This window comes from Phaseolus vulgaris, chromosome 7 (assembly GCF_051622355.1).
Source record: "Phaseolus vulgaris cultivar YP4 chromosome 7, ASM5162235v1, whole genome shotgun sequence".
NCBI classification, from domain to species: Eukaryota; Viridiplantae; Streptophyta; class Magnoliopsida; order Fabales; family Fabaceae; genus Phaseolus; species Phaseolus vulgaris.
The window spans coordinates 15,531,961-15,604,049 of NC_143504.1; the positions used below are offsets into that span (position 1 = coordinate 15,531,961).

Genomic DNA, 72,089 nt, shown 5'->3' on the forward strand with positions numbered 1-72,089 from the left:
AGGAAAGATAACACCTGAAAAGAAGATGCAAGAACTCAAAACCAGTAGTTCAATTTGTTGCAGAACTGCACCAGCACCTTCACCAAGATCAAAGTTTTCCTAGAACAAGCACACTTGAAAATCTCTTTGGAAAACCTTTCAAAAATCTTTTCAATCCTTCTTCTCACATGGAAAGTGTTTAATCTCTGTCAAAAACGTAATTTCTCAGCATCCTTTCATGTGAGAGAGGTTTTTCTTTATATAGAAAACAGTTTCTAACTTCTTTTCAAAAAACAGTTTGAAAAGCTGTTATGAAAACAACAGATTCAGTTTTAAACTGAACAGATTTATTTTATGAAAACTGCCAACTCAGCTAACTGAAATAACTGTCTGAGTCGTACCTTTGGTGTCCTAACTAACTTTCGAAAATCCTTTCAGCAAACCAAAGAATAAACCTGTTCTTTTACAGAGAAACGGATTTATTTTTGTGCAGAGTCCTGATTTTTGAAGAAACCTCTAGAAAGCTTTTGGAAAAACTTTTAACCACTTTATGTGCTTATTCTAGGCTTGGTTAGGCATCTAGGATAGATCATGTAGCAAAAGGCAACCTTACACATACACAAGCCTAAATACAAGATCATCTAAGCCTATTACAAACTTCAAAGCAAACTAGTTATTTTATACATCAAACACACACTAAAACTAGGTAGAGAAGAAGCTTCATCCATCTTCAACATCTTGTAGGTTGGCCCCTCAGCAGAATCCTCGTCTGACTAAATCACCACGGCTTTACCCCGACAAGAGAGGGAAGTGGGAGATGGTTGAACGGCGGGAAGAGGGACCGAAACCCCAGGATTGCAGGGAGCGGGTGAAGACGCTGCGGCGGCGAGGACGCGGACATGCTGAAGAGAAGTGCCCACGTCCCTAGAAACCCCGTGAATACGAGTGAGAATATCAGTTAACTTGGCCCATTTTTCCTCGGTTAAACCCATGCCTGCACACAAAGTTCAAGAGATGTCGAGATAAACCATGCGAACGTGCGGAAGGAAAGCACAAACGCGACGTTACAAGAAACAACATCTACCAGAGTTTAGGGTTTCTTGAATCATAAGGAAACCCAGAAACAGAAAGTAACCGATACGAAGATTAAAGTATACAGGCAGTTATCCATGTTAGAATGTATGGCTTTAAACTAGAGGGGGGAGAATGGTTTAAAGGGGGTTTTCGCAAACTTTTTAGTCTAGAATGAAATTCCTTTGAGAAAACTTGATACAGAATCCAGTTAGCCAAAAACACAAAGCAATTTAATACAGCACCAGAAAAACAATCGGTTGTTTCGCAGAAACAATCGGTTGTTTATACCAGTTGAAAAATATACAAACTGAAATTAAAGAGTTTAAGGGAGAGAGAGATTGCACAAACAGTTTATATTGGTTCACTCTTAAACCAAGAGCTACATCCAGTTTCCCATAAACCACTGGGAATCCATTAAGTAACCAAACCTAGATTACTTACACACACCACCAAAGAAGTGACCTTGATCCCCTCAAGAAACACACTTCCTTTGGCTCAGCACATACACCACCAAGAATGTTGATCTTGACAACCTCAAGAGCACACAACACTTTTTGGCCTACTACACCAGAGTTTACACAAAGTACAGAAGGATTACACTTGTTACAGAATGAACTGAAATCAATACAAATGAAATCTTATTCCACTCTCTCTTGATCAAAGCAAACTCAAAGCAATCGTTAACTCTTGAAAGCAAAACCAGTGACAAAACTCAAATCTGTTTTCCTATGATTAAATCTCAGTTCTTTTTTGTTACAAAAGATGAACAAACTATTTATAGTTTTTAAAGAATGGTCAAAGCATTTAAAATAGGAGTGCATTCAGTTACAAAATCATTTAAAGCTCAGTCAACACACAAAACAGTTTTCTGTTATCATTTGAAAACAAACAACCGGTTGAATGTGCGAATCAATCAGTTGTTTTGGTTTGACAGCAAGTCAACCACCAAAAACAGTTTTCAAACTTTTTCAAAACACCTAAGAGTAAAACAATCGGTTGTTTCGACAAAACAACATGTTGTTTTTCACTTAGTTTGAAAAACACTTTCAATTAAAAAGGTTTGAAAATACTTTAGCTTTGGATTCAATCAAGAGTGGATTTACACAATATAATCTACCCCAGATCCTATTCTAAAGCACCTCAGCAACAACAAGCACATCCAACCTTCCATCAAACTCAAAGGATTTGGATTCTTAAAAGCTTGAACACACTTGATTCAACAATCCAGAACCTAGTAAACAAGGGTGAATGAGAGTCAGTGTTCATACCTACAAACGATAGCGAATGAAAACAGAAAACCGCGGAGGGAGTGTGAGAATGCTTGGGGAAGAAGGTGAAACGATAAAGGTTTCGGAGAATGATGTAACAAGCGATTAGACGCGCGCGTTTTCTAGAGTTTAAAAGCAAACAAAGAAGCGCAAGCGACGTTAAACCCTAGTCGTTGATCAAGACACGTGTGCACAAATAAGACAGGCCCGGAAAGAAGTCACTTTGGCGTCGTATTTATGTCCTGTCGCATAGAGCCACATAGATCACCCAGGGCAAGGACTTAGCCTCTTCGCTGAACGAGTTACAGCTCGAGGCTGGGGGGCTTGTGTACCGACCAGCCCCCGGGCGTTGACTAACCACTGGTAATGTTGGTGCCACGTAAGCGGGTCCCACGAGCAGTGTGGGCCAGTACCTCGCAAAACACGTGCGCCAAGGAGCCGAGAGTGGTCAGACATCAGTCATCAGGATGCACCGACTTGCCACTCAGCAGTGTGGAGAGGTCGGACATCGGAAATCCAAACAGTAGAGATGGGCCACGAGAAGTGAATCCCAGATCACACACCAGTTATCAGTAAGGGAGAAGCCTAGATCACGAGTGCCCATGCATGTATAGTGGACGACGCATTCAGGCGTGACACAAAGTATAAAAGCCACTGGAAGGATATGGCCAGCAAGGGCCACAATCAGGGGTGAGCTGCATGCATGGCACGTGAACAGCTAGGGCACTCTCAGAGGTGGGTGATCCCAGAGATCAGGTGCACGAGGAGGCATCCAGGTGGTCATCCCGTCAGAGGTTGCACTCCAGTTAGGGACCCCACGCGCTGGGTTATTCCTAAGAGTAAGGTAACAACAGTGATGGGCCCGCCAGAAAGGCCCATTTCAGGTAAACAAGAAACCCTAGTTTTCAGTCTATAAATAGTAAGTTAACAAACTTGGTCAGGGGAGAATCCTCTTGCGCCGTTACACACACACAAGAGCAAGAGTATACAGTTTTTGGTATTTCCTAGCCCTAGTACTGACTTGAGCGTCGGAGTGCAAACGGCTGCTAGAGCTCCCATTGTGTTTGTGTTTCAGGTGTTCATCAAAGGGACCGCATACGCGAACGCAAGGATTCTGAACGTGAGCGTGACGTAGGCGCACGAAGGCGTTTCGAGTCAACCGGCAGGAACAAACACGTTCATCAGTCCGTATGACATGAACAAAAGTTGTAGACGCTCAAATGGTCTACTAAATATTGTTGTTGTAGAAAAACAATATTTAGAATATTATAGATACAAGTAAATCATAAATTTAGTTTTTGTTATCATCAAAACATAAAAACATAAACTCCACGTATGATTTTCTCGTTATCAAACCGTCTAGTGAGTCATAGACTCTCTAATCAGATCATTCATATCATCCAGGATGTCAACATTCTTCTTCCCCAATTCCCACTAAAATGTTTTAAAAATATTACACACATATAAAGAAGTAGAAAATTACAATTAATCTTTTTTTATAATTATAAATAATAAAAAGACAACCATAAAAAATAGCTTAAAACTTTTTAAAGACAGTAAAATAAATGAATATTATGCTTAATAAATTAATTACAAAAATATTTATCGTTGGATCAATTAGTTTCCTACATTGTCACATTTTGAGGTTGACTCCTTTGTAATTGAAGGTGGCTTTGGGCCTTTTTAGTGAGTACTTAAAATTTCAATAACACACTTAATTTTTTTTCCTATTATACCGTTAACCCTTCCACTAACTTTTAAATAATTTACACAAATTTATCATGTTAAATGCACTGAGAAGTAAATAAAATGAGAAAGTGTACACCTATTTTATTAGAATCAAGGAAATTTATTATATTTCTTGGTCCTAAAAAACAATCTTAAAATTCATATAAAAAGAAATAAAGAGAGTACAATTGAGTAAGCTTTTGTGATATGATGAGATTCTTAAAATTAGAAATTGAGTCTTATACAAGACTTTCCGTCTTTATTTACAAGACTCTTTCAATTAATTTACACATTTAAAAAAAACAGTTAAATTAGTTTAAAATAATAAATTTTTCAATTACTTGTATTATCATTTCAAAATTATTCATACATATTTAAACTAAAATAGTTGACAGAAACTTTCATATTTATGAAGACTTATACTCTCAAATCAAATTAAGAATGAGAAATATATTTTGATTTATTTTAAATATTTGCAAATGGTTTTATAAATAGGAACAAAGGGAAGTACAATTTTTCAATACTAATAACCATTTTTAGAAACACAATTAAATTAAGGTTTTTAAGTTATAAAAAGTTTAATCATGTGTTTTTCGGTTCATCTACGGTTTATGCGGACAAGTTTGAGAGAGGTAAGTCTATTTGTATTCAATGGTTTAAGTGGATTTGTTATGTGAGTTGATTTTAGATTGACACATTTTAGAGGTTTCTCTTTTATTCATGATTTTTTAGATTAACAATTTAAGGTGAGAACCCAAAGAAGATCTCCACTAGACATGAACTTAACCAAGTGGTTAAGTAAGTGTGAAAGTTCACTTCTAAAGGGCAATGAGAAAAACACAATATGGTGATTATGATGATGAAAGTAAATTGTTAAAATGGAAGGAACACAAGATGAAGAAAGACAAGTGATAACCAAAATTAAAAGACAAATAATATCATAAAGAAGAATGGAATGGATGGCGCAAAAGGAAAGATAAAAAGAGGAAGGGATGAAGAAAGCTTATGGAAGAAGAAGGGTTGTCACGTCACTTGGAGAAAGGAGACACTCCAAGATGAGTGGTGAAAGAGCCGCCACTTGTTTGAAGTGCTCACACAATCAAGATAAGACCCATTATGAGAACTCTCAAGTCTCACAAAACACTCATGCACAGTTTCTTTACTATCCAAATTCAATGTTTGAAATACATAAGGTAAGACACTCTATTTATAGGAAATAGTGTCTTGGATAACAAGATAGAGGGGTAGGGTTGTCATTTGTGAGAAGTCTTCTAGAAGGTAGTGTAAGAAATTATGTAAATTAATTTCTATAAAGTGACTCACATGACTTAGAGTTTAGGCTTTGGGCCCGAATATGATTTAATAATAATAATAGAATTAAAGGCCCATTGGTTAATGTGAGAAATATATATCTGATGATATACCTAATGGAAAACCTACATCTGATGGATATTGGGAACTAAAGGCTATAGGGTTCTGTCTCTCTGCAAATAATAGTTGTCTCACTGTTAACCATCACGAAAGTGTGTGACAGGTACGGAATTGCTAAGAGATAGATTGGGACAAAGGAGATAAAGTAACTACTCAATTAGGATCACTCATGGATCAAGGTAAGTGCCTTCTTGATTGTATGATTGTGTGAGAATCATGATATGATAAGATCTATTTGTGAACATAATTGTATGTGTTCAATTTACGTTTATTCATGTTTAAATTTACATGTGGTATCAGAGCCTCGTTGCTCATGTTGTGATTCTCCATTAATGTTTTTCCAAAATCAAAATAACCCTAATTTTAAAATATTCCCAATTTAAGAACACTAATTTTAAAATTAGGATTTATAAATTAAGGTTTTCATTCCTCTATAATAGATCCCTAATTGTCCTAAACCATCAAAATCAAAGAACCCTAATTTTAAAATAATCTCAATTGAAAAACCCTAATTTTAAAATTAGGGTTTATGTATTAAGGTTTACATCAACTACCGTTTGGTGCCTGGGTAAGGGATGAAACTGCACGTGTGAATTCGTTCCTACACCTATTGAATTCACAATAATAGTTGACCCGTATGGAATGGCCCATTATTCATCAAAATTTATTTTAAGTGTTTGTTATATTCTTCCCTGCACCTTACGTATGCATCTATTATTGTGAATAGTATCAACTAATTTGGTTGCATTTGTGTTACGGGAAAATAAAATAGTATCATGTATGAATTTTTTATTTTTATTTTATTTTATTATATTTGTAATGTAATTTCAAAGAAATTTTGTTATGTTACAATGTAATTTTATTTGAATTAAATTAATGCTTAATTAAAGTTTTAATGAAATTTTATTATGTTTTAATGTAATTTTATTTGCATTAAATTAAAGTTTAATTAAAGTTTTAATGAAATTTTATTATGTTTTAATGTAATTTTATTTGCATTAAATTAAAGTTTAATTAAAGTTTTAATGAAATTTTATTATGTCATAATGTAATTTAATTTGTATTAAATTAAAGTTTAATTAATTGATTGAAAGTGAGGAATGAAAAATTATATTTCCGCTTTATGTATTTAATTTTAAATTGAAATTTTGGAATTACTTGGTTGATGGATTTGTAATCACCAAAGTGATCAAATCTTTAAGTTTTATTTAATTCCAAATTATGGATGAAATTTTATTTCATATAATGATATTATTTATGGAATTATTTGTATGATAGATTTGTAATCACCAAAGTGATCAAATCTTTAAGTTTTATTTAATTCCAAATTATGGATGAAATTTTATTTCATATAATGATATTATTTATGGAATTATTTGTATGATAGATTTGTAATCACCAAAGTGATCAAATCTTTAAGTTTTATTTAATTCCAAATTATGGATGAATTTTATTTCAATTAATGATATAATTTCTGGAATTATTTGTATGATAGATTTGTTAATCACCAAAGTGATCAAATCTTTAAGTTTTATTTAATTCCAGATTACTGATAAATTTTATTCCAATTACCTATAGAATGGATGCTAAATTATTTATATATATGGGTAAATGGAAATTCATTATTATAGGGCATTTTGGATCACCCAAAGATTGATTAGTTGTCCTTATAATTAATGGATATGATTGTTGGTAGTGAGTATGTGTTATTAGTTTTGCTTGTATATCCAAAGATAACAAGTGTTTCTAGTTAATGCATATATCTTACCAAATAAAGTTAATACTATTAGCATCATTATGTTTTGTGTATTAATGAGTCTCCCAAAGGAGAACATTAGTATACATAGAATGTTTTCTGAATCTGTATTGTATGTTTAGTTTATGACTCAAAGTATTAATGTTAAGCATGTGTGATCAAGTATTTGTTCCTGTATCTTTATGCGAATGAGCATAACAAGTAATATTAAGTCGGCTCTTCCCAAAACTGATAGTGCAAAAGAATTTATGAAATTTGTGGAAGAGCGCTCCTAAACTACTGATAAGTCTCTTGTTGGGACATTAATGAGTACATTAACCACCATGGAATTTGATGGTTCTCGTACTATGCACGAACATGTCATTGAAATGACTAATATTGCGGCAAGACTTAAGTCTATTGGAATGGCAGTGGATGAGAACTATAACATGTTAGTTCAGGAAGAGACTAGATTGAAAAATCGAGGAAACCACTCTATACATTATGTGAACAATCAGGGAGCTGGAAAGAAAGTCTTCAAGAAACATGGAAAGGGTAAAGGACCACTGAAGATAAATGAGTCCTCTACTAAGCTCCAGAAGAAGAATGGCAAATATCATTTATGCAAGAAATCTGGACATTTCCAAAAGGATTGTCTGAAACGTAAGGCTTGGTTCGAAAAGAAGGGTAAGCATAATGCTTATTATGTATGTTTTGAATCAAACTTAACTGAAGTTTGACATAATTCTTGGTGGATTGATTATGGATGCACAACTCATGTTTCTAACATGATGCAAGGATTCCTTTTAACCCGAACCATAAAGCCAAATGAAAAGTTTGTCTTCATGGGGAATAGAGAGAAGGTTCCAATGGAAGCAGACGGGACTTATTGTTTAATCCTCGACATTGGATTTTATTTAGACTTGATGGATGCATTTTATGTACCTAGTATATCTAGGAATTTAGTTTCATTGTCTAAACTTGATGTTGCCGGATACTCTTTTAAATTTGGGAATGGATGTTTCAGTTTATATCAGCGTACCTATTTGATTGGATCTGGTACTCTTTATGATGGATTATATAGATTGAACCTTGATAATCTATATGCTGAAACTCTTATGACCTCGCATCATAATGTTGGCACTAAACATAGTTTAGTGAATGAATGTTCTGCTTTCTTGTGGCACAAACGTTTGGGACATATTTCTAAAGAAAGGATGGAGAGATTGGTAAAGAATGAAATACTTCCAAGTTTGGATTTTACTGATCTGAATGTATGTGTGGATTGTATTAAAGGCAAACAAACAAAACACACAAAGAAGGGAGCCACAAGAAGTACTCAGCTTCTTGAAATTATACACATTGATATATGTGGACCTTTTGATGCAAGTTCTTTCAATAAAGAAAGGTATTTTATCACCTTTACTGATGATTTTTCACGTTATGGTTATGTCTATTTACTGCATGAAAAATCGCAAGCAGTGAATGCCTTAGAAGTTTATATAAATGAAGTGGAAAGACAATTAGACAGAAAGGTGAAAATTGTCAGTCAGATAGAGGTGGTGAATATTATGGAAAGTATGATGAAAGTGGACAACACCCTGGTCCGTTTGCTAAGTTCCTTGAGAGACGTGGTATTTGTGCTCAATACACAATGTCAGGTACACCACAACAAAATGGTGTTTCAGAAAGGCGTAATCGAACCTTAATGGATATGGTTAGGAGCATGTTAAGTAAGTCAACTGTACCTGTTTCATTGTGGATGTATGCTTTAAAAAACTGCCATGTATCTGTTGAACAGGGTTCCTAGTAAGGCAGTTCAAACACCTTTTGAATTGTAGACAGGAAGGAAACCCAGTTTGAGACACCTGCATGTTTGGGGATGTCAAGCAGAAGTCAGAATATACAATCCGCAAGAAAAGAAATTGGAAGCAAGAACAATCAGTGGATATTTCATTGGTTATCCAGCAAAGTCAAAAAGGGTATATGTTTTACTGTCCTAACCATAGCACAAGAATTGTTGAATCTGGAAATGCACGGTTCATTGAAAATGGTGAAACCAGTGGGAGTGATACTTCACAAAATGTGGCGATTAAGGAAGTTTGAGTACAAGTTCCTTTAAGGAAGTAGAGGTACTAGTTAAAGGAACTTGTACTCAAACTTCAAGTATTGTTGTTCCTAATGTAGTTGAATCACTCAACGATGAAGAAGAACAACAAATTAATGATCATGAAGTTAACAATGAACCTGTAGTAGAACAACCCCAAGGACGGTTAGGTTTGTCTCAGAAAGCATATATTAATAAAGTTTTAGAGAGATTCAGAATGGATAAATGTTCGACATCTCCTGTTCCAATACAGAAAGGAGACAAATTTAGTCTCATGCAATGTCCAAAGAATGACTTGGAACGGAAACAGATGGAGAATATACCTTATGCATCTATTGTTGGGAGTTTAATGTATGCTCAAACTTGTACACGACCAGATATTAGTTTTGCAGTTGGTATGTTTGGTAGATACCAGAGTAATCCAGGATTGGATCATTGGAAAGCTGCAAAGAAAGTTTTAAGATACTTGCAAGGAACGAAGGATCACATGCTTACTTATAAAAAATCTGATCATCTTGACGTGATTGGATATACAGATTCAGATTTTGTTGGCTGTGTGGATACACGAAAGTCTACATTTGGTTATGTGTATCTTTTAGCCGGAGGAGCGATTTCATGGAAAAGTGCGAATCAGACAGTCATTGCTGCATCCACCATGGAGGCTGAATTTGTGGCATGCTTTGAGGCCACAGTTCAGGCTAATTGGTTGCGGAATTTTGTTTCAGGACTTGGAATTGTTGACAGTATTGCCAAGCCGCTGAGAATTTATTGTGATAACTCCACAGCAGTTTTCTTTTCTAAAAACGACAAGTATTCCAAAGGTGCTAAACATATGGAATTGAAATACTTTGTCGTTAAAGAAGAAGTTCAGAAACATAGAGTGTCAATAGAACATATTAGCACTGATCTTATGATTGCTGACCCTTTAACAAAAGGGTTACCGCCCAAAACATTTACTGGTCATGTTGTAAATATGGGCATTATGTCTACTAGTGAATGATGAATGTTGTTATTAATGCTTATTTGACACTCTGAGCTCATTGATAAATAAAGTTTCTGAAATTTATGTTGTTTTCTACTTTATGTATATGCATGCAAATTATGTTATTATGGTGTGGAAAACAAATTATGTTGTTATTGATGACAATGACATTATGTTTGAACCTATTATGAATTTCTCACTATAAAGTCATATTAAGAAGAAAGAATGATATAGTAGTACATGGAAGGAAATGTGTTGATTGAAATGACATGTAACCGTCATGACTCTTATTATTTTTGTATCCTTGATCTTGATTAATGATAGAACCAATTTACGTAAGGCCTTTCAAATGCGCATTTATGTAATTATTAAATCATGAAAGTATTATAACTCATATGAGTCAAGTGGGAGAATGTAAGAAATTATGTAAATTAATTTCTATAAAGTGACTCACATGACTTAGAGTTTGGGCTTTGGGCCCGAATATGATTTAATAATAATAATAGAATTAAAGGCCCATTGGTTAATGTGAGAAATATATATCTGATGATATACCTAATGGAAAACCTACATCTGATGGAGATTGGGAACTAAAGGCTATAGGGTTCTGTCTCTGCAAATAATAGTTGTCTCACTGTTAACCATCACGAAAGTGTGTGACAAGTACGGAATTGCTAAGAGATAGATTGGGACAAAGGAGATAAAGTAATTGCTCAATTAGGATCATTCATGGATCAAGGTAAGTGCCTATTCCTTCTTGATTGTATGATTGTGTGAGAATCATGATATGATAAGATCTATTTGTGAACATAATTGTATGTGTTCAATTTACATTTCTTCATGTTTAAATTTACAGGTAGGTCAAAGAAACCCTAAACCTAGAAGCACTTGTCATGCCCAAATTACTAAGCACACCCTACTCAAATTACTAAGCACACCCTACTCAAATTATTAAGCACACCATACTCTAGTTTATTCTTCTATTTGGAACCCCAAAAGTGAACCCAAATTATTTATATAACTTCTCTTGTGGAAAGACAAGAAAGAAGAACTTCTTATATTCTGGTTTATATCTAGTTTTCTTTTTGCTGATGTTCTGTTGAGGTTTGGTGAAACCTGACTTTATATACTAAGATGACTGACTTATTTGTGAAATGTTTGTTGTGTCCTTAGTCATTTATTGGTTGATCTGGTTTGTATCAATTTGTAAGTGCACAAGTAAGGGAGTGTATTTTTTCTGAAGAAGAGAGAAGAAAGACACACTATGCTTGTCCAAATACAAAATTATTTTCAATTTTGTTTCTTTCTCCATAGCATCCGCACGTTTTTTATAAATGTAAGGTGGCCCCGTGTTATTGGTTTTTTTTATTAGATAAGAAAATAAAAAGGATACATTAAAAATTTAAAAAATAAATTATTTTATGTTGTTAATTCATATTTTATATTTTTCTAAATATAGTAATTTTATTTTTAAATTATGTTTAAATATTAAATTAACTTTATATATTAATTTATTTATAATAATAAAAATAGTTATTATTATTATATATAAAATATAATTAGTTATATAATATAATACTAAAAAATATTAGATAAATAATAAAATTAATCCACGTAAGAAAATGAAAATTACAAAAACTTTAAATTAAAAAAATAACATAATCAGTTATTATATATATATATATATATATATATATATATAATCGATTATACAATAAAATTAAGATCATTGAACACAAAAATAAAATTATTGAATATAAAATCATTGTAGAATATAGAAACTTTGAACAACATGATATTGAACTAAAATACTGAAAGAATATTGAAAAGAGACTTACAAAAAAGACTGAAACACATTTGTAGAGTTTATATTATAGGATTTTCTTACAAACAAGCTAGTAAACATCCTTTATATAGACATTTTATAAGATTTAATAAGACAAATAATTTTACATTATTGTTCAAATTTTACACTGGAAAATTTTACAATCAAACAGTTTTATCAAATAATATCCTATAAGAGAGATTGAAACTTGAGATCACGTTTTCTCTACATTCAGATCTTTTAGTCTAGGGTACTATTGAAAGTTAAAGTTAATTTCTCTTACATAAAATTTTATTAATGAAAATTCTACCTCAAAAAGGATAACCACTCCAAAATTTAGGAACCTAAAATAAATTATCCAAATATTACCAGAAAATGAAGAGAGAAGGGATAGAAGAGAAGTTGGAAGAGAAATGAAAAAAATAAAAAAATTGAGAGAGAGAAAAGATGGTGGGAGACGACCATTTTTTTTTTTACGACTCTTACAATGTATATATTAAATTTTCTGTAAGAGATATATAAATTTTGCATTACTGTAAATATTTATTTTATCATTTTATATATTTTATAACTTTTAGACGTGATAAAAATAGGATGTTACATTTAACAAATAAAGAAATGTATGTATAGATAGTTATCGGTTATGTTATGAGGTTCAGACACTTCTCTTAAGTGACGTATCTGTGTCGGACACATTTATCGGTGTTGATACTCGTACGACACTTGTAAGACACTTATCGATGAAGTATTCAATTCAAAAAATATTTGTTGAATTTTTGAAAATTCTAGCACGGTTCTAAATTTTAAAAGATATAAATATAATAATTTTTCAAAAACTCAAATTTATTGTATAAATTTTTATTATAATTATAAAAATAAGGAACAAATTATTTTGAACCAATCATGAAAAATATCTTCCTACTCCCAAAAAAATCTGAAACATACTTTTACACATAAATATTTATTTTCAATTTATATAATTTAAAATTATATAATATATAGATTTATATCGCCGTATTCTATGTTTTAGAAATTATACATATCTCCGTGTTTGTATTCGTGTCGTGTCAATGTCTGTATCCGTATCTGTATCCGTGTACATAACTTATCAGTAAAAGAATAATAAAGATAATCTTGTACTTTAAAAAAATAATAAAAGGAAAAAAGAATTCTGTGGGCCGAATTAAATTTCTTTTCAGTAAAGCTTTAAAAAATGTATTGTTTCTATTGGAATGCGTGATCTATTTGTAGTTGAATTGTTTCTTCAAAAATATTTATTATTGTAATTAATGCACTATTTATATAAAAGGGTTTAATAATGGCAGAAATTAGGAAGTTTGTACTCATATGCCGCTAATATTAAATGATTTAAGTAAACGTTCTGTATTCAATATCTGACTCAAAACGTTGGACCGACTGCTTTTAACATATGCATCCAAAATCCACCTCTTCATACTCTCTCCTTACTTTTTAAACCACTTCTTGTTTTCAATATTTTTAAAAATATTAACTATTCTTTTATCATTTATATTCTTATCTTTCATTTTATCTTTAATTGGTTTATATTTACATTACTATAATATAAACTAAAAATGAAAATTTTATAAATATTTTATTAAATTTAAGAAGTATTAGTTTTTATATCTTTTTAAAAAATATTAATTAATATTAAATAAAGCTATATCTATGATAAAAAATTATTTTTATTATATCTTTATATCACTTTTAAAATCTTTCCTGAAAATTTTACATCAATATAACATATTCTACAAAACTCGCATTCTAATTAATATTTACCCATATCTTATTTAATATTTATGGTTTTAAATTATATCTCATATTTATATACTTTGATGAAAAGCTCTTATAAAATTTAGATCTTAAGTTATAACATTTATATTTTTCTATTAAATTTAGGATATAAAATAATTCAATGTAATATATATAATTTAATTTAATGTACAGTGATAAAATGGCTGATGATGTAACTATGTTTTAATCCCACTACAAGAAAATCATGAAATAAAACAAAATAATTAGTTGTAATAGTAACTAAATTAGAGATAATTTGAGAAACTAAAAAAAATTATTTTTAAATTAATTTTATTATTTTCAAATAGTTTTTAAATTGATATCTAATTAGCAACCAAGGTTTTAACTACCAATTATTTAGTTTTTAAATTTGGTCTCTAAAATCTTAGTTGCTAATTAGATACCAATTTAGAAACTATTTAACAATAATATAAACTAATTTAGAAACTATTTTTTTTATTTTTTTAAATGGTCTTTAATTGAGTTAGTATTGCAACTAATTATTTTGATCTCTAAAAATTTGGTTCTATTTCATGATTTTCTTGTAGTGATAATTAAAATAAATAACATTGAATTATTTTAAACAAATTTAATACTATATTGAACCTTTTAATTTTTTAAAAATCTCGAGAGTCAATTTATTTTGACACTTAGCATAAGAGCTCAAGCATAATTAAACCTAAATCTTATAATGAAATTTATAAATAAAGTCCTACAAATGAAATTATATAACACAATAAAATTGACAATAAATGAATTAAAACCTTATATTAATTATTGTCATATATGTAATCTAGTTCATTTAATATTCTGTATAAATAAATTTTTTTTAATAAAATACTAAGAGTAATAAATTTTAATAATATTTTGTGACTACAAATTAAAGATATTTTCTGAAAAGTTAACAGGTGGGCCCAGTGGAGCCAGGTGGAAGCGCGTGGAGGGGAACTGTAACTGGGAGTTCTTATTAGGGCTCGGAACCTATATATTTGTCTCTAATCTTACACAGTTCTTCACTTCACTACAATTTAGCTCATCCCAAACGACAAACACATTTCAATCTTTTTCTTGCATTCTTCAATTCATGGCTTCCCCAAAGAGAAGAAGAGGTGGCAATGTCGGTGCCGGTGCCGGTGTCGGTGGGGTTGCTGCTACTTCTGCTTCTCCAACTATGCCTGACGATTTGATGATGGAAATACTGTCGCGGATTCCGGTGAAGGCTCTGATGCGGTTTAGGTGCGTTTCTAAGTATTGGAATTCCTTTGTTTTCGATCCCAATCTGGTGAAACTGCACCTTCAAAGATCACCAAGAGACAACCCAATCCTATACACACTATCCGAGTATCGTGAGTATGGCGAGTACGACGAGTACGACGACGCACATTCCCTGCACCGCTCCTCCACACAAAGCTTACTCCAGAACCCACTCTCGGTTGTTGGAAACCATGAGGACGCTGTACCAGTCTTTGTCGACTACGACATCGTTGGAGTTTGCAACGGATTGGTGTGTCTGAGTAGAATCCATACTAATCTTGACGAAATCTGGGTCCGATTTTGGAACCCCGCCACCAGACTCAGTTCCAACGAATCACCCTCTTGTTACATAGAATGCGGGTGCGCCAACATGGCGTTTGGCCACGATGCTTCAACTGACACATATAAGGTGGTGGCCGCAGTGATGAGTGATGCGAAATGTCACAAAATAGAGCTTAGAGTTTACAATCTTGGAGATGATTGTTGGAGGGAGATTCCAACCAGTGATGCTGATTTCCCTGCAGAGTTTCGTCAAACCAAGGGAGTGTTTCTGAATGGCACCCTTAACTGGGTGGCAGATCTTGGCACTGGGAATTCCCAATCGTTTGTGGATTTTTCCTTTGACGTAGCTAATGAGACCTACACATGCTTTAAGCTGCCGGATGATGTAGGGGAAGGTTTCTCAGAACTCGGAGTTTTTGGGGGTTGCCTCTGTCTCTCTCACATTTACCATAGAGAATCTTTTGTTTTCTGGCAAATGAAGGAGTTTGGAGTTCATGAATCTTGGACTCTGTTGATGAACATCAGTTACGATTATTTTGAGTTTCCCCGGTATCTCATTCCGCGTCCCTTGTGCTTGTCTGAAGACGGGAATATCCTGATCCTGGTATGCCATGCAGAATACCAACTTGTTTGGTGTAATAGGAGAGATTTACTAATACAGCATTTTGAAATTCCCCACAAATGGGTTTCTCTGAAGTCATCTGATTACGTTCAAAGCTTGGTGTTGCCTTATCGTACTCCCTGACCTCCACTGCAACTAATCAAATCATGTAAGGATTTTTAACACCATTTTCATTTTGATGCACGACCATGGTCACATTCACAGAGAATTTTGTGTGGAATTATTTTTGTCTAATGGTTGACTAATAATTTATTGTTTTCCTTATAGGATTGGGAATTGGTTCCCTCCCCAATTTGGGTTAGTCTTCAAAATGTTTTAAAAGCGTCCAAGATCTTTCAAACTTTGAAATGCTATTAATTTGTTTGCAAATTTTATATCTTAAACTTTCCTCTCAGCCATCTCATAACAACATTCTGATTTTTTCTGTATGATGCATGCTTTTAGTTGTGCGGCTCTGGTTTGGTTTTGTCTGTTCATATCTTATTCTTTGTTCCTTGAACTTTCATTCGCATCCTACTGTATTAGTAATTTTTTTTTCCATAGAATGATTTATTTTGATTGAATTATTTTAGGTTCTTTCAGGATATGCAACAGCAAACTACTACTTGATTTTACACCCAAGTTGCTCAGATTTGTTATTTAATTAATAAAATAATTTATCCAAAATCAAGAACAAAATTAAATGGTAGCAGCCTGATTATGTTGTTGGATGATGGAGTCTGATCGATTAATGTATTGATTAATATTAATAACACAACACCCGTCACCAATGCTATCGGCTCCTATTGTCAACATTTGGTTTGAAGTTAAATTCTTTCCTTCATTAAAGAGGAATATGTGCTTCTTTGAGCATGATGGATTTATTTATTTTCCTTTGTGGTCTAGTTTTATTTTTTCTGTGTTGCAGGTTTTGTTGTTCTTGGTTAATATCCCATCCAGGTATAAATATTTTCTATATTCACATAAAACAGAATCTTGTATCCATTTTAATAGAATAATTCTCTGGAACTATTTGATGTGTGTCAAAACTAAACTTTGAAAGGCATATATTAGTTGTGAAAATGTTGGACCTTCCCAATCTAGGATCTCACTGTTTAAAGTTTAATTGCTTTGTATTCGAACTTTTCCTATCTAAATTTTATCCATCTAATATGTTGGCAGGTAAAAACAGGACTCCTCTTTATAGACATGTGCGACCGTAGTTCGGTGGGAAACAGAGACAGGAAGAAGAGGATTATTACAAGAATAATTATAGTTGTTTTAGTACTGTTCTGTAAAAGAAGTTTATTATGGCTCTCTCGATGACTCTTTTTAAAGTTCTTTGGTAAACAATAGTAGTAGAAACTTGTTTAATGGTATTTATAAGTGATTAGATGCACTTTTGCTGCACCATCCGGATATATTATTAGTATTGTTGTTATTTGCATTATTTTCTCTCTTAATAGTATATTTATGATGTTTGGTTGAATGAGTTTCTCCTCCTCATCTTGTCTTTGGTTTTATTTGTCAAAAAATAGTTCAACACTTTCGTTCATCTATGTTCATGCCATAATTTTGTGTTCAAGTTTTAAGTGATTCGCATAATAAAGTAGTAAAGTAAATTACTGTATATTCCTGTTTAATTTTATGCTAATCCAAAAATAATTCTTTTATCTAAACCTATGTAGCATTATGTAGCATGCGTTGTCCGAGTGATAGATTATGTTTTACCTAGGTTAGTGTAACTTAATTCTGTTTTTATTAAATGTGTTTCTAGGTTTTTCATTAACATTTGAGAAAATGCACGAATACTAAAACTCTTACTAATTGAGGCAACTTCCTGAGAAAAGATTGACTGTTGATCCTACTAATCTGAACTTGTTGCAACCTACCTCTTTGGATCCATCTCTGACCACGGTCAAATACCAATTCAATCCTTTAGCATAACACACTTAATGATTTCTACTACATTTCTAACATCTCAAATAACATTCTTCTCAACTACACATTTGTATTTAGGACTAGAATTAATCTTCCTTCTTGCTTAATAACTCATACAATTAAGCAAGAGTTCACTCTGTACATTTTTAATATTCACTGTAAATGTTGATATTTTATTTTGAACAACTTTGGTTTGTTTAATAAGTAGTATTTATTTGGAATCTTATTGACAAGGAAACAACGAAATGGTAAGAAATTGAACCATTTTGAGAGACATTCAATTATAATCAATTACTTGAATTATTATAGTGGGTGAGTTTGTATGAGACTTAGTGAACGCGTATGAGACGAAGGTTCAATAAATATGCAAAAACATATGAAAGATTACAATTAAGTTGTCATCCAACATGCTAATTAGGTTAGGAATTGTAGGGCAAAAGTCCAAAACTAAAAGTTAGAAAGAAAAAAAAAACTATTTATATATTATTATGTTTTCACATTAAATAATTAAATAATAAAGAGTACTGATAGTATTGTGTTGAAATGGAGAATTTTTAAATTATATTATTTAAAACACAATAAATTGATGTATTTTTAATATGCATGTTAAATTAATATTTTTCTTAAATAAAATATAATAAAAAAAAAGTTATTAAATTAATATTTTTCTGAAATAAAAGATAACAAAAAAGAAAAAATTCTTTGTAAAGAAAAAAATTTCTTTTTTGTATAAATATAAGTATGCAAAGATCTCACTAAATATAATATGGTTTTCAAATGCTTGGTCTAATCACAAACTTCTCCATCCTTTAGTAAAAGCCTTCTCATTTCATACCTATCATCTCTCCATGTCACACATAACACATTATATCCCAATATAATGTGAAAAAAAAACAATAAACCACAATTAATAAGTGATTATAGAATATATGACCACTTTAATCATCTCATCAATATTAAATTTGATTTAAAAATCATTTCACAGGGATCATCCAGACTCATTTCATATTTTGATTTTAATACCCAAAGCTTTGAAAAAGAAACAATTTCCTCATCATCAATAATAATGTAATACTCTAATGAGACTCACACTTGATAACATTATATTTTTATTTAATATATTAAACAAAACCTTTTAAAATTGAGGATAAAGATAATGTAAGGACGCGTAAAAAAAATAAAGAAACAGAGCCATAGACACACTCACAGAGTCTCTTTTCTTTTCTTTTTCTCTCTCTAAATCTCTTCCTATTCTCTTATTTTTTTTTCCAATTTTTATCTATTTTATAATCTGTTGAGAAGTTAAAAAAATTTGTATTCGATATATTTTCAAATAGATTAATTTTATTTTTCTCAAAAGATCCTTTGTTCTTTGTTTTTTCATAAGATTTAGTCATTAATCTTGGTGGGATAACTTAAATTAGTTTCTTAAATCTTGAAGTTTATCTATACCAAGATAATAATAAAATTCTAGAGGTTGCTTGGAAAGCAAACAATTAATGTAAGAAAAACTAATTTTAATTTTTAATAGTACCTAGGCTAGAAGATCTGGATGTGAAGGGACGTGGTCTCAATATTCAATTTCTCTTGCAGGGATGTTATGTGTTTATATTGTGTTGTTTGTATATATATTATTTAAACTAGAAATATTAGATTTTGATGATTTAATATTTAAGTGTTATTTTTGTTAAATAGACTTTTGAATGTTCTGGATAGTGTTTTGAATGATATTGTTTGATGAAAATGGTATGAAATTGAATTCATACATTTGGAATAATGTATGAACTAATGTTTGTTGTGTATTAAGTATTGTAAACCTTATATTGTAAATATTTGTATTTCTATAAGTTCTGATAATGTATTAGGAATGTTTTGAAAAACTCTAAGCTTGTATAGAAATATGTAGAACCTATATTGTAACAGTTAAATGTATTTTTGAGGGTGTTACACTGTATAAATATTTTCAAGTTAAAATTTAATTATGCATAAATTAAATTAAAATTTAAAATATATGATTTTTTTTTTACAAAATAGCTCATAAATGAGCTAGTTTATTTAATAAAAAAAATTATTTTTTATTTTTGTACTTCTTAAAAATATTAATGAATAAATTGACATAACTTATTAGTATTAAGGAGTTCACGAATCTTGTTACCAAAATAACAATGCTAGGTGGCAATAAATTTTAATTGAATAACATAAAAAAATAAAACTACATAATTCAATAACAGAAAGGGGAAACTGGGATAAGGTAGGAAACAAATGGTAGTTACGAGCTGTTGGTGTTCATCTTCGTGGCTGCCTATGTCACTGCCGCTGCCATGGAATTTGAAGGCAGCAACAACGGCACTGTCACTGAAAATGAAATGTGAAGCGTTTTCTGAAGGCTCTTGTTGTCTTGTTCACAACGACCAAGACGATATGCAAGCTCTCTTACAGATCCTTCCATCTGATTTGCATCCTAGTCTCCTCGATCAATCGAATCGCTCTCAACTTCTAGAGGTGACTTTCCAATTTCAAAGCTATTTATTTAATCCTTAATTCACTGTTCTTCTTTCTACTCAAACATTCGTTATTTCATTAGGTTGTATTGGATTTGGGTCGTTTGCCAGAAGCGCGTTATTTAGGAAATCACGGAGGCCACTGTTTAAGGAACACAGAGGTAATGCATACTATGCACTGCTCATTCCGTGGTATTGTTTATATCAATGTAATGTGATATCCAGATATGCATTGAGTTGTATAGTGTATTTGTGTAGCTAGGTAACTGTGAAGGAGTTGGAATATGCTGAACAAGCTGTTGGAGAGTTTGGGAAGGACAATAGAGCTGGAATTGAGGGTACTTTGCACAGAATATCTGCAATTAGGAGTAGGAAAGGTCACATAGTTGGTTTGACTTGTCGGGTCGGGAGAGCAATCACTGGCCAGATTGACATGGTTTATGACCTGCTTCAATATGGGAAGAGCATTTTGTTTGTTGGAAGGTATACCACAGTATTTCCCCTTTTTATCTCTTATCGATATTTTAAGAATGGATACAAGTTTAAGTGCTAAGGGATTCCTTGAAATGAAATTAATTTGATTCTGTATCTTACTTTTGGTAAAATGAATAGTTTGTAAGGTAAAAGGAATTATATTTCTCCTCTCCTTCATCTTAAAATCAACTACACTTGAGATTTTCAGTAAGTTGTTAGAAAAGGAAGTTTCTATTCTACGGATGTTCAAGTGAATAAGTTGACTTTAATTTATGAGATAACTTCAATGGATTTTACCTGTTTTCTTATCCTATAAGTACTTAGAGAGAGCTTTATCGAAATAGAACATGTGTCATTTGGTAATTTTTTTTAAATGTAAAATATTTTATGGATTCTGTGTTTGGCATTATCAATTGCAATATACGATGTAAGTTGTTGGTTTTGGAAGACTTGAAATTTATGTTAAGATCAATCTAATAAGTGATAAAAGTTACTTACCATGGTCCATTGACTCACCAATCCAATAATGTAGTAAAAGGTTGTTCATTTTCTCTACGAAGATTTGATGATTTTTTTCCCTTCTTTTTCTTGGATTCTCTCAGGCCCGGAGTTGGCAAAACTACTGTTATGCGTGAGATTGCTCGTGTACTGTCTGAGGAGCTTCACAAAAGAGTGGTATGCTGATTTTTCTGCATCTCGCAGCATTTTTTCTTCCTTAAAGTACTTTTTTAGACTGGGTCATGATAGAATCTTGCAAAATGGGTAGGTGATTGTTGTTACCTAATGTGAATCCACTTGGCATGAATTCAATTTATGGATCTTTCTAGGATAGAAATGGGGACAATAAGCAAAAACTAAAAAGAACGGAGGGAGGAAATGGAAACAAGAAAGGATGCCACAACCTAGTTTTGGAAAAATTCCTTGATAAGTTATGGGCGGTTCTGTCAAGAACCCACCCCAATACAAACAATTCTCTCAAAAGGGATAACCCAATTTTTCAATAATTCAAGCTTGCTTTGCACATACACATAAGACCCTATTTATAGTCTAAGTGGGCTGTCAAAGGTTGCAACACTCAGGAAACTAAAAGGACTCCACTGGCATGCAATTACCACTTATGGTTAATTGCATGTTACATTAATTTCTAGAATTAAATAAGCACTAAGGAAATGACCCACTGGTAATTATAGTGTATAGGGGCTGTTAAAAGTTGCAAGTTGCAACACCTAGAAAATTAAAAGGATTTCACAGGCTTGAAAAGCATGTAGTCCCCTTTCAAGAGACAAGCATGGCCAGCGGGTCAAGCCTTATTTAATGTTCAAGCTCTCTCCTATGTTTTAGCATCTCCGTATTCCTTCTTCCTTATAGTACTTTTTTAGACAGGCTCATGATAGAATAACTTCTTGCAAAATTGATAGGTGGTTGTTGATACTAGCAATGAAATTGGAGGTGATGGCAATGTCCCACATGCAGCAATTGGTGGTGCAAGAAGAATGCAGGTGCAGGAGCCATCAATGCAACACAGAGTGATGATTGAGGCAGTGGAAAATCACATGCCTGAGGTGATTATAGTTGATGAGATTGGCACAGAAGCTGAAGCTCATGCTTGCCGATCAATTGCTGAGCGCGGAATCATTCTTATTGGGACTGCTCATGGGCAGAAGCTTGAGAATATCATTAAGAATCCTACCCTTTCTGATCTGGTTTGTTTTAACTTATATATTCTTGTGCCAATAACATCCGATAATTTGTAGCTTTTTCTCTTTTTAAGAAGGTTTTGAAATCTCTGGGTTCATTGAGTAATTGGCCTGACATTCCTTCCTATCACTTTTTTTAGTATAAACATAATATATGTTAGTTTTATGTGGTTGTAAATTCAATTTGTTGCTTTCTTGGGGTTTAAGGTTTAGGGACATGCAAGTCATTGTTATGCATGAAAAGTGTGCACTGAACTTATGGTGCATTTACTCTAATGTGGCCTAATTTTTACTTAATTTAAGACAATATTTTTGTCTCTTTTTACTTTAGGTTTTGCATAAGTTATGCTTTTCAGTAGAGGCCCTAAACTGAATCCCATTTTAAGTTGTAATGGTATTTTCGTCGAAATTTTAGTTTTCACGTAACCTGAATATCACCCATCTAAGCAATTGTAATATTCAAGATTCACCTCCATTTTCCTTATCAGATTGGTGGAATAGAAACTGTTACTCTGGGAGACGCAGAAGCCAGAGCGAGAAATTGTCCGAAGACAGTTCTTGAGAGGAAAGCACCTCCAACATTTGATTTCTTAATTGAGATGAGAGATAGACACTACTGGCTCACACATAAGGTATGTTAGTTGAGCATTTATTACTGCAATAACAATAATCTTGTTCTTACGGGAAACAAAGGAAGTATGAAATATATGAGTATTAAGTAAGTGAGAGAATTGAGTGAGTACTCCGTGTAGAATCAATCTGTATTCATAGGTTTCCGAAAATATCCGAAAGATAATTAAGATAGGTAAGAGATATAGTTGGTTATTGAGTAATTGGAGTTTAGTAGGCTACAATGTCATTTCGGTTTAATAATATCTTGTTTTCCTTTTTGCAGACTGACAAAAGTGTAGATATGTTGCTTCGGGGAAAAAGTCCACAGGTTGAGGTAATTCTTTACTGTTGTACTTCAGTTTATTAGATTGAAAGATTTTTCTATTATTATTTGTTTCTGCCTATACTTCATATTACTTTTTTATTTATATTTGTTGCAGTTGGACACTATGCCTCTATTACTGTAAAATTTACTGATGAAAATGACTGTTAGCTTTTTGGTTGATGCCTACCAGAGGAAAAAACTTTTAATTTAATTTTCACTGTTTTTTGAAACTTTTAATATTAAGACATGATTAGGCTTTGAGTGTAGATAAACATAACATAAGTAACCATTGTCATGGAAGTATATGTTCACACTTCACATCTGGGCTGATTGTTCTTTTCTTGTAATACCTATTGTAATAACAATTTTTTAAACAAAATTTAATAATTCTGTTTAGTTAATTCTGGTTGTGTTGAAACCAAGACTATATATAGGTCTTGTTTTTTAGAGAATAATGGAAAGGTTCTCTAGTTTTTTGTTTCCTCAACAATCTTCTTTTCAAGTTGAGTGAGTGTGGGTGTGATGTTTCGGTTGTGAGTGATTTTAGAGTGGTTAGTGAGTTAGTGTACGTGTTCTCTGCGGTGACGAGAAGCACTGTGAGGGAAAGAGAGTATCATCAGTTTCAATTTTAAGAAGTGGTAGGTATCAACTTGTTGGGTGAAGATGGTGACTGCAAAAGAATTGGAAACTAGGATGGATTTTGTTCTCGAACGGGTGTGGGGCCTAGAGAACGATTGCTCTGCTCCTCCCTTCGGTCGGTCGTTATCACTCTCAGCTTGCTGCTTCACCTTCCTCCTCTCGGTCGTCTGGTCTCATAGGCTGAGGTTGTACCTGCAGAAGGCACTCCAACGCAACGTTCAAGTCAGTCAGGGTGTCGACACTCGGTTGTCAGAGTACTGTAGATAATGACGTACCTGATTCTTGAAATTTGTGCTATTTATATTACCTTAGTGGGCCTTCGCTGGTGGGCCGGATTAGGAAGTTGGTTCATGTTTAAGATTGTGCTAAACAACTCTTAATTATGGATTAACCCTGCTGACTTGGTCGACCCATGACTCATCGTCATGAGTCGGTCGGCCACGTGTTGTCATGTGACCTTCTGATCGTGGTCTAGTGGTCGAGGGGATCGCGTTTTTTACCGACTCACCGAGTGATTCGGTCGTGCCAGTACAGATTCTTATGAAAAGAACCTCTCTGATCATCAAGAATGCGTGCAACAATTTTTGGAGATGGTACAAAAGTCAATTGAAGGCCTCACACCAACATCTGTAGCTTTGAGGATGACCAAGAAAACTATGACAAAGGATAGATGTAGGCTGAATCTGTAGACACGGTTGTTTCACCGTGGAATGGGCATAGATTTCGTTTCCTTCATTTGATGGATCAAATTTTCTGGACTGGAAAGCTAAGGCAAAACAATTTTTTGAATTGGAGTGAACCCTTGAAACTCAAAGAAGCCACTTGCTATTATTGTCCATGGATGGCAAAGCTTTTGCTTGGCAAAGGCATTACATACAGAATATTAATAATAAAGAGAAATCTTGGAAACAGATCCTTAAGGATATAGGGAGTCGATTTGATTATGGTGCTATTGATGATCCTATCATTGATTTGGCAAGATTGAAGCAAAAAGGGACCTTGTTGGATATCTTGAAAGGTTTGACACATTACTGTTGTTGTTATGGTAGAATAAAGGGTAGACAGAAATAAAAGAGAGCAAGATATTCATTATCTTGGCTAACAATACATTAGTAACTCACTGAAATGCTTTTGTCAAAAGTGTAGGAACAATACTTAGAAAGACTTATTCAACAATTGAAACAGAAAAAACAAATAAAGAGTTACGTGCAGTTAAAAAAAAAAAACAAAATATCTAACACTCCTCCTTAATTTTTGAACTGCAAACTCCAATATTTTGTCTTAAGAACTCAAACTTTCTGACTGGAAGTGACTTGGTAAACAAATCTGCAACCTGTTTTCAGTTTTGCAAATAAACAAGAACAACAACTCCATCTTTCTATATCTCACTTAAGAAGAACAACTTAATGTTAAAATGATTGGTTTTCCCATGAAAGACAGGTTATGAGAAATAGTTATTGCAGTTTGATTGTCAACAAACATACTTCCCTTCTCCTCCCTATTAAGATCAATTAAAAATTTCTTCAACCACAAGACTTGGTTAACAACAGTTGTAGCAGCAATAAATTCAGCTTCTGCTGTAGATTGTGCAACAATTTCTTGTTTCTTTGAGCACCATGAAAAAATTCCCATGCCAAGACTAAAACAGTACCCTAAAATACTTTTCATATCATCCAAAGAACCACCCGAATCACTATCAAAATACCCAACAAACAGTAAATTCTGAATTTTCTGAAACTTAATCCCATAGTTTATAGTTCCTTTTATGTACCTAACAACCCTCTTTGCTACCTTAAGATGTTCTTCACTTGGACAATGCATGAATCTAGATAAAACACTCACAGCATACAATATTTATCTGGCATTGTTGCGGTAAGATACACCAAACAACAAATAAGAATGAAGAAAAAGGTTAATACAGCTATTACGAAAGTTTTAATTCAGTGGCAGCATACAAACCCTGAAGATGCAGTTTGGCAAGAACTAAACTAGTTACAACAGAAATTTCCAGATTTTAATTGGAATGCTACAAGGCCTTGTGGGAAAGTTCTTTTAATAGGGGGATTAATTGTAATACATATTGTAATAACAATATTTTAAACAAAATTTAATAATTCTGTTGTTTAGTTAATTCTGGTTTTTTGCAAAATCAGAATTATTTATAGGTCTTGTTGTATGTTTTTAGAAAATAATGAAAAGGTTCTCTAGTTTTGTTTATCATCTACAATCTTCTTTTGAAGTTGTGAGTGAGTGAGTGTAGTGTTTCGATTGGGAGTGATTTTGAAGTGGAGAGTGAGTTAGTGTATCTGTAGGCGTGAAGAGATGCACTCTGAGGGAAAGAGACCATCATAATAGTTTCAATTTTAATATTCCTCTTTGGTTTTTTTGAAGTCTTTCTTCCTACCACTAGATTACGAACATACAAGTGTGTGCCACAATGAATGTCCAGCCATATTTTCCAGAAGCCCAAATTTGCGATAACTTCATGAGTTAGGTTTTAAACTTGTCTCTCCGACTTAACGGAAGTTTATCACGTTTTTCTAGATAAATATACACCGTAAGAAAATGTTTTAATAAAAATTAATCTTAGAGATCAAAATACTTAGTTATTGTATTATCAATATAATTAGTTATTGTATGGACTAAATTAAAGACTATTTTAAAAATTAAAAAATTATTGATATTTAAATAATTTTTTATTATTAATAAAAATGTATAAAATAGTTTTTAAATTGGTATCTAACTATTAACTACTAAAATTTTAGTTACTAACTACTTATGTTCTAAATTAGTTTTTATTAGTTTTTTAGAGATTAATTTAAAATATAAAATATTAATAACTAAAACTTAGACTAATTTAGAATTTAAAATATTAGTAACTAAAACTTTGATAATTAATTTAGATATCAATTTAGAAATTATTTTATAATATTTTATTAATAATAAAAATCACATTAAATACTAATATTTTTTTTTCTTTAAATTAATATCTAATTTAGTTAATATAATGACTAATTATTTATTGTTTATAAATTTGGTTACTATTTGAATATTTGAAGATAATGTAAAGGATATTTTGGATATTATGAATGCCTTTTCAACTTCACCATAGGTTACAAATGTAATTTTGGAGTAACATTCTGCATATGAAGATTTTTATCCAGAAGGTAAATTTGTCGCATGGATGTTAATTCGCTTTTAAGATTGGTTCATAGGTTCGGGTGCGTATGCACTTAAAATAAGTTGTTACGTCGGACCAACATATAAACGATCTTCTTATATTATGACTGATGGTATCTCTAACTTTTTTGCAGGTAAGAAAAAAAGATGAAAAATGTAAGACCGTGATAGAAAAATCTAAGGCATACGATAAATGCCTATGAAATAATTCATTTAGAAGCATTTTAGTTTAGGACTTATAAATTGTTTAAAAACCAATTTAGGTTTAAAGCTATAAACCAGCAAAGGATTATGTAAATTAAGTATTTATTTCATTGAGATATATGTATATATCTTAGACTTCCAAGTTACATCCATGTGTCCTTTCTTAGCACTAGTGTTCCGTGTTGCGTTAAATCAACGCAATTTTAGAATGTCCTTAAGAATTACCACAAACAATTAAATAACAAGACTAAGATGAAGAAGAAAATAACATATCACAAATTTTTTTAAGGTGGTTCAATAAGAGTATTTATATCACTGTTATACAAGTTTCTCATAAATATATCGAAAACTACTCATTTGCACTCAAAATGAACATCCATGCTCAACCCAACATTACATGCATTTCGCACAAGGTTCATATATATAAAAATAGATATAATAACACATAATGAATTATTCATCAAATTTCGTGATACATGACACATTTCTCACAGTTAATTAAAACGTAGATGAACTATCAAACGGTAGAAACTTCAGTTAATTCTGGATGTTTTGGACATTCAAGGTGCATTTGACACTTACCACTAGACAATCTATAAAGTAGACTCTAAACAATCTTAAACAAGCTTGTTTAATCTTCACTTTAATTTAAAAACAATTTTTCTAAGTAAAAACTCATTTTGAATCTCACTAACCCCACTACAGATTTCTAATTAGATAGATTACATCCAAACAATGAGTAGAACTTTTGTAATCATATAAGAACTACTATGATATGTTAAGATCTTTATCATCTTTTGCAGATTCAACTTTCAACTAACGGATGTACCATAAGTTATAAACATATATCCTGCGAGAGACTTGCTAGTGTCCAAATACCCAACATAATGAATCTACAAATCGTTCTACAAAAACATCTCTAACCTTCCTTCTAGTTCCACAATAAACTAAAACTCTGTCAAGTGATCCATCATCAAGTACCTAAGAATCCACTTAAGAACTTGTAAATGAGTGGTTTTAGATTTAACATAAACCTGTTAACAAAATTCATATCATATGCTATGATAGAATGAATGAAAACCATTGCACACATCATAAAACAAACAATGTTTGCATATGAAACTGAATTAATCTAATTATGATCTTCTATCACATAAGAAGTCTATTTATGTTAGATATGTGAAAATAAGTTTCAAGTTTCTCATTCCAAAGTTTTCAAAGAACCTCTTTGAGGTACATCTCCTATGACAAGTATATAAGCTTTTGCTCCCTTGTTATCTCAATCTCTATAATCTTTTTAGCAAGTTCAAGATCCTTTATAGTAAATTCTCTTTTTAATTAAGTCTTTACTTTTTCAGTTTCAAACTTATTATTGTTTGCTATTAGAATATCATCAACGTACAACAATATTATAGAAAACTTTTTGTCAAATAAACACAATTATTGTTTTTACTTCTCATGAAACCAACTCTACCAAAGAACTTATCAAACACTTGTTTTCATTACCTATTTCAAACCATACAAAGATTTGTTTAATTTACAAGCTTAATCTTTTCTATCTTTTATCTCAAATTCTTCTAGTTACTTCATGTAAATGGTCTCATATTGACATTCATGTGATCCAATTAAAGATTAAGCTCAACGTCTATGACTAACAAAATCCTTATGGATCTATGTTTCATTAGTGGAGATAGTACATCATTATAATTAACACATTCTTTATGAGTAAAGTCTTTAGCCATTAATCTTGCTTTGAATAATTCTTATTAATTCCTAAAATTTAATCTTTTCATTTGAAAATAAATTTAGAATTGATGAATTTAAAACTAGTGGTGTACGTATCAAACTCCTAGTATTATTCGAATGAATTTATTTCATCCCCTTCTTCGTGGCATTCAATAATTTAGTTACTTGCTAGAGTAGACAATACGCTTGTAGGCTCATTTTCTAGAACCTCACTATTAGTTACTAAAAAAAATGAAATAAAATATGTATATTCATACTTTGAAAGAGATCTAATTGTTCTCCTTATTCTACCATCAACTATACTATAATCATCATTAGGTTGTTGTTCTTAAGCTTCATTGTTTGAATCTTGCTTTATCAAATCATTTACGTCATCAAACTGTGAAAAGTCAAATGGTCTACCAGTCCCTTGCCTTCTTAGCCTCATTAGTACTTTGAAGTGCACATTCTAAAACTTTTGACTTATATACATCATTTAAGCTTTGTTAAAGACAACGTTTCTTTAATAATACACTTCTTGAATCATGGTTCAAGACACTACAATCAGTATGCTTTCATACCTTTTAGATTATCTTATAAACATGTATGCTTTCATACCTTTTAGATTATCTTATAAACATGTATTTAACAACCTTAATTGTTGTTTTCTTTTCTTAATATGAGCATTGATGAGAGTTTGAAAGATATGGGTTTGATGATACCTTGACTAATGTGAGTTGATTTTAGATTCATTATATTTGTGACACTTTTAAGAATTAGGATCAAGATTCTTAGCAATTTATAGGTGAGTCACCTAAGGAAAATTCCACTGGACATTAACTTAGCAAGTGCTAAGTAGAGTGAAGGTTCATTTCCAAAGGTCCAAGGTGAAAACACAATTAAAGGTAACAAATGAATGAAAAATAAGAACAGAATTGAAAGAACAAAACTGAACCGAACCAAAACAGAATGCTAAAACAAAATTGAACTCAAGGAAGCTTAAGGAATCATCAATGGAGACAATGCCTTCCAAAATGATGAACCAAACTCAAATATGAGTGCTATTTCCTTGTGAACCACAATTGGAACAAGATTACCGAATTGAAATAGAAGAGACACACATTAACCGAACATAATTGATTAAGAAAACAAGCTACCGAATGAAAACACAAAATGAACAAGTTTAACCGATTAAAATTGAATACAAGAAAGAACAACCGATTGAATGAATAAGGCAAGGTGAAGGAAGATGAAACTTATGTGGTTGTAGCATGAATTGGGAATGGACATGCCAATTGGAGGTGATGATCCAAGATAAGTGTTGGATTGCCGCCACTTGAGAGCTCCCAAAGCATCACAAGATGAGACAAAGAAGAGGAGAACAAATCTCACACAAATCATTCACAATTTAAGTATAATAACTTTACTTCTATTTCAATCTCCCTTTTACAATGACCAAACACCTCTATTTATAGCTTTAGAGGGCTGAAATGAAAGTGAAACAAATTCAAAATTCCCTCCTAATACAAATTTAAATTCAGCACCTAAATCTAGAGTCACAAGGAAAATGTGACTTATTTTCTATTTTGGCACCTCCTAAACTACACCTACAACCTACTATTTATGTCACATGAAAGGTGTGACTTTGTTTTGTACATTAGCACCCCTTATTTAATATCTACACCTTCCTTTTCAAGTTCTACTAAAAACTACACAAAAGGAAATTACAAATAGAGACATCCAATGATGCTTATCTCCTAAAGCCTTGGCCTTGCTCCTCATGGTTGGGCTTGGGCTTCTTGGGCTTAGGCCTCATCTTTTGAAAAGACTAATAAAAAGAACTTTAGATGTTTTGGCCCTTGTCCATTTCTCCTATTAATAGCATCTTTTTGATTCTCATAACTGACCTATGTCCTAATGATAGTGAAAAAGGTAGTCGTCTAAAATAGTTTATTTTTCATGATGTAATTAGTTTCATTTAAAGTGGGTAATTGCCACATATAAGGAGATGAAGTATCTTGATAATTCTTTAATTCGATAAGTGTATCGAATCAGAAGTAATAAGTTTTTCTAAGAACAAATATTGAACTCACAAGGAATAGTTCTAAAATTTCAAGGTATTTACTGAATATCAAAAGATATGCAAAATTTTGTTTGTAAGGTTGTTGGTATCATAATTATGTAAGAATTTAAATGAAAAGAAAGTAAATGATTTAGATGATTCAATTGAGAAAATTGGAATTGAGGTTAATCTTTCTTAGGGGTGGCAATGTGGGCTGAACCGCCCCGCATAGGCCCGCCCCACACTTGGCCCGCCCCACATAAAATTTGCAGGCTGATTTTTCTAGCCCGCCCTGCACAAGAGTTGGCCCGCTGGCCAACCCACATAAGAAATATTTTTTTAAAAAAAATTTTTTAAAATAAAATTTTGATTTAGATGCATTAAGTAAATAGTCTCATAATATTATTTTCACGAGACATGCGTAGTAAGATGTTATTAAAATTTTCGGAATGTGAAATATGAGGTTGCCTGAAGAAAATATGGAGGTGCAGAAAAAAATTCTACATTTTAAAGTTATGCGAGTTATGCGGGTCAACCTGCCCTGCACTTGGTTCGCACGGACTACGGGTTATGCGGGGCGGGCCTAAGCGGGCCAGCAGGTTGAAATTAGCAACCCTTTCTGCGTTTTTTTAGCAGGCTGCGGGCCAGCCCACACGACCCGTGCCACTTTACCACCCCTAATCTTTCTCACTCGTTTATATTTTCAATGAATAAAAACATAGAACATTCCATCTTAATTGATATTGATGCACATCTTAATAATCATTTATACTAATTTCTTGAATACAAAATTATTAAGATTGTCTGCTAATTATCATTTCCGCGCATATTTATAGAGCAATTAACATTTCAAATATATTCCTAGCATTCAAATATGCTAAGCATTATCATTTAAATTAGATGCTTAGAAGTACTTTTCAATCAAATCTAAGGATCAAAATCATGAATAAAGCTTCAAACTTTAAGAATTAAATGATAATACCAATCTCAATCTAGAACAAAATATTATAAATAAATATCACCTAAATTCTTAAGAGTTTGAATATATTACTCCCAATCCTAAATTCACTCATATTGTCCATTACAAGCAAGAAAAGAAGATCCAGGGTGTTTCTACTTTACGGCTACCTCATCTAGGGTTTTCTATATTTGATTATCCTCCCCTCTGATATCTAGGGTTTTGTCTCACGCTTTCTATTTAACCTAATTTTGATGTTGGTTAAGTGACTTCTCTCTCAAGCAAGATGTTGCTTGCTTAAGGGAGTTTCACGAGAAAAAGCCAAACTTCACTAGAGTGAACTTGCTTAAGCGAGCATTGGGTGAGGTTGCTCAAGAGAAAGAGTTTTCCTCTGAAGTGATCTTGCTTGAGCGAGTTTGGGCGACTTTTCAATGCTCCAACTTTGTCTTTTCATCTTGTCTTTAACTTGTCCCTTCTCCTTTAGCCCCTTTATCTCTATCGTCCTCTAGATTCCTGAAATTAGCACAAACTAGGGAATAAATCGTTCTTATTTGTCTCATAATCCAAAAATATGTAAAAAGGTTCAGATTTCTAAATTAGAGGTTGAATTATAACGCTATTAACAATTAAAGTCCATAAGTATCTATCTTTTTTCATGAAATATTACTGCATTAAGGCACTTATCATAACTACATAAGAATGAAAATAATAAGTTGTTAAAGCCACTAGTGGTAGAAGTGTTGTTACTTTGCAAGTGATTTTTCAAGAAGAAAGATGTTTTTTAAGCATCTTATGGTAGTGCATCCAATGGAGCATTTACATTAGAATTAGTAAGGTTGAAAGTTAATAACCAATGACTACAGCCAAAATGAAGATGTGAACTATAATGAGATCTCCTCTCTTGTATTCAAGCACACATCCATTAGTGATATAACACACATCCATTAGTGATGTGATTCTAAAAATAAAAAAATTCCTTTTCTTTTTAGCCTAACATTTTGAATAAGCTAGTTACCCATGGTATTAATGTAAGCTTAACTTTTTTTTGATATAAGATTAGGTAATAGAAGTTTTTGTTTAACTAATTCCTCCACCAAACTCTCATACAAGGAGATCAAATGTACTCATTTTGACAGCTTTAGTATGAGTTTTTATTTTGAGTGGCGTATCTCCAATGTCGAGTCGCTCTCTCCTTTACTTATCCTAAAAGGACAAAACCTCCTTGTGTGACCTTCATTCTTACAATGGTAAAATTTAATGTTTGAAATATTACCTACACCCATTACAAGAAAATCATTAAATAGAAACTAATTATAGAGACCAAAATAATTAGTTACTATTTAACTAAATTAGAGACCATTTTATAAACTAAATAAATTATTAGTATCTAAAGTAGTTTCTATTATTAATAAAAATTTATAAAATAGTTTCTAAATTTGGTATCTAACCATTAGCTACAAAGAATTTAACTACTTACTATTTTATATTCTAAATTAGTCTCTATTAGTATTTTAGAGACTAATTTATAATCTAAAATATTTGTACCTAAAATCTTGGTAGCTAATTTAGATACCAATTCAGAAATCATTTTATAAATTTTAATTAATAATAGAAACCAATTTAGGTACCAATACTTTTTTAGTCTCTAAAATAATATCTAATTTAGTCAATATAATGATTAATTATTTTTGGTCTCTAAAGTTGATTGTTATTTAATGATTTTCTTGTAGTGATCATTTCTCTATCTAGACTTGTTGGAATAATTGACTCTAGAAGATGGGTGAATAGAGTCCTAGACTTTTCTTTTGAACAACTAAACTAGACCATCTAGTGAATAAGTAAAGCAAAAACAACAAATAGTAATTTTATATTGGTTCACCCAATCACATGAGCTACGCCTAATTATCTCTTAAAACAATTTCTTAAGTGGTTCTACTAATCAATTTAATTATTATAATTAACGAGTCAAACTACTCATGGTTATCATGAGTACACAGACCACTCCTAATTATCTTATCTTAATCTTTCTGACTAAGACTTTAAAAACAAGTAACAAAGAACACTTAAAGAAAGGGAAATTCAAGCACATTCCAAAGTGAAGAATACAATGGTTTAGCTCATCCACAAAGAACACTTAACAACTTATGAATTTTACAAGACTATATAGTTATTTTGTTCTTCAACTTCAACATGCATCCTTCATATAGGCTCTTGAAATGATCTTTTCTTCAAACTTTCTTCGTTTGTATTCTCTTCCACCATTTATTCATAACTTTGTAGATCACACATTGCATTCCTTGACATGTGTTATCTGGAAGCTTTTATGGAAAACTTTGGTACTCAATATTCACTTCATAAGAAAACAATTCAAAACTCATATAATAAAAGCATGATTCAATTATTTTTTAGATCACAACACATTTATTTTATTTCTTTTTCTTTATGTTCTAATGTGAACGTCGTAGAATGTAAACTTTCTATATGAAAAACATTTTTGTGTCTAATCATTCAAGGCATATGTGGCATTTCAAATTTATCAATCTTTGATTCATTTTATCTCTAGAAATAATCTATGATTATGACTTTAGTTGTGTATTTAATTTAACATTAACATGTATCCAGTAATGGAGCATTTAACATTGATAGTGTGACCTTTGGATGTGATGGAAAAAAATGCACGTGGAAGCAACACACACAATCACCAATCAACTGCAAAAAAATAAACGACACAAGATTTAACGTGGTTTGGTCGCCAACTGCAACCTACATCCACACGGGCAACTATTAGGTTTTCATTTTATCCTGTTGCACACAAAATTACAAGCACAATGATCTCTTTAAATAGAGATAATAATAGGGACACAATGATTAAGCCCACTCACTAAACATGGTGTCTAGTCAGCCCAACCCAATTGGTCCTGGCTTCAGACCCAACAATCTCCCACTTGAAGCCGCGAAACAATGTTCACCTGCACTTCAACTGTGTACAATGATTAAGCCCACTCACTAAACATGGCGTCTAGTCAGCCCAACCCAATTGGTCTTGACTTCATACCCAACAAGATGGTCTAATAAGCTTCAACTTGCACAAAACACACATTAGAAGGTTCATATAACAATAACATGTATATAGCTTGTTCAATGTTTGTTATCATTAAAATTCTTTACAAGGATTTATAGGGATTAAACCATAAATCCCTATCAACACATGTAATAGGGATATCCTCAATCTCCTTCATTTTGATGAAGAGAAATACTTAACAAGAATTGATACAACAATAAGCATAGAAAAATATAAACACATGTAATATTAGAGATGATGCACAACTTGAATCAAACATATGCTTGTGTTTATATATGCTTTATGAATGTCATGGCAAAGATAACTAAGCACAAATACAAATAAAATGTAACATTTCAACAACATTCCGACTTCTCTCCATTTTAGAAACATCAAAAAGGGTAAAAAAGGTGTTATAGCATCATGGTTGCAGCGGTGGAGACAAGGGTGGTGGTGATTGTTGTCGTTGTTGTTGGCTAGAAGCTTGTTGTGCAGAAGGTCCAATAATGATACATATTTTGTGCACATATTTTGGTAGATTTAACACAAGTTAATTAAATTAACATAATTTAAAAATATTCCAAATAAACAACACAAACAACTGAAAACTAAAAATAAGAATCAAAATGAAAAGAATATATCACAAAATTTAGTTCAACTATATTTTTAACAAGCTCTAATCTACATTCAAGAATAATTCAATATGAAACAAGTTTTCCTCCCTTGAAGAGTTATAGAGAAAACTTCAAAGTTAAAACTCAAATCAATATGTGCTTGCAAACTACAACATTTTTTACTTTAGGGGAAACGCTAAAATAGGCCATGAGTATGAAAGTGTTGTTTGAACATAATAAAGACCACAGTTTTAGTAAAATGGCTTAAAATATATAAGAATCCACGATCATAAAAGCGTTGATACTTTACGTGTGGTCTTTTGGGTTAAAAAAAATCTAAAATAAAATATAAACAAAATCCAATTTTGCTGGAAATTTTTTCTTCTTCCCTCTCACGTAACTGAAAAAACGCACCTCACATTGGGTCTCCCTCTCACTTCTCACTGTGCGTTCTTACTAACTTCTCACCTTCTCACCATGCGTTCTCCCTTACTTCTCACTGCGCGTTCTTCCTCACTTCTCACCAAGCGTTCTTCCTCACTTCTCACCTTCTCACTGCGCGTTCTTCCCCACTTCTCACCTAGACTAGACGTTCTCAATGTCATCAATTGGGTATATTGTAGTCTATCCTCACTGAACAACATTGAACATTCTCAATCACTTCAGGTACACTGTATCTCGCTCGCTCTTAGAGTTTCATTTTTATTTTAATTTGGTTTGATTGAATTTTTTTTGGGTTAGGTTTTTTGGAATTTTGTTTGGTTTCACCACTTTCATTTAATCTTTCACATTCCTTGAGTTTAATCTGGGGATGAAGCTTTCCTTTCATAGACTGTAATTTGGGGGAAAGGTTGCATGAAGTATAATTTGGGGACAAAGAGGGTTCTTTGAGAGAAATTTTATACTCTTTGAGAGATATTTGGCTTTGAAGCTTTCAAATTTCCTACTAATAGCTTTGATCTCTTATAATGCCTATCAAAAAGAGTGCCTCATAGTGCAAACTTACTAAGATATATGGAAGAATCCGAACCTCTGCCACCAACATAATTGACACCTTCACCTTGTTTGATGAAGCTCCACTCACTTGCAATTGCATATATATTTTCTTGTGGGGTTCTAGCATTTGATAGAGGCATAAGTCTTGCATTATTACGCATATAACGACTATACTACCGTAAGCATTTTCTATTGCACTAATGGATGGACAACCAAACGTTAGAGTTTCTTTGGCATGTTTTTCCATAACTTTTTTTCCATGATTAATATTTATTTTGATTTCTTTAATTACATGAAGAAACATGTTTCTTTAAGGCATAAAATGACATATGATGATCATACAAGTCTCGTTTGAGTAACTTTTGTTATCGCCATGTGTGAAATGCATTTCAATTTATTTATCACATCATGATTGTTACAATTGACTCTATTGGTTTTAGATGTCAGCAGGTTAAGGTACTTGCGTATAGTGTGGGACAAGTGCACATAGTGACAAAGATGGTAAGATATAGATAATTGTATTTACCATAAGGTGAGAAAATAGATAAAACACATAAAAGAAACTATTTAACTAATTGACAAGTAACCCAATAAACTAATTAATAAATGTTATATGTAATAAAATAATTTATTTTTACTAGAAAGTGTGGTATTTTCTTAGTTGTAGAAATTTGATGTAACCAAGTGTTGAGATGAGAATAAAAAATATGTATTGATTTATATTTCTCATTTTTACTATATTACACTGTAATTTGTTGTTTGTTTTAACACCATGTATATGTTTGTTGTAAGGTTGGCTATGTGATAGCCATTTTAATTTAATGGTGATCGGTAATTTGGGAATTTCTTTCTATGCATTTGGATCACAAAATGAGTACTAGTTTTAAATTGACACATAATTCATCGATTTTTGGTTTTATCTTGTTTTTGTAAATTTGCGTTTTACTAATTATATTAGCTATTATTCTCATTGGTTGAATCTCTTGCCAGTTAACTTGGGTAGAAAGCTCCGCTTTTAACCTGTCTCCTCTAGATTATGTTATGCATCTTCTCGTTGCATTGCAACGTGACTCTGTTGGGACAAAGTGGGCTCTACCTGTTGATCACACTCCGACGATCAAGTCAGCGAGAGCATACAAAATAAGGTAAGATTTAGTTTCAGTCTAGTATTCAGAAACAACGTACCTCCTTTACTGAGGGTCTCAAGCCCTTTTTATAACATAACTATCTCTTTAACGACTTTCTCTTAATAGACTATAATCTCAACTGAAAGCATAACAAAAATAATATTCTGCCTACGGCACCTTTACTCACGATGTTAACTTGCAAAAGAGAATCTCGTGTGCCCTTATTATTGGGTGCTCACCATTTAACTAATATCGCCATATATAATTAACAACTTTATGCACATATTTATTTAACTAACAACTTTATGTATATTCACATATATTATATTCTAACAACTTAATGTATATATCTACATATATATTTAACTAATAATCTTATCAACATATGATCAACTTGTTATTTTCTCTATTTAAATCATCCTCCATCAGGCTTACTAATGAAATTGGGCCGGACTCACGACCTACCCTTTGGGCCTAAAAATCGAGCTGACCACACCCACGCCCATGAACCGAGGTCCCGACACACGAGCACTCTGTCCAGTACAACTATTAATACAAGTTAATTGATTAATCAATTTTTAAATAAAAGCCTCTTTATCTTTCGTGTGAAGCTTGACTAGTTTAGGTGCCTTTTAGTCTAAATACAACATACCTGGCTTGGACTCTTTTTGTTGTATAAGAGTTTAACACCTTTTTGTGCCAGTTATTTATTGAGTCTTCATTGCTCAGAAACAAGAAAAAGGTTGCCTATATCTAGCCGATTAAAAGAGTTTCTGATTAAAGATTTGGGTTTTTTTTTATGTAATCAATAAATGAAAACAATAACAAAAATAAAAGCTTTAAAATTGAAATTGAAATGTAAAGGGTAGTGTAGAGCAATGCTGCAATATATTGGTGTATGGAATAGTTGTATTTAAGTGGATTTGATAATTACGTAATATTTAATCATTCTTGTTATATGAAAGTCGATGTTGTTATATGACTTTAGGGTATTATTTCTATTGCATAAGGAAGTGTGTCATTCACATGGTTTTTTTAGGAACTGATCAAGTAAGTATACCCATTGGGTCCATGTATCTCCACACCATCAAAGCCTTGAATAAATAATCAGTTTAATAATATTTATTAACTTTGTCTCGTTCTCCCATTCATTAATATGAACTTTTTAGTAACACTATCTTTTGGTCCTTTATCACACCATGGAGATGCCACTATGATGAGAATGTATGTAAACTACTGCCTAACTTTCTTACCTATAGAGACATATTTTTATTTTCTCTTAAGTAAAATATATGTAATTTATTCTATATTCTGAATAGTTTAATTAGTATGTTGTTGTTAGTGTATTTTTTTTTTTTTGAAAAAAAGCAGCATCCGATTGGAACTCTTCTTGCTAATACAGGAATTCATATTGGATGACTTCATAAAAATTAAATTATGAGTTTCATATATTCATGTGAGTGTAGCTATCTATTTTGTGTAGGCTACCTTTAGATTTCTTTCCAATTCTTGGTGTTTTTATTGATGAAACTAAGAAAGAGCCTTAACTAGGGGAAACAAATAAAAGTAAGAGTGCTTAACAAAATTAGAATTGATTTACTACTGACATCTTAGTGACCTTTGTAGAAATCATCTTTCCACATGTTCAACTATATTTTATCTCAATCTTTGTACGTCTGATTGATTTATAGGTACACTATAGAGTAAATATAAGTAATGTATTGTTTCCTTGTGAAGGTGAAGATAGTGTGAAGTGGAGCTTTAACTACTGAAAGATGTCAGTTGTGCGATAAACAAGCTTAACTCATTTATCATTTTAAATATTCAAAGCACATGTTTACTATTTTGTTTATTTAATGGTTAAAAGTTTTCTGGAAATATTTGGATTCATTGACCTAGATTTTTTTAGTAATCCTTATTGATAAATTTAGTGCATCATCTTTAGAAAAGTCTATTTTAATAGTGATTTTACCTTTAATTAAATTATATTAGTTTTTTAAATTTGACTCAATTCAATTAGTGCATAATTATATTTAATTATTGCAATAATTGAGTTAGTATGATATATGGTAGGTATTGTAAGTCTACTCTACCATTCTGATTCATTTATTTGTTCCCATCTTCTCTCACCAACACACATACTAGCCATTCTTTAAAAATTTACTTGCTAGCTCCAAGTCAAGTTCTGTAACTTGTGATTAACTCATTAAATTGGAAGATGACAAGTATTTATTTTCTTTCATTCTTATTATTGTTCAAACTTATTAATTAGTTTTTAGACACTTACAATATATGATGATTTTTTGTCTATTAGATTAAAGATGATGGACAAAGAGTGGACTAAATTTTCAAGATTTAGTAAAGAGTATATTAATGGTGTTGAGTTATTTTTAGATTTTTCATACACTAGTGGAAGACTTCAAGGGAATGAGATTTTATGCCCTTGTTCTAAGTGTAGAAATCATTGTTGGGCAAGAAGATATGTGGTCTATGATCATTTAATAGTTATAGGCTTTGTAAAAGGATATAACATTTGGGTAAACCATGGGGAGGAAATATCATCGTTGCCTATTGTAAATTCAACAGTTTATAAGGAGTGAGAGAGAGAGAGAGATTACACAGCCAATATATATTGGTTCACTCAACCTTGAGCTACATCCAGTTTTCGGAACAACCATTGGGTTCCACTAGTAACCAATCACAAATTACAATCCACACAACCACAAAGAGGTGATCTTGATACCACAAGAACCACTCAACCTCTTTGCCAAACACACAACCTTAGTCAAAACACCCTCTGACTTTACAGGCTTTCACACACTTCACAACTTTATAAAAGAACAAATAAAATAATCATAAAAGGAACAAATTACACCTGGATTTACACGAATCACAGAGCTCCTATGATTAGACCTTGAACCAATGCATAACTACTTAGCAATCTTGCAAACCTTTGAAATTTTTTTCTCAAAATCAATCTCAATCTGACTGTATTTGATATCTTTTTTTTTCTGTATTTTGTTTTGAAAGGAAAGCCATATTTATAGCTTTCAAAACTAGCTATTCTAGGCAACAATCATGATTCAAAACAGTTTTGATTCAATTGCAAAACAGATTAACAGGGTTTTGAAAAACTGTTATGAAATGTGACAATCAACCGGTTGAAAAGTTGTTTTAACCGGTTGAATTAGTTAGACAATTATTTAATTAAGTCAAAAACAGTTTTGAAAACCTTCAATCAAGCTAAGTGACAAACAACCGACTATATCATGGTTTCAACCGATTGTTTTTCTCTTTGCTTAGAAAAACACTTTTCCCTTTTAAAAAGATTGAACTAGCTTTGTGCAAAGGACTAGGAATGATCTTTTACAAGATTTCTAAATACCCTAGACTAAGCTCAATCCAAAAGCAGCACAACATCAACAAAAAACCTCCAACATAGATTTGAATCATTAAAGCTTCCATGTTCCACAATCACCCCCTATTTGATGGAGACAAATCCTTGGGATGCTTTTTGGAATGTTCTGTTTAGAATCTTGCTTAACCTACATTCATAAGCAAACAGAAAAAAACAGGGTAATCTATTCCAATCAAACAGGCACCACACATTAGTTTCCACTAGGTGATTTCCAACGAGGAACATTAGCCAAATCAATGTGAGAAACCAGTCAAACATACATAGGTGCAACACAGAAAAATAATCGGTTATTTCGCAGGAATAACTGGTTAAAATTTGTATAAGAGTTTGTATCAGATCAGAGTTTAAAAAACCAGTTAAAGCAATGTTCAAACAAGTATGCAAAACAAAAGCAAATGAAAGTATTGAGAACATTTCAACCCAAAGCTTACCAAAGCTCACTTCTCCCCCTATTTGTCTTCACAAATAGACAAAAAGAAGGATTAAGAAAACAACATAGATTTAAGATAAAACTTGTAAATCAATTATTCCCAATTCATTCCTTAATGAATAAAACCTGTCTTTTTGGATAAGGGTTTTGTGAAAATGTCTGCAAGCTGGCTTTCAGTGGCAACGATTTGAATCTCACAATCTCTATTATTGACATGGTCACGAATGAAGTGATGTCTAATCTCAATATGCTTGGTTATGGAGTGCAAAACCTAATTCTTTGTGAGATTTATGGCACTTGTGTTGTCACACAATAAAGGGACCTTGCTTATTTTCAACCCAAAGTCTTCAATTTGTTGCTTTATCCATAAGATTTGTGCACAACAACTCCCTGTAGCTATATACCCAGCTTCAACTGTTGATAATGCTACACATGCTTGCTTTTTGCTGTGCCATGATATAAGGCTTGATCCAAGTAAATGGCATGTCCCACTTGTGTTGTTTCTATCTAATTTACAACTTGCAAAATTAGAGTCAGAGTATGATGGAAGAGTGCCTTCATTCCGATTGGATTTCATGGTGGAGAGGTGCGGAAGCTTCACAAATTGGAGCGGACAAGGAGCTCACTTAGAGCTTGTGGATTCCTTGAAGGTGAAGGATAGGTATGGAGAGTGATAGGTGAGGCCTAATCACTTGGTCTAGTGGAAAAGTTGAAGATCAAACGTCTATCCTAGGGAGGGTAGGAGACAAGAGTGTAATTGGCACAAATTTGGTAGCAATTCACTCATTTGATTAATCTTACATAATGAGAGCCAAGAACCTCAATTTATAGGAGAGAGGGCTGAACATTTTGGAGCCAAAAGTTTAAAATTCAAAAATAAAACTCTCCAATGAGAATGTGCCATGTGGAGTCATGCTTTCAATGTTTAGCTCACACCTTCCATGCGAAATCCTCTCCACTCCTATGTTGCCATGTGTACGACCATGTGCTCCATGCCAAGGTATTTTCGTTTTCCAATATGTCCTAGACGTTTTAGGGTTACATTGGGCTCAAAGAAGCCCAATTGTTACCTTAACTAGTCACTTTTAACCCTAACTAGTCAAATTTTACTATTGGCCCAAATACAAGCCCAAAAACCTATACTACTTTGCCCAATATTTGGTCCATTTATTTTATGCTACTAGGCCCAATACATGGCCCATTAAATCCTAAACAACTTTATACAATTTATTTAAGCTAAAGCTTGGCCCAAAAATAATGTTGACTAGTCAGCAGAAACTCAGTCTTCTTGTGTTCTTCTGACCAAAGCTCTAGTTTATGTTTTGATGACTTTGAGGGCTTCTTAGATATGTTTGTACATTCCTTCAGCCTAGAGTTGTCCTCTTGATTGGGCCTACAAAAATAAACAAAAGCCCAATTTAGACCCATATTTGCAATTAAATCAATAAACAACCTCTAGGTTTTCATCCTTATTGTATGGTTGTGTGAGGTTGGACGGTTTCCATTAGAGTATCCTACTAAATGAATAGGAGAGTGTGAAGGATATCATAAACACATAGATGTTGTGCCTTTAAGATACTTTAGGATTCTTTTGGCAACTTTAAGATGAGATTCACTTGGACTAGATTGGAACCTTGCACAAAGGCAAACATCAAACATAATATCAAGTCTACTTGCACTAAGATATAGTAAAGAACCTATCAACCCCCTGTATTTAGTTTGGTCAACTGTTGTTCCAGCTTCATCAACACTTAAGTAATAGTCTGTAGACATAGGTGTTGTTGCTGCTTTACAACTCTCCATCTCAAACTTTTTGAGTATGTAATTGCAATACTTGGATTGACACAAGAAGATGCCTTCTTTGGATTGCTTGATTTTCAACCCAAGAAAGAAAGAGAGTTCCCCCATAATTGACATCTCAAATTCTCCCTACATAGATTTTACAAAATCTTCGCACAATTTATCATTAGAAGATCCAAAGATAATGTCATCAACATATATTTGGACTAAGATTACAGTAAAATCTATTTTTTTTTTAATGAAAAGGGTTTTATCAATCTTCCCTCTTTCATATTGATGAGATATAAGAAAACAAGTTAACCTTTCATACCATTTCCTTGGTGCTTGCCAAAGATCATACAAGGCTTTGTTCAACTTGTATACATGATTACGATATTTGTGATCTTAAAATCCAGGTGACTGTGAAACTTAAATTTCTTCATTCACAATTCCATTTAGGAAATCGCTCTTCACGTCTGAAATAACTTGAACTCATTCATGCAAGCAAAGGCCAATAAGACTCTTACAGCTTTTAACTTGCTATTGGTGTGAAAGCCTCATCATAATCAATCTCTTCTTCTTGGTTGTACCCCTTAGCAACAAGCCTTGCTTTGTTCCTTGTGATGACACCTGAATCATATGACTTGTTCCTAAAAACCCATTTTGTTCCTATTACATTCATTTGAGCTGTTATAGGAACCAGGACCCATACATCATTTCTCACAAACTAGTTGAGCTCCTCATGCATAGCAGCAGTCTAGTGCTCATCCTTGAGTGCATCATTGATTGACTTTGGTTCAATCTTGGAGACAAATGTTGTATGATTGCAGAAGTTTGCCACACTCATTGTAGAAACACCTTTGTTGATATGCCCAATGATGTTTTCAACAGAGAGATCTCTGGGGATCCTCCACTGTTTTGGAAGATCATACTGCTGCAGATTTTCAATCGGTTGTTTTGCAGAATCAACCGGTTGAATTTCTGTGCAGTTTTCCAGATTCTTCATGAAGATATTATGCTCATATTCTTTTGTACTGATCTTTGCTGAACCTTGCTCAGATTTGTTAGTTTCATCAAAATCAACATGCATAAATTCTTCAACAATCATAAGTTTCTTACTGTAAACCCTATATTCATGGCTAGATAGGGAGTATCCAAGAAAAATACCTTTGTCAGCTTTAGCATCAAACTTACCCAAATTTTCTTGACCATTATTTAGGATGTAGCCTTTGCATCCAAAAACCTTTAGCTGTTCTATGTGAGGCTTCCTTCCATTTAGCAGCTCATATGAGGTCTTTTTCATGATTGGTCTGATAAGAAAACGATTCATCACATAACATGCTATACTTACTGCATCAGCCCAGAAGCGCTTAGGTAAGGATGATTCATTCAAAATTGTCCTTGCTAGTTCCTCAAGTGATATGTTCTTTCTCTCCACCACTCCATTTTGTTGAGGTGTTCTTGGTGCAAAGAAGTTGGAAGATACCTAGCTTGTTGCAAAAGTTGCTGAATTTCTCATTTTGAAATTCTCCACCATGGTCACTCCTAATTGCACCAATGTTGCTACAACAGGTGTTTTGCAACCTTTTTGCTAACTTCTTGAATTCAGGATAGGCCTCCTTCCTTGAGTGTAGGAATATGGCCCACGTAAACATGGAAAAATCATCTACAACCACAAGAGCATACAAATTTCCTCCAAGGCTCATAGTTATAGAAGGACCAAAAAGGTCCATGTGTAGTAGTTCAAGAGGTTTTGAGGTGGAAACAAAGTTTTTCAGTTTAAAAGATTTTCTTGTTTGTTTCCCCTTTTGGCAAGCCTCACACACATGTTCCTTCTCAAACCTAAGTTTGGGTAAGCCAATTACAAGGTCATTTGAAATCAATTTATTCAAATGATGCATATGTATGTGTGCAATTCTTCTATGACAAAGCCATGATTCCTCATGCTTTGTTAAAATACAACCGATTGATGTAGAGTTAGAGATATCAAGCAAATAGACATTATTTGGTCTCTTACCAACCAACAGAACTTCCTTTGGGTTTGGCAACCAAATCTCACAAGAATTAGTTCTGAAAGTGACTTGTTAGCTGATAAGTGCCTAATTTTAGTAATATTTCATATTAAAATATAGACAATTATGAGGATTTCTTGCTAATTTACATATAAAATAATATCTAATTTATGAATTTATACATTTTTATATTTTTTATGAGTTTTATTTGAATAAGAGCATTTTATTCCCAAATTTGGTTTTAATTACAGATTTCTAGGGAGGATTGAAGATTTGAAGCAAAGGAGAATAATTTGAGCTAAAAAGAAAAAGATAGAAGGTCCCAGAATGGAAAAAGATGCAAAGAAAGATAGGGCCTTTTTTATGTTATATATTTTTTATGAGTTTTATTTGAATAAGAGCATGTTATTCCCAAATTTGGTTTTAATTGCAGATTTCTAGGGAGGATTGAAGATTTGGAGGAAAGGAGAATAATTTGAGCTAAAATGAAAACGATAGAAGGTCCCAGAATGGAAAAAGATGCAAAGAAAGATTGAGCCTTTTTTATATTTTATCACTTAGCCTATTAGCGCGACACAAGAAGGAACCTAACCCTAGAAAATTAGGATAAATAGGGGGCTAGAGGTTCAACCCTAGTGTGCCAGATTGAGAGCAAAACACCATAGAGTGAATTGTAACCAATTGGGAGAATGGAAGGTGCTAGAAGTATGCGTGGCTAATTCTACCCTTTGGGATTGAGAGTAATCTGCTCAAACTCTTATGTATTGAGGTGATATTTTATATATTAATATTCAGTTCTTGATTGATTATTCGTATTGTTGTTTTACTTTTAACTTTCCGTGACAAATTGAGAATCTTAAATATGACCGAGAGGTATTTTTAAGGTTCGGACCTAAACATAAATACTTAGCATATTTGAGTGTTAGAGATAAACTTGAAATGTTAATTGCCATTAACGTCTGATTGTGATTTCTAAGTTGTTTTTATAAGTATGCGAGAGCTCGATATTTAGGAAACATTCTTAAGAATTTTATATGCGAGAGATCGATATAAATGAATTTTCTACGGGCATCAATTTTAATCAAAGAACTTAATATTGGCATGCTAATCAAAATACATGAGAGTGAGAGAGATGAAACCTAATCCCTATTTTTCCAATTGAAGCAACTAATTCTCTGTTTGTTTTCTTATTGATCAGTGCCAACATAATCACTTCAAACTCTTTTTATTGTTCTGTTGTTATATTTAGCGAATATTGTACTCGATAATTCATCGTTCCTTGTGGGTTCGATATTTGTCCTTAGGGACAGTTATTACTTCTGAAAAACGCGGTGCACTTGCGGTAAAATGTTATCAGTAGCCTCTGCCACAGAGTTGGCTAATGCTGAGTAGGCTATGTTTGAGTCCTTCTACATAGAGAACATCATGGATAGAAAGCTATTTTCATTGCATATGGTACCTTTACCAAGGATTTTTCCTTTGTTTTTGTCTTCATAGGTCACATGCCTTTCATGTTTGAGAGTCATGCTGACAAATTTTGACGCATCTCCAGTCATGTGCTTGGAGCAGCCACTATCCAAGTACCATAGATGTTGTTTTCTCACCAAGGAATCCTGCAAAATTCAAAATCAGGTGGCAAGATCTGGTCCCCTAACAAATTTGGGTCCTTGGATGTTAATATGATTGCAAGGAACCTTAAGATTCTTGGGAACCCACTTTACGATACCTTTGGGAACAAAAAACTTTCTAAAATTTTACGAAATCTGACAGAGTGACCCTTTCTCATACAGTAGAAACAACAAACAACCGGTTGTTTCGACCTTTTAATCAGTTGATTTTTTATAATTGTTGAAAAAGGTTTCAAATAGCCACTGTTTTTCTTTGTGGGTTAAAACCCAAATCAGATTTTTCCAAAAACGCACGTTTGAGATGCTAAAACATTCTCAAGATTTGATTTAACTTTTGAAATTGTGTCAATTGTTTTCACAAGATACAAAACTTTCTTTTGAAGAGATTCACAAATTTTGCAAATACTTGATTCACACTTGCAAGAGGAGTTTTGGTAAATCATTTCTAGATTTTCAAAATTAGTATTTGAATTGCTCAAATCTTTTTTCCAGAGCTTTGATTCTGTCTTTTAACCAGTTGTTTTCACTTTTCAATCGATTATTTGAAAGGGTTAATCTCTTAGCTTCTTCATGAGTCTCTTAGAAAGCCTCAAGAAGTTGATAATAACTATCACATTTATTGGAGGAAGATGTACTTACTTGGTTTGATTCAGATTCTTCTTTTGCCATTAGACAGACATCCATCTTGGAATCTGAAGAAGATGATTCAGCAGAGGACTCATCATTGTCCAACCAAGTACTTCTTGAGTTCTTGTGAATTCTCTCAAGAGTATCCCACATTTCTTTAGCTGAGATACACTCTGAAACTTTGAGGAGTTCATCAAAATCAAGGGCAAAGACAATTATGTTCTTAGCTACACAATCAAGATGATCTCTTTCAGTTTTAGATGAGGCAACATTATTTTCAGGTAGATGTATGAAAGCATTGTTGGTTGTACCGACCAGGTCATTAGGTGTGATGACGTGGCTTGCACGTGACTATTTGGGGCGTGCTCAGCGGAACTCGTGGGCAAGAGAAAGATGGATGGTTCAGAGGTGAGCGTAGTCGCCAGTTCATGAAGCTGGCGTTCTGCGATGAAAATGGTCGGTTGTCGCCGAGTTTATCTGTCATCGACGTATTTGGCGATTGGCGACCAGGTAGCTTGACATCGCCGCAGGAAGCACGTCGCCGGATTTCCCAACAGACTCAGTTAAGGCTGCTGGGAACCCAGAAGAGTAAGTCCAACGCTATGGTTGTTGCGCTGGCATGAGACATGGAGGCCGGGTAGGCGGAAGGGAACGGCTTGCCCGTCAGCGACAGGATTCCCAGAGTGGACATTCGCTGGTGGCAAGGTTCCCCCAGTCAGAACATGCATTGTGTAGCAATAAGGAAGGTACCACCAACGACAAGCGATATCATAGAGATGGTGCACTTTGCTGCTCCCGATACTCGCCTTGTCAGGTGGCGTTCTAGGGCGTACTGTGTGCTAGCTTGCTCCTTGAGTAGAGGACTTAGCTGCGCGACTGATTACTACACAGAAATGACGTTCAAGTTGCCCCAACCCAGATGATGACACGTGTAGGGTTGGATGCCACCAGTTACTCTAACCTAGGTGATGACACGTGTAGGGCTGGGAGCAATAGAGAAGTGACGCTCGAGTTATCCTAGCTCAGATGATGACACGTGTAGGGCTGGGCGTTACCTGCTATCCCAGCCCAGATGGCAACACGTGCAGGGATGGATGCGAGCCACGCGTCCAAAAGCATAACGGCCTGGAGAGAGAAGAAACCTAGCTATAAAGGTAAACTTAACAGAATCCGCAGAGGTACGTTTTCATTACGGCTCATTCTGCTAGGGTTGTGTGCCTTTAGTACGGTTCTACAAAGCATATTTTCTCTGAGTTTTGGGTGTTCTTTTTACTGACTTGAGCGTCGGAGCGCCACTGGTCGCAGAGGCGCCACCTTGTGTTTTTAGGTTCCCTGAGGAAGCTTTTGTGGTGTGGACTTGAAGGGCACGTGGAGTCAAGCTGGTGAGAAGGTTCGTGACGAGGCAACGCTTTGGCGCTAAGTCAACCGGCAGGATCATCTAGCGCCCACCGTGGGGCTGTATAAAAGGTGATTCCCAACCATAGTTCGTGTATGTTGTGGTTTTGGTGTTTCCTGTTCGACTGCTCGCTATCGCAGTCGATTTCTGGAGTTTTCACCGTTTGTTTGGAGTTTCTTCGAGTTGCTAAGTTTGCTGAGAAAAGATGAGGACAACACGGTCAAGTTCAGTCGCGCCGTCAACAGACGAAGATGCTGTGTCCATGACACAAGTGATGGACATGATGAGGACGCTGCAGGAGAACGTGGCTGCATCGCGTTCTGAACAGGAAAGGATGCATGAGGCGCTGGTGGCCTCGCAAGCTAGGAATGAAGAGCTCAACAGGGTTAACGAAGAGCTGCGCAAAGCCCTGCAGGAGCGGGAGGAGCGTGCGGTCGGGGACAGATCTGCACCCCCATCCCCACCGCGCAGCTTCCCCATGCCATTTTCCTAAGAGATCATGGACTCGGTGGTCCCGGCTAACACTGTGGCGGTGAAAGCGTCTTTCATTGGGGTGAAGGACTCTGAGGCCCATCTCATGGCGTTTCATACTCAGATGATGCTCCAGGGGGGTCCGACGCGGTTTATTGTAAGGTGTTCATGAGCACTCTTAGTGGAACAGCGTTGGACTGGTTCGCCAGTATACCTACTGGCCACTTTACCACTTTTCAACAGTTTTCCAAGATGGGTCCAAAACCAGACACGTGGTGTGAGTTCCACAAGAGCTTTGGCTACTCCATCAACTTGTGTTTGGCTTTGGGATACCAACTCGCCGAGTTGGTCAAGTGCGGATTCCTGAAAGATTACTTCCTGGAAAAGCAAGCGGACCAATCAGCGGGTTCCCAACCAGCAAGCAACGAAGGACAGTAGCACGAGGTGCCCGTCCACGGCGAGATCCACACCATAGCTGGTGGATTTTCAGGTGGAGAGTGCACTGCATCGCAACGCAAGAAGTACGCGAGGTCGGTGATGTCAGTGGAAGTCTTTGAGGACCACTCACCCGACGTGGACATCACGTTCACCAAAGGAGACCTTAGGGACGTTGTACCTCACGACAACGACCCTATTGTGATCTCACTTGTCACGGCGGGAAGGACAGTCCACCAGGTGTTGGTCGACCAAGGGAGCTCGGCAGATGTAATGTTTTGGCCGACTTTTGAAAAATTACAACTGTCCCCCGATCAGCTGAGGCCATATGGGGGCTGCCTGTATGGTTTCGCCGGCGATCAAGTGAAGGTAAGAGGGTATATTGAGTTGAGGATGACCTTCACAGATGGTTTGGCCTCACGAACTGAGAAGATCAGGTATCTTGTTGTAAACGGTCCGTCGGCGTACAACATACTGTTGGGAAGGCCAACGCTCAACAGAACGGGGGTTGTGCCTTCGACAAGGCACATGAAGGTCAAACTATCGTCTATGGAGGGTTTGATCGTCACCATTCGCTCTGACCAAAAGGAGGCGAAGAAGTGTTACGAAAACAGCCTAAAAAACAAGAGGTCTGTGTGCCACGTAACCACGACGCCTCCCCCTGGCGCGGAGCCTGCGCAGGAAACCCGGCGGTGAGTTTCGGATACGGTGTTGGGGGTGGCCACCGGGGGCGATGTGCCTATGGAGGATATAGAGGCGAGGACCGAGAGCGCCGCTCGGTTGGAGGGAGAAAGAAGCTGCTCGGAGACCGCCAGAGAAATAGGTATCGCAAGGGCGCTGATCGCCAATGAAAAGAAGCCTCAGCCAGTGGAGGAATGGCTCGAGAAGGAGATCAACGGTAAGATGTTTAAGCTGGGGAGAACCTTGGATAGCGAGACGCAAGACCAAATCGCCAAAGTGATTGGTAGACACCTGGATGCATTTGCATGGGCTGCTTCAGACATGCCAGGAATTGACCCTGATTTCTTGTGCCATCGCTTGGCAATGGATCCCCAAGTCAGGCCCATCCGCCAAAGAAGGAGAAAGTTCAACGAGGAGAAAAGGCAGGCGATCAAAGACAAAACGCAAAAACTCCTCGCAGCAGGCCACATCAGAGAGATTAAATATCCAGAATGGCTCACCAATGTCGTTCTGGTCAAGAAGAGTAGTGGAAAGTGGCGGATGTGTGTCGACTTCACAGACCTGAACAAGGCCTGTCCAAAGGATTCTTATCCTTTGCCGAGTATAGACGCCCTGGTAGACAGTGCATCAGGATGCAAGCTGCTCAGTTTTCTGGATGTCTTCTCGGGGTACAACCAAATCAAAATGCACCCCATGGATGAAGAGAAGACTGCCTTCATGATGGAAAGGTCATGCTACTGCTACAAGGTGATGCCCTTTGGGCTGAAGAACGCGGGAGCCACGTACCAAAGGTTAATGAACAAGGTGCTCGCGCCTATGCTCGAAAGGAATGTGCAAGCATACGTTGACGACATGGTCGTGATGTCCCTGGAGAAAAACAAACATGTCGCCGATTTGGAAGAGTTGTTCATCACAATGGCCCGGTACAAGCTGAAACTGAACCCTGAGAAGTGTGTTTTTGGCGTGGAAGTAGGGAAATTTCTGGGATTTCTCCTGTTGGAGAGGGGAATCGAGGCTAACCCCGAGAAATGTGCCGCCATTTTGGTGATGAGGAGCCCCGCCACTGTGAAAGAGGTGCAGCAGCTCACCGGGCGAATGGCCGCCCTGTCTCGATTTGTATCGGCCAGTGGGGAGAAGGGCCATCCATACTTCCAGTGCTTGAAGAGGAACAACAGGTTTGTCTGGACGAAGGAGTGCGAGGAGGCCTTCATAAAGCTCAAAGAATATTTGGCGAGCCCACCAGTTCTATGCAAACCCCAAGCCGCAAAGCCACTCAGGCTGTATTTTGCCATAACTGAGAGGGCAATAAGCGCAGTGCTCGTCCAGGATCAAGATCAGGTCCAAAGGCCCACCTATTTTGTTAGCAAGGTGCTGCAAGGCCCAGAGGTGAGGTACCAGGCCCTAGAAAAGGCAGCGTTAGCAGTTGTATTTTCGGCGAGGAGACTGCGTCATTACTTCCAGAGCTTTACGGTGTTGGTAATGACTGATTTGCCAATCCAGAAGGTTTTGAAGAAACCAGATGTAGCTGGAAGGATGGTGAAGTGGGCGGTTGAGCTGTCAGAATTCTACATCAAATATGAGCCCCGGGGATTGATCAAGGGGCAAATTTTCGCTGATTTCGTGGTCGAGCTGTCCTCCGAAATAGCGCAAAACGCCAAGGATGACTTTCGTTGGGTACTCTCAGTGGATGGGTCGTCCAACCAGCTGGGCAGCGGTGCTGGGGTTATTTTGGAGGGACCCAACGGCGTGTTGATAGAGCAATCACTGAGGTTTGCTTTCAAAGCAAGCAACAATCAAGCAGAGTATGAAGCTTTGATCGTCGGAATCTTGTTGGCAAAGGAAATGGGGCCGAAGGTGCTGATGGCCAAGAGCGATTCGCTGTTGGTCATTGGACAAGTGACTGGCGAGTTCCAAGCCAAGGACCCGCAGATGGCATCCTACTTGGAGTACGTGCAAAAGCTAAGGAGATCTTTCGCTTTGTTTCAAGTGGTACACGTGCCAAGAGAGCAGAATGCCCGAGCTGACTTGCTAGCCAAGCTTGCTAGTTCGGGCAAGGGGGGCAGACAGAGGACCGTCATTCAAGAAACTTTGAAGACTCCTCGAGCATTCGTGGCAGACCACGAGGTTCTTCATGTTTGCAGGTCGACGGAAAGAACAGCGAGGAGCCACAGATCCCTAATGCAGGAGACCTTGAGAACGCCAAGGGTCAGGGTGCACCCAACGAAAGAAGTGAGCACGACGCAAGTTTGCGCTATCCACGAGCCTGATACATGGATAACGCCATACGAGCGCTACTTGGCAGATGGCGTGCTCCCAATAGGTTCGACAGAAGATAGGAAGATGAAGAAAAGCTCCAGCAAGTTTACCCTCATTGATGGCGAGCTGTACAGGTTCGGGTTTACACACCCTCTTCTTGTATGTGTACACGGAGAGAAGTGCACGAGAATTATGGCTGAGCTCCATGAATGGATTTGTGGGAGCCACATTGGAGGTCGATCGCTGGCGACAAGAACTGTCCGTGCAGGTTATTACTGGCCCACGATGAGGGAAGATTGCAAGAGATATGCCCAACGCTGCAAGCAATGTCAGCAGCACGCCGACTGGCACAAGGCGCCCCCAGAAGAGTTGAGGTCAATCTACAGCCCCTGGCCGTTCCACACGTGGGGAATCGACATTCTGGGACCCTTCCCGTTAGCGATCAGGCAAATGAAGTATTTGGTTGTGGCGATCGAATACTTCACCAAACGGATCGAGGCAGAACCAGTAGCCCAGATCACTGCACACAAAATCCAGAGTTTCGTGTGGAAAAATATTGTGTGCCGTTTTGGTGTGCCCAAGCGTCTAGTATCAGACAATGGGACTCAGTTCGCAAGCCACCTGTTGAAGAAGCTGTGCGAGGACATCGGGACGCAATAGGTGTTTGCTTCCGAGGAACACCCGTAAACGAATGGGCAGGTGGAGTCCGCTAATCGGGTTCTGTTGAGAGGATTGAAGAGGAGGCTGGAAAAGGCCAAGGGGTCTTGGGCTGAGGAAGTTCCCCGTATAGTATGGGCATATCATACCACTGAGCAATCGGGAACCCACGAAACCCCGTTTAGCTTAGTGTATGGATGCAACACGATGATTCCAGCCGAAATCCTGGAAAGCTCGCCGAGATTCCATAACTTTGTGGTGGAAGACTTGAACGAAGAAAGGAGAATGAACTTGGATTTGCTGGACGAGGTCAGGGAGGAAGCGCGGGTGAAGGTTGAGGCAGTAAAGAGAAGAGTTGAGCGTAAGTACAACTCCAAGATAAAGCCAAGGCATTTCAGGGATGGCGACCTAGTGATGAGGAAGGCCCACCAGTACGAGATGGAAAACAAATTGTCACCCAAGTGGACAAGACCGTTCAGAATAACTGAAGCACTCGGGAACGGCGCCTACCGCTTGGAGACGCTGGAGGGAGGGGCGATTCCTCGCACTTGGAACGCCACCCATCTCAAGTTTTACTACAGTTAAGCCTTTGTAAGTAGCAATTAACTCGAACAATTTAAGATGTATCAGTTTAAACAAATTTTTCAAGGGGGCACTCTTTTTCCCTAAGGAGGGTTTTAACGAGGCCACCCAGTAAAGAAGGTTTTGAAGTTTATCAAAGTTTCCCAGCTATTAAGTTTGCATGCTGTCTGTTTGCCAAGTTTGTGGGGGGAGGCCCTATCGCCCTTGTGTAGTTTTAAAGAAAAACGGCAAATCCGAACTGCATGCATCCAGTACAAAATTTCTGAAACATAAAGTTTTTTAAGCCCTCATCGCCATATGGCGGTTGGAGGCACAAACACAAAGTTTTAAGTCCTCATCGCCATATGGCGATCGGAGGCACAAGAATAAAGTTTTAAAGTCCTCACCGCCTCTTGGCGATCGGAGGCCCAAGTATCAGATTTATTTCGGGCGAGAAAGAGATTTAAAAGACCTCCTCGCCTTGAGCGAGCGTAGGCGAGAAAGAGATTTAAAAGACCTCCTCGCCTTGAGCGAGCATAGGCGAGAAAGAGATTTAAAAGACCTCCTCGCCTCGAGCGAGCGTAGGCGAGAACAGATCACAAGACCTCTTTGCGTGAGCAAATCGAGGCAAGTTGAAAGCCCTCAGTGCATCCGGGGGAGGAGGAGATGTAACCCCTGGGCAAGTTGAGGCATTAGAAAAAGTCCTTCTCACCCTCGAGTGAGTTCAGGCAAGATTAAACCGAAAATTCAGGGGTGCTAACGATCTCAAGTGTGGGAAAGGAGGGTGGAGAAGGACTCTTTCCCCCTTGAGAGAGACACCAATGTTGACCTAGTAGGACCAGTTAAATCGGAGGTGAAGGGTGGTTGGGTAAGGTTCGCAGAGGACACCCCACCACCCAAATCATTGTTCTGAAACTCAGGGAGGTAGAGAAGGATCTGAAAGGCGGCTTTACCCCTAGATGAGGGAACAATGGTGTAAGTTATCTCAGGATAAAGGCTCGGGGAAGGCAAAGAGCGATTCGAAAGACGGCTCTCCTCCCAGGTGAGCAAAAATGAAATCAGAAGGTGGTCCCACAAGGGACGCTTTCAGTTAAATGGAAGATGACGTCTCCAGAAGCCCGTGGTTTGAGATTGGAACAGTAAGAGAATCGCACGGCGGGGACCGCGTCTGCGAAGTTCTGAGTGACGATACAGAAATGCCTTTGGCCCTTGGCGGGTCGGGCAAGAGAAGTTCCAGGTGCTAAGTAAGTGATTTCATATTAAGCGTTATTGCTTCGAATTAACCGTTTATTTAAGTTAAGGTGGTTTGCAGAAAGTTAAGTACCGATTGGTGCAAAGTACGTTGAGTTGAGAAAAGTTAAGTACAGGTTGGTACAAAATACGTCGAGTTAAGAAAAAACCATCCAGTTAAACCAGTTGATTGCACAATAGATAAATTAGAAGATTATATATATATATGTGCACATAAGTATCGAATAGTTCGAACAGAATGAAAATTATTACAGACCAAGGTAAAGCATAAGAGTTTTCAAGGAGATAAGTCAATCGGGGGCACGATCTTGCCGTCCACCACCTCGTTGTACACTGAGAACTAAGGAAGATCAAGGTCAGGATATTTGCAAGCAAACTGCTCCAAAGCAGCACCAAAGACGGATGTTAGAACCTGGGCAGCCTCAAGCTGAAGCTCGTCGATCTTCGTCTTGAATACTGTTCTCTTTACGAACCTGGGTGACTTCAAGCTCGAGCTCGTCGGCCTTCTTCTTGAGCCCGCTGTTCTCCTCGCGAACTCGGGCAAGCTCAGCAGCAACTTCACTAAGTTCCAGGGAGGCCTTATCCCGATCTTGCTCAACCTTTCCCAGAAGGGTCTCTCTCTCGACTGACCTCTTCTCCAGGTTGACCATCTTCTGGGCGTCAGTTTTCTTTGCCTCCTCCAGCGCGACAATTTTCTCCCTCAGAGGGACGATCTTGCTCTCCAGCTCGACGGCGTCTTGGATTTTGTCATGAAGCTTCTTGCGCAGCTCTTTGTTGTCTTGCCGCATGCTCTTGAGCTCATCCTTGAGGGCGTTTTCAACTCGCGAAAACTCCAAGCCTTGCATCATCATATCGCATTTGGTCTTCTCGGCTTCAGCTTTCACGGTACTTGCCACCTCCTGGTTGATTCGGTTATCGAGCTCAAACTTCTCCAAAGAGTCCTTGAGCCCTTTGCCGACGATCTGGGGAAGGCAATCGTCGACCATGGCACTCAGGCGCATGGTAAAGGACTTCAAAGCTTCTTGAAGAGCGACTGGGAGGTTTGAGGTTGTTGGATGAGGCGACGGTTGGTGCTCACCACCACCCTCACAAGGTTGGACGGCGCGGGGAGCTTCAAGGTGCGGTGGTGAGGCAGGGAGGTTCTCGGCGGCTTGTGAGGAGGCTTGCGTATCAGCAAGTTGCTCAGGAGCGGCCTCAGCAACTGAAGCGTTTGAAACGAGAACATCCCCAGCGAACTCGAATGGTGTGGAGGCGCTGGGGGGGTTCTCGATGAAGTTTGGAGCGGTGCTCTCAATTGCTGGGGGCTCGGTCACCGCCACCCTTTTCCTTTTGCAGATTAACCCATCCTCAATGGTTTCATCCGTTTCTTCGTCAGACACCCCTTGGGGCCTTCCTCTTGGCCTTCTTGAGGGGTAGTTTTTTGCGTAGGGGGGCTGGAAGAGTGGCAGCTGCGGGTGGACCAGCTGGTGGATATTGGCCCTGGGCGGCGGCGATCTCCGCAACAGAATTTGGGATCGTTTGGGAGCCCGCCGCCAGCTTGTGGGATTTGGCTATGGCGCGTAGCTCAGCCATTCTATCCTTCCCCAGCATCATATCTGCATTATTGGCCCACAGTTACCAAACAACACAAAAATTTGGTGTTTAACAGTGCACAGAAAGACAAGCAGTATAAGACAATGCATGGGGGAAAGCTAAAACTACACACAAGTCAGAACAACATCCTCAAAGCAAAGGCAGGACGATACAAGTATAAGCTAAGGGAACTCAAGAACGAACCTATGTGAACGTCTAGTTGGCCTTCGAGAAACTCGTAGGCGATGATGGCGGAAGTGGGCAGAACCACGTTGTAAGAGGCGACTCTTTTCCAGAAGCCGCACAAGTCCTTGTCAAGGTCTCCCATTTTCTCTGGCCCCCTGGCCTTCCTGAAGTTTGACTCCTTCTTTCCCTTGTTCACCCAGTACAAGGGGAACCCGTCGAGAAGGGAAGGGTCTTGATCGTTGCAGCATACACGTACAAACTTCCCCTTCCAATCCTTATAGGATTGTTGGAAGATGGAGAGAATAGACCTTCCAACGACCCCATTGAGGCTGACCCATAGACGATCGCCCAGATTCTTCACCTCAAACAAATAGAGGAATACATCCACAGAGGCCGGATGTCCCAAATGTGCGCAGATGATTTGGTAGGCCCGCACGAACGCCCAGCTGTTGGGATGGAGCTGGGCGGGGGCTATGTCGAGCTCGGTTAGGAGCTCCCTCTCAAAGCGTGTGAAGGGAAACCGGAGTTTGACCTTCTTGAACATGGTAGTGTATATGAAGCAGAAGGGGGTGTCGTCGCTCCCCTGATCGTCGGTGCAGATTGGCTCACCGGGAGGACAAGGCCGCACAACTACTTTGTCATCGTGCTCTTTACTGAAAGAGAGGTTTTCCTTATCACCTTTCTTGAGGCGAAAGATGTCGAGATCGGAGTTGACGGATGAGGTCTCACCCAGCGAGGTTGTGGAGGCCCACGGGTATAGCCGTTTGTAATCTGGAAGAGGTTTTACCATCGCGCTGGTTTGTGGTGGGTTTGGTTGTGGTTGGCTACGATGAGAGGACGCGGGTCTCGCGACTCTGTCGGAGGGGGCGTTGGGAACCCTTAGGGGGTCGCGGGAAGAAGAAGGGTTTGCCCTACGGGTTTTTGCCGGAGGGTTGCGAGGAGATGGATGAGGGTTTGGTGTGATTTTTGAATGAGTCATCGAGGAAGCTGCAAGAAGACGAAAAGGTATGAGTGTTCGTAAACAGAAAGACTCGACAGAAGAAGAGAAGAGGGAAGAGCAAGAGGGGCTCGCAGAGAAAGGTTCAGAAACCCTAAACGCAGAGAAGAGAAAAACAAAGCAGAGAAACATCCCACAACGTATGCTCCAGACAGGTAATGAATGATGCAAACCGATTAAAATGTAGCAAATATCAGTAGAAGTGATAAAAAAGTTACCTTTAGATGATCAGAAGAGTAGTCAGAAAGATGGAGGTTGGGAGAATCGGAGCGTTCGCTGGAGCGTTTTGAGAGTTCGAAGAGAGGTAGAAGATATGAAACAATGAAATGGCGCGAAGTGTTTAAGAGTTTCGAAGGGTGTCGAACATTGCGAGAAGCGCAAACGACAGTGAATAATGGCCGTTGATGAGTCCACGTGTCGAATGATCGAAGAAGTTGGTGAAATGTCAAGTCAGTGAACAGTATTAGCGCCAACGCGCAAAGCCACGTAAGCCGCCGGATTTAAACCTCTTTAGTCTCCTCGCTGAACAAGTCCCAGCTCGAGACTAGGGGGCTTGTGTACCGACCAGGTCATCAGGTGTGATGATGTGGCTTGCACGTGACTATCTGGGGCGTGCTCAGCGGAACACGTGGGCAAGAGAAAGATGGATGGTTCAGAGGTGTTCTGCGATTCATGAAGCTGGCGTTCTGCGATGAACATGGTCGGTTGTCGCCGGGTTTATCTGTCATCGACGTATTTCGCGATTGGCGACCAGGTAGCTTGACATCGCCGCAGGAAGCACGTTGCCGGATTTCCCAACAGACTCAGTTAAGGCTGCTGGGAACCCAGAAGAGTAAGTCCAACGCTATGGTTGTTGCGCTGGCATGAGACATGGAGGCCGGGTAGGCGGAAGGGAACGACTTGCCCGTCAGCGACAGGATTCCCAGAGTGGACATTCGCTGGTGGCAAGGTTCCCCCAGCCAGAACATGCATGGTGTAGCAATAAGGAAGGTACCACCAACGACAAGCGATATCATAGAGATGGTGCACTTTGCTGCTCCCGATACTCACCTTGTCAGGTGGCGTTCTAGGGCGTACTGTATGCTAGCTTGCTCCTTGAGTAGAGGACTTAGCTGCGCGGCTGATTACTACACAGAAATGACGTTCAAGTTGCCCCAACCAAGATGACGACACGTGTAGGGTTGGATGCCACCAGTTACTCTAACCCAGGTGATGACACGTGTAGGGCTGGGAGCAATAGAGAAGTGACGCTCGAGTTATCCTAGCTCAGATGATGACACGTGTAGGGCTGGGCGTTACCTGCTATCCCAGCCCAGATGGCGACACGTGCAGGGATGGATGCGAGCCACGCGTCCAAAAGCATAACGGCCTGGAGAGAGAAGAAACCTAGCTATAAAGGTAAACTTAACAGAATCTGCAGAGGTACGTTTTCATTACGGCTCATTCTGCTAGGGTTGTGTGCCTTTAGTACGGTTCTACAAAGCATATTTTCTCTGAGTTTTGGGTGTTCTTGTTACTGACTTGAGCGTCGGAGCACCACCGGCCGCAGAGGCGCCACCTTGTGTTTTCAGGTTCCCTGAGGAAGCTTTTGTGGTGTGGACTTGAAGGGCACGTGGAGTCAAGCTGGTGAAAAGGTTCGTGACGAGGCAACGCTTTGGCGCTAAGTCAACCGGCAGGATCATTTGTAATAACATCCCAGATTTTTCTATTTAATGAATCAACAAAGAATTTCATTCTTATATACCAAAAATGATAATTTTCACCACAAAACAGAGGTGGTTTATTTAAAGAGGCATCTTCCCCAAAAGAAAACTTGCTAGCCATTAAAACAGTTTTTTTTTTTTTTAAAAAAAAGCAAAACTTGAATATTTTTCAAGAACCTAACTCTTAATGCCAATTGTTGGAATTAACTTCCTAAACAAGAGGGGGGGGGGGGGGATGAATTGTTTATCAAAATATTTTCGCAAAGATTGAATAAGAATGAAGCTTTATCAACAATCACAGAAGAAGCAATCAAGGAATTCAATCAAACAATGTAAATGAATTTGTTTGCAAAATTTCAATCGGCAGCAGCAAGAACAAATTCAATTCAACAGTTTATAAGGAGTGAGAGAGAGAGAGAGATATTACACAACAATATACTGGTTCACTCAACCTTGAGCTACATCCAGTTCTCGGAACAACCACTGGATTCCACTAGTAATCAATCACAGATTAAAATCCACACAACCCTAAAGAGGTGATCTTGATACCACAAGAACCACTCACCCTCTTTGCCAAACACACAACCTTAGTCAGAACACCCTCTGACTTTACAGGTTTTCACACTTTTCACAATTTTATTAAAGAACAAATACAAGAATCATAAAAGGAACAAATTACACCCGAATTTACAGGAATCACAGAGCCCCTATGATCAGACCTTGAACCAATGCACAACTACTTAGCAATCTTGCAAACCTTTGAAAAACTTTTCTCAAAATCAGTGTCAATCTCACTCTATTTAATATCTTTTTTTTTCTATATTTTGTTTTGAAAGGAAAGCCATATTTATAGCTCTCAAAACTAGTCGTTCTAGGCAGCAATCATGAGCCAAAACAATTTTGATTCAATTGCAAAACAAATTAATAGGTTTTTGAAGAACTGTTATGAAATGTGACAATCAACAAGTTGAAAATTCGTTTTAACCGGTTGAATTGGTTAGACAATTATTTAACCACGTCAAAAACAGTTTTAAAAACCTTCAATCAAGCTTAGTGACAAACAACCGATTATATCGTGGTTTCAACCGGTTGTTTTTCTCTTTGCTTAGAAAAACACTTTTCCCTTTTAAAAAGATTGAACTAGCTTTGTGCAAAGGACTAAGAATAATCTTTTACAAGATTTCTAAACACCTAGACTAAGCTCAATCAAAAGCAGCACAACATCAACAAAGAAACCTTCAACACAGATTTGAATCATTAAAGCTTCCATGTTTCACATTTCTTTCATAACTTGATTGTATCTCTTGAAATGTCTTTATGGGTAGGCAATGCCTCATTTTCTGACTATTACAGTTATTGAAAGAAGCCATGCAGAATCTAAACATTCCTGGATCCTTTAATAAAACAAAGGCCTTGGTTAAATATTTAGGCTTTCATTATAAGAAGATTTATGCATATCCAAATGATTGCATGTTATATTGAAAGGAGCATGAGACATAATTTTTTTTGTGAAAAGTGTAAAGCTTCAGCAAAAAGTGCATGCAAATTTTTTTTGAAGCACTTTCCATTAATTCCTAGACTTTAAATGCTATTTATGTGCTTAAACACTGCAAAGTCGATGATGTGGCACGAAGAACAATGGTCAAAAGATGGTAAATTGAGACACCTTATTGATGGTGAAGCTTGGAAAGACTTTGATAAACTCCATCCTAATTTTTCTTTTAAGACATGAAATGTAAGACTTGGTCTAACAAGTGATGGCTTCAATCCATTTAGGACTGTGAGTACATCACAAAGTACTTGGCCAATCATGATGGTGGTGTACAATTTTCCACCATTGTTATGTATGAAACCCAAATACACAATGTTGTCACTATTAATTCCTGGACCACAATCATCAGGAAAGGATATTGATGTGTACTTGCAACCACTAATTGAGGAATTAAAGGAATTATGGGAAATGGGTGTAGAAACATATGATGTCACAAGAGATAAAAAATTTCAAATGCATGCAACTCTTTTATGGACTATTAGTGACTACCCTGCATATGCTATATTGTTAGGTTGGAGCACTACAGGAAGGTTGGCATGTTCATGTTGCAATTGTGACACTCATTCATCTTACTTGAGACATAGTCATAAGATGTGTTATATGAATCATCGTGTCTTTTTACCAGCAAATCATGCATGGAGAGTTAATAAAAAAGTCCTTAAATGGAAAGAAATAGCTTGGATATGCACCAACTATGTTAGAAGGGATTGAAATCCTTGAAATCTTAAAGGATTTCAACAATGATTTTGGAAAGAATAAAACAAAAAAAATGGCCCATGGAAAAAGAGATCAATCATTTTTTCGTTGCCCAATTGGTCACAAAATAAATTACGACATAATTTTGATGTAATGCACATTGAGAAAAACATGTGATAATATTATTAGAACTCTTTTGGAAATTCAAGGAAAGACAAAGGATCATGTTAATGCACGCTATGATTTACAAGATATGGGAATTAGAAAGAATCTTCATCTAGGGAGATTGATGGAGGTCGTGTACAATTTGTAAGATCTTGTGTTTCAATGAATGCACATGAAAAGTCAATTTTTTTGTGTTGTTTTAAAGGCTTTGAAATTACCAAATTGGATTGCATCAAATATTTCAAAGTGTATAAATATTAGATTAAAGAAAAATTAGTGGTTATAAGAGTCATGATATACATTTCATGCTTCATTACTTGTTACAAGTTCCAATTAGAAGCTAATATTGCAAAAGGACTTTGTCAGATGGAGAGAATATTTCCTCCTAGTTTTTTTTACATAATGGTTCACTTGCCTATCCATCTAGCAAATGAAGTAAGGTTAGGTGGGTCGATGCAATTTCGATGGATGTATCCAATTGAGAGATATTTGTGCAGACTTAAAAGTTATGTTCAAAATAAAGCTTACCCAGAAGATTCTATTGCTGAAGGGTATTTAACATAAGAAGCTTTGACACTTTGACACTTTGTTCAAGATATTTGCATAAAGGCGTAGATATAAGGCTGAATAGAAAAGGGAGAAATTATGACCCTTTTGTGTTGGCTTCTCAAGTCTACCAATGTTTTTATGTTCAAGATCATTTTGACATAAATAAACACTATGTTTTGAAGACAGTTCCAAGAGACTACACTTATTTTAATATGGGTGACCAATCACAACTAAATGCTGCTTCTTCTTCTTCTTCTTCTTCTTCTTCTTCTTCTTCTTCTTCTTCTTCTTCTTCTTCTTCTTCTTCTTCTTCTTCTTCTTCTTCTTCAATTGTAAAAATGCATGCAAAGGTAAATCAACATTGGATCAAAGTTTGAAACCACAGTAGATTGACCATCCTGAAGATAAAGTGTTTGCCTTTTAGTTAGTACAGGTTTGAAATGCAAACTTTTTGTTTTCTTGTTTCATATATTAATTATTATCTACTAATGTAAATCTGATATGAATTTCTACCTGTGTAGTTGCCTAGCTAGCTAAGCAAAGAGGACTGAAACTTAGTCAATAAGTTATAGTGATTTTAATTTATATTCTGAGAATTGTTGAAGGAATAATAATATAAGGTCTACTGAGAAAATTTAGAATGGTTGGACCATTCCTTATGGTATGATTATAATATCAATGTTACACCCTTCAAGTTTGATTGTCCTTCATATAACATGTTAATAAGATAACTAATTATGTTTTTGTTTAACTTCCATCGTGGTATATCAAATTATTGTTTTCAGATAATGAATAAGAAAGCAAACTTAAAACTACAAATGAAAGTTCAAGACAAGATTCAAATGAGTGCTGTAAATTTGGAACTTCCTCAAGTAAAATCAAGTAAAGAATTGCTAAGGAAAATGAAAATCAAACGTGAAAAATGACAAACAAAGAATGTACCACTGCACCTACTATTGCTACCCGAAGACAAGTGAACTTGCCTAATCTCAAGGTAAGTGACCAAACAAATTTGTACAGGAGGCTTAGTTCAAGAAAACATAATGTTGCAGTTGTAAGTAGTGTTCAACATAAAATTCATAGTAAAAAAAAATCGATTGGAAGAATTGACATCTAAGAGCATCAGACATAGACAACTCCAAGAACCAAATAGAAAATTAATGAAAAAAGTAGCAATTGCAAATGATAAGTCAGAGGAAAGGCTACAAGCACTTGAAAGAGAATTGACTGAACTTAGTAATTCTAGTGCCAATGAACAACTCAAGTAAAAGGGAGTCTCATAAGAGGAGAATTCTAAGGAAAGACAATTTCTTATGAAATCAATACAAGTTGAATTTGATAAGTCAAAGGTAAAAGGTCAACTTAGAAAAAAGACAAGAATGATGAATGACAACTCAAAATTTAAGGAAGAAGTAGTGATTGAATATGTTGAATCAATGACAAAACAACAAGATGCTCCCAATAAGACACAAACAAAATTATGTCCATCAATGTTAATAAATCAAATTCTTAAAGAGAATGGAAACAATGAAGATGAAGAAAAAAATGTTCAAAATGAAAATGAGGATGAAGAACAATATGTTGGAGAAGAAAATGCATACCAAGATGAAGATGGTGAAGTGAATATGATAGAAGGTAAATGTTTTATTATTACAAATTGACAACATTTATTTCATATTTATGTATTCTTTTCAATATTTCATTTAATGAGTTCAATGTTAAAATAAGAACAAATAAAAAAAACGTGAGGACTAACTAAATGCTTAGCAATACATGGAAGATCTACTCAAGAGCGTCCAGAAGTTATCTTAGACATTGATGGAGAACCAATAGGTCCCACTGACAAGATTGTAACTGACTTAAGTTATTTCCTTGGCACGATAGCTAGGAATTCTTCCTTTTGTCCCTTAATTTACACAAAATTCAAACTTTGCTCAATGATAAAGATAACAAGGCTCGTATATGGCCATATGTTATGGTATGAAAAATAAACTTATATTGATTTAATGATAAAATATTTATGAAAATACAATCATTCTAATGCTCTTTTTATAGGAAAAGTTCATTATTAGTGATAAATGAGAGAAAGCGATATGTACTCACATAAATGAAGCAAGGAGACGCTACAAGAGTTTTATCAAGAAAAGACACTTTTTAAAGTACTCCACATTGAAGGATCGCATCAAACATCGTTCATTATTCATTTCTAGAGATCATTTCAAACAATTGTTGAAATATTGGAACACTAGCACTATCTAGGTTAGATAATTTAATGTTTTATTACTTTAAAATTGCAATACTATCTACCTTAATTATTACTTTTATCTTATTACAATGTAGACCATTAGTAAGCAAAATGTTGTAAATAGGACACAACAAAAGTACATTCATCGCATGGGACCAACTAATTTTGCTACAATTCATGTTGAATTAGTAAGATACTTCTAATTATGTCTCCATAGTTTAAATCCAATACAAAAACATCTTATTAATTTTTTGTTATTTTTTTTAATATGTAATTGTTGTAGTGTGTTAAGAAAAAGGTAATAGAAAAGGTTACCCAAGCTGGAATATTTATTACAACTCGTCAACGTCGATAAGGCCTAAGAGGAAAAGAAATGGATGAAGAAACATATAATATCATTGTAATTTTACAAATATTTATGAAGTGCATATAAATCTATTCTTTTTAATAATTAAAATTCATGCTCTTTTATTAGACTAAGCTTCAAGGTTCTAATGAAAACTCAAGTGATTCTGCGGAGCAAGCATTTCAATCAATATTTGGGAAAGAGAAACTTAGGAGAGTACGTTGTTATGGAAAGACTATGACACCATCATCAACATTTAAAAAAAAGAAAGAAATTGTTGCTATAAGAAAAAAAACATGAAAATGAAGTGACGAGCATGGCGAAGAAAATTGATGATCTAGAAGCAATGGTGAAATTTGTGGTAAAGTAGCAAAATCTAAATTTAGTGGAGGATGACATAAATAATATGATGACATGTGTTTTAACTAAAGAAAGTAGTGAAGTGGGCTACATTCATATGCATCCACCCATGATCCTCATTATGAGCAGGTGTATATAATTAAAAATTGTTTAGTGGGCTTTGAGAAATGTTTTCAAGTTACACATGAAATTTCTTTGATTTGTAATGTTGGAGGAGTACATCTAAAAGTTATTATTTTATCCTTAAGTTTCTTTTTTTTTTTTGCTGGATCATGAAGATATAAACACATACATAATCATATTGGAATTTCAATCATGTTAATAAGTTTAGTGGTATGGATTGGAATATGTGGTACTCTTCATGTTGTGTTGTAAACACATACATGCAATTGTTACATGAAAGTTTAATGGATTTGATTAAAGCATGTTATTGATTAATTAAAACGCTTTTATTTATACAATATGTTTTGGTAGTTGCTAGATTTATTTTGTTTCAATTAGATTTAATTAGTATATGTTTTTTTTTTGGAAGCTTGAAGGCAATGAAGACTATGAAGACAATCTTGAAGAAGAATGAACTTGTTGATATGTAGTAAAGAAACAATACATTATGTTTTTAACTAAGTTTGTAGTTTTAATTTTGAAGACTTGATCGTTATCATTATACTTTAAGACAAACTTTTTGATTATGTAGTTTGAACACATCCCTTGAAACATGTGAGATTTCTTGTTGAGTCACTAATATTTCAATACATGCTTCAATACTTATTCTTTCCATCTTGAACTTTTGTATGAGTAATTTCTCTAAAATTAAAAAAATGTATTGTTGTTTTTGTCAATACTTTAAGCAACGCTTTTAAAATTGTAGCTCTTATAAATATTTTAGGCAATGATTTTAAAATTGTTGTCTTTATAAAAAATCATGACATATTACAAACAACCACGTTCACCTCAACCACGGCTAAAAAATCGCTGCCTAAACTTTAAGTCACAGTTTTTATGTCTTAGACCACTGTTCTATGTTGTTGCCTAACGTAATTGTTGTAGTCAAGAACACTAGTTTTGCACAAAATTTCTAAATAGAAGTAACATATATAACAAATTATGTAAATTATACCATAAATCATTAACAAAATTCGTGATTGTACACAAGACATACTTTTTACACTAAATTAATTTGTACAAGACATGAGTCGATAGAAACTTGTAGTTGTACAACAAAAAATGCATTAGATATTAACTTTCAGACAATCCATAAAATAGAAAAGAGACTATTTTAAAGAAACTTGTGTAGTGAGTGAATATCAATATTCTGGTTATAAACAATTTATAACATATTCTAATTAGAGTCTACCATGAGAGGTTCAATTTTGTTGAGGCTAAATCCTATAGCTATCTCCTCTTATGCTATTATTGGTGAAAGGTATCTCACAATATTGAAAACTTGTCCAGAAGAAAACGTATTGAAGAGAAAGATGGGTTTAAGTTGGAGCCTTGCGGCTGCATTATCTTTTCGTCTGATCCTAAGGCCATGGACTTCTCTAGATTGATTGATGACTCTGAAAACAATGCAGCTCGTAGTGGCAGCAATGGTAGTCTGATCCTTTGTTTTGCAGTAATATACTATCGAATAAAGTTTCTTTCATGCTAAAAAAAATCACTTTACAACTATTTTTTGAAATAAAATATTATATTATAAAATATTTTTTTTTTTAAATATAAAATGAATGAAAATGTGTCAAGCTATCGTTTTCATATAATAATGTGTCTTTGTTATGCACTTAAATATTTTTTGTTGTGCGTCTCTTTTTGGTCCAACATTAATGGTGAACTTTGAGCTTATGATCTCATTTTTACTACTCTAGCCCCTACCCAGTATACCAATCCCAGAGGATTTTGAATTTCTCTACTTTATGAACTCAAATTCTTTTTCTTTGAAAAAGATATCCACCATTTTAATTCTATATTTTGGGTAATAACAAGGCCTAATCCAATATATGTAGTGGGCGGATTTTTCTACAAAGATGACCATGAGATTGAATAATATACCCATAACATTAGCGTGTGGATAATATCCATGGTTTCAAACCACACAATTTTCCCCTACTAGCCCCACCTTTCAATACGAGTACATTACTTTAATAAAATATTAAATTAAGTTATTTAATTAAAATATAAATTCAATTATTAAATATTGACAATTGTTTTGACTTCGTGGCAGGATCATATATACTGTACAGAAAGCAGTTAAAGTATTTTGGATTGGGATTACCATTTGCATGGCATGAAAAAAGTTATGATATTTGCATGGAAAAGATTCAACAAGATGACTTATTCTGTTTCATTTGAAATTTTCTATTGCTGTACCAAGTCTGAACTGTAAAGGTCTGAACATGAAGATTTCTCTTCATTTTTTACTCGTGTTAACTTTTTTTTATGTACGTAAGTATCATTATTTATATATAGTTCCCGATTACTTAAGATCTAAATTCTGAAATAGAAAATATTTCGGATGTAGTGATGGAAAGTAGGATCACAATTGTATATAAATTTGAAGTAAAGACAAAATGTATAATTTGTGTATAGGGTTTGAACAAATAGCATGAGTATAATGATAAGAACTAAATCCATGGATTGTCACGGGCTTTGGTTAACAAGAGCTAAAAATGAACACTGATATGAATTGATATTAACATTATTTAAAAGCAACTGGATAAAAGCAAACAACATAGCAGGCCATGGCAATTTATGTTCTTTACTCAGCCGGCAAACACTTTTAGTCAGCTCTTATACTCTCTCACGCAACTCACTTACACTTCAATTTTGTTAACCAGATGTTCCTAGTATTTTTTATGTTATTCTGTTCTTTCTTTGTTTTTGTCTGCTTTCAATGAGTGATTGATTCTATATCAGTGTTCAAGTTCACTCGGCCCTGCTGGACCCCTCCAGAAAATGAGTCCACTCCGCCACTTCCAAATTCCAGTATTAAACTATGGCCGGCCACAACATATGCATGGCTGCCACGTTTCTCCATCCTTTTCTCTAAAAACTATCATTAGTCATTCTCCAATGCCCATAAACTCAAACTAGTTATTCACCACTTGCAAATCACTTTGCTTCTAGTTCTACAATTCAGAAGCTTAAGCCATGTTCTACTTCCTCAAAAGATTGTGCCTTCTATGTTTCCTTTTACTATCCTTGGAAGTTTCACTCTGGTCGTGTGCTTCACACACAGACTTGGCTTCTTGCTTGCTTAATCACAATATCAAAAACTTTACCACTCTCCCTTACAAAGAACATGACCAACCCTCTTCCCATGATTACTTCAAAATTCTTAATTTTTCCATCCAAAATCTTCGGTTCGCAGAACCCGTGATTCCTAAGCCAATAGCCATTGTATTGCCAGGGAGTTTGGAGCAGCTGCAGAAAAGTGTAGCATGCAGTAGAGAAAGTTCCATGGAGATCAGAGTAAGATGTGGCGGACACAGCTATGAAGGGACTTCGTATGTGGCTGATGATGGCACTCCTTTTGTGATCATTGACATGATGAATTTGAACCATGTTTGGGTGGACATGGAGACAGAAACAGCCTGGGTTGAAGGTGGTGCAACATTGGGAGAGACTTACTATGCAATCTCTCAAGCAAGCAATGAATATGGATTCTCAGCTGGGTCATGTCCAACTGTTGGCGTCGGAGGACACATTGGTGGTGGTGGTTTTGGGTTGTTGTCTAGAAAATATGGTCTTGCAGCGGACAACGTAGTGGATGCCCTTCTCGTTGATGCTGATCAAAATTTGTTGGACCGTGAAACCATGGGAGAAGATGTGTTTTGGGCTATTAGAGGAGGAGGAGGTGGTCTTTGGGGGATCATTTATGCCTGGAAAATCCAGTTGTTGAAAGTGCCACAGGTTGTAACCAGTTTCACTGTATCAAGAACAGGCACAAAAAGTCATGTTGCCAATCTGGTGCACAAATGGCAATATGTGGCACCCAACTTGGAAGATGACTTCTATTTGTCATGCTTTGTTGGTGCTGGTTTGCCCCAAGCTAAAACCAAAGGGTTATCACTAACACTTAATGGTTTCTATCTTGGTCCTAAAACCGATGCCATATCCATTCTACACCATGCTTTTCCAGAGTTGGGTGTTACAGAAGAAGAATGCATAGAAATGAGTTGGATTCAGTCAATTGTTTTCTTCTCTGGCCTAAGTGATGGAGCGTCGGTCTCTGACTTGAAAAACAGGTATGTGCAAGAAAAAGAATATTTCAAGGCCAAATCAGATTATGTAAAAAACCATATTCCTCTTGTGGGCATAGAAACTGCACTGGACATCCTCGAAAAGGAGCCAAAGGGGTATGTTATTCTGGATGCTTATGGTGGAAAGATGCATAATATAAGCAATGATGCAATTGCTTTTCCCCACAGAAGAGGAAACCTGTTTACAATACAGTACCTGATCTATTGGAAAGAAGCTGACAAAGAGAAAAGCAGTGATTATGTAGATTGGATAAGAGGGTTCTATGATGCTATGAGTCCCTTTGTTTCATCTGCTCCAAGGGCTGCATATATTAATTACATGGACTTTGACCTTGGAGTGAGGAAGAGGATAAGAAGTTATGGTGATGTGGAAGATGGTGTTGAAAATGCAAGGGATTGGGGTGAAAAGTACTTCCTCAGTAACTACGACAGACTGGTAAGGGTGAAGACTATGGTTGATCCTAACAACGTTTTCACCAATGAACAAGGCATTCCTCCTTTATCTTTAGCCTCTCCCAGTTTCAAAGCGCAGAACAAATAAATGATGCTAGATTTGTAAATGGGACTATTATATATATTTGAGTTGTGTAATGTCACTGTCATCCCATGCATAAGTGCACAAAATCCAAAGAGTGGGCTTCAAAATCGATGATAGTCAGATAAAAGTTGAATAGTTTGGTTGAAGACTAGAAATGAAATATCTCCCAATATCCTTTTTCTTTTAGCAATGTATCCCTATTATAAATGTTTATTACAATATCCATACAAAAGTAAGAGACAAGAAGAAAAGAGAAAAAAAATATTATAAATTTAGAGATTAAAATACAAAATGTAACATATATCACATTAACACCATAATCAACATCAAGTCAATTATTGTTATTGACGTTAACTTTTATTAACAATAGATACTAAAACAGATGTAAAATTACTTGAATAAAGATTAAGATATATTATTTTTAAAAATCGAGACTAAATTTTTATGGATATGAGAAATAAATCATGAATATTACAAAGTCCCATTAAGTGGAGGGATTTGGGAAAGGGAACTCAATAACGTTCTTTTTCTCGAATTTTCCTGACAGCCATGGAGAGTATGATATGTTTAGGATCTTCAGAAAATGGGCCAGAGTGAAAGAGGTGTTTATCTCCTGACGGCCAAATAGGTGGGGAAGAAGATATGGTTTTGTGAGATTTTATCCTATCCCTAATGAGGCCAAGCTGGAAAAGAAATTGGATCGGATTTACATTGGCAACTTTAAACTATACGTTAACTTTCCAAAATATAGGAGAGCAGAGAGCAAAGTCAAGAAGGGGAAGCCAAGTACATCTAGAAACGCTATCTCTCGAGCTAGGAGCCCTCAAGGTAAGATGAAGGAGAAGGCGGTTTGGCACGAACACAGAACAGTCCGAAAAGGTGAGACTCAGAAACCTAAACAGTCCTACGTTGAGGTTGTACGTAAGTCTTTAAAAGGTAGATGGTCTGGCCCTGCTTTTGAAACAACGTCAAATGCACCGTCGTGGCTGGTTTCGAGTGTAGTTGGATGGATGTCTTCTAACATCTCTTTCGATACCTTGAGCAAAGAGTTTGTCAATGGGGGAATGAGCAGAGTTAAACTTAGATTTATGGGTGATAATCTAGTGCTTCTAACACCCAAAGATG

The 72,089-nt window shown here is 35.6% G+C and overlaps 3 protein-coding genes and 1 pseudogene across 7 annotated transcripts; all 4 read left to right on the plus strand.

Annotated features, from left to right (window-relative positions):
• The first annotated feature begins 14,944 nt into the window (after nt 1-14,944).
• On the plus strand, nt 14,945-17,488 carry LOC137828036 (F-box/kelch-repeat protein At3g23880). The gene is made up of 2 exons (XM_068634435.2): nt 14,945-16,247; nt 17,261-17,488. The coding sequence occupies exon 1, from the start codon at nt 15,026-15,028 to the stop codon at nt 16,220-16,222; it is 1,197 nt and encodes a 398-aa protein (XP_068490536.2). The 5' UTR covers nt 14,945-15,025; the 3' UTR covers nt 16,223-16,247; nt 17,261-17,488.
• Nucleotides 17,489-20,244: 2,756 nt separating this feature from the next.
• On the plus strand, nt 20,245-27,797 carry LOC137828037 (P-loop containing nucleoside triphosphate hydrolases superfamily protein). Of its 5 annotated transcripts, none has more exons than XM_068634437.2 (8): nt 20,245-20,521; nt 20,604-20,681; nt 20,783-21,003; nt 21,597-21,669; nt 22,413-22,697; nt 23,180-23,323; nt 23,587-23,637; nt 27,582-27,797. In XM_068634437.2, the coding sequence occupies exons 1-8, from the start codon at nt 20,282-20,284 to the stop codon at nt 27,648-27,650; spliced, it is 1,161 nt and encodes a 386-aa protein (XP_068490538.2). In that variant the 5' UTR covers nt 20,245-20,281; the 3' UTR covers nt 27,651-27,797. The 5 variants fall into 5 exon arrangements, with proteins under 5 accessions (XP_068490538.2, XP_068490539.2, XP_090161134.1 ...); XM_068634438.2 differs by lacking the exon at nt 27,582-27,797 and adding an exon at nt 23,744-24,024; XM_090305008.1 differs by having other exon boundaries at nt 20,246-20,521; nt 20,766-21,003.
• A 36,903-nt stretch (nt 27,798-64,700) lies between these two features.
• Nucleotides 64,701-66,107, plus strand: LOC150025808 (uncharacterized; annotated as a pseudogene).
• A 2,790-nt stretch (nt 66,108-68,897) lies between these two features.
• LOC137828675 (berberine bridge enzyme-like D-2) lies at nt 68,898-71,150 on the plus strand. Its single transcript, XM_068635349.2, has one exon. It carries the CDS (start codon nt 69,315-69,317, stop codon nt 70,965-70,967), a length of 1,653 nt encoding a protein of 550 aa, XP_068491450.1. The 5' UTR covers nt 68,898-69,314; the 3' UTR covers nt 70,968-71,150.
• The last annotated feature ends 939 nt before the right edge of the window (nt 71,151-72,089 follow it).

Coding starts and splice junctions, on each gene's coding strand:
- LOC137828037 (XM_068634437.2), top strand. CDS start 20,282: ATGGTAGTTACGAGCTGTTGGTGTTCATCTTCGTGGCTGCCTATGTCA. Junction 20,682..20,782: donor ACTGTTTAAGGAACACAGAG/GTAATGCATACT, acceptor TTGTGTAGCTAG/GTAACTGTGAAGGAGTTGGA. Junction 21,670..22,412: donor AGGAGCTTCACAAAAGAGTG/GTATGCTGATTT, acceptor CAAAATTGATAG/GTGGTTGTTGATACTAGCAA.
- LOC137828036 (XM_068634435.2), top strand. CDS start 15,026: ATGGCTTCCCCAAAGAGAAGAAGAGGTGGCAATGTCGGTGCCGGTGCC.
- LOC137828675 (XM_068635349.2), top strand. CDS start 69,315: ATGTTCTACTTCCTCAAAAGATTGTGCCTTCTATGTTTCCTTTTACTA.